This window comes from Rattus rattus, chromosome X (assembly GCF_011064425.1).
Source record: "Rattus rattus isolate New Zealand chromosome X, Rrattus_CSIRO_v1, whole genome shotgun sequence".
NCBI classification, from domain to species: Eukaryota; Metazoa; Chordata; class Mammalia; order Rodentia; family Muridae; genus Rattus; species Rattus rattus.
In genome coordinates this window covers 45134556-45206644 of record NC_046172.1, presented here as the reverse complement: position 1 = coordinate 45206644, position 72089 = coordinate 45134556, and the positions used below count along the sequence as shown (strand labels likewise).

The 72089-nt window shown below is 41.7% G+C and overlaps 2 protein-coding genes and 1 pseudogene across 2 annotated transcripts; 2 read left to right on the top strand and 1 right to left on the bottom strand.

Moving 5' to 3' along the window:
- Positions 1-15933: 15933 nt before the first annotated feature.
- On the top strand, positions 15934-16932 carry LOC116887864 (melanoma-associated antigen B4-like). Its single transcript, XM_032889360.1, has one exon. The coding sequence runs from the start codon at positions 15934-15936 to the stop codon at positions 16930-16932; it is 999 nt and encodes a 332-aa protein (XP_032745251.1).
- Positions 16933-45963: 29031 nt separating this feature from the next.
- On the top strand, positions 45964-46959 carry LOC116889409 (melanoma-associated antigen B3-like). Its single transcript, XM_032890512.1, has one exon. The coding sequence runs from the start codon at positions 45964-45966 to the stop codon at positions 46957-46959; it is 996 nt and encodes a 331-aa protein (XP_032746403.1).
- Positions 46960-60045: 13086 nt separating this feature from the next.
- Positions 60046-65126, bottom strand: LOC116887863 (annotated as a pseudogene).
- Positions 65127-72089: the final 6963 nt, after the last annotated feature.

Genomic DNA, 72089 nt, shown 5'->3' with positions numbered 1-72089 from the left:
AAAATGTTATCCCCTTGATCCTCATCTGAATTCTAGTTCTACATCACGGTCTCTATTACTTAAGGGTATAAAGTAACTTTAAGATATGTTTACTCCTACTCCTAGGTAACCCTTTCCTAGTAGAAATTGCTCTCCCTTGAGATACTAAATCTTTGTTCTAAAGATTAAAAGAATTACTTATGTTACTGTATATATGAACAAAACATTTTAAGGATTTTTTTACAATAACTACTGCCTCCTTTAAAAAATTAACAAGTGGAGTTTTCAATATTCTTAAAGAGAGAGTAAGAGAGAACCTTAGATGATTTATATTGTTATTTTGAAAACCTACTTGGAGGCTTTCACAGACATCTTAGAGTTTACCGATTACTATAATGTGTTACACTACAGTGTTATATTTTACATTCTTCATTCATTTTCATTGAAAAATTATGATGGGCATAAAAGCCAAACTTCATACTACTCTACATTCCTTGATCTCCTTTCATTCCTTATTAACACTAATATAAAAAGTAAATGGTTTTTTTATAATAAAATGATTTCAAGGTACTTGCTATAATAATTTAAAAATCTTTAAAAAATAATTGAAAATTTGTTAAGAAAACAAAATCTATTAATTTACTTTACCTATGTTTATAACTGTTATCTAAAATACCAAATGCTTTTTGTGTTTTAGATACAGCTAACTGAGCAGTCATTTAAAGTTATCTCATTCAAATTGTTTTCTAGGACTGGAGAGATGCTCAGTGGTTAAGAGCACTGTTTGCTCTTCCAGAGGTCCTACGTTCAATTCCCAGCAACTACATGGTGGCTCTCAACCATCTGTAATAGCATCTAATGTGCTTCTCGGGTATGTCTAAAGACAGCTACAGTGTACTCCTATAAATAAAATGAATAGATCTTTTAAAAAATTGTTTTGGGGGTTTGGAATTTAGCTCAGTGGTAGAGTACTTGCCTAGCAAGCACAAGGCCCTGGGTTGGGTCCTCAGCTCTGGGGGCTGGGGGGAGACAAAAATTGTTTTTGTAATAACAATCATAATGTTAAAATAAAGATTTGTTGTAAGTACCTAAGCTAAAATAATACATGGATTAAAAACATTTAAAGGGTAATTTAATACCTTGAGATATAATGCTTGATTTTGGAAAACATTTTCTTAAGCATTGATATATTCATAGTATTATTTTTAATAAATGGACATTTAAAACCTGTGATTAAATTTTTTTTCAAAATTTTTTCATCAGCAAACCTTTTGCTATTTAGATTGTTAGTCATTATATTAAGCATAAAGTATGCTCTGTTTAGAAAAGGAATAACTTAAAATATTCATAGTAAAACTTATTCTGCATGACAAATATTTGAATGTATGTATAAGATTTTGTCTATTAGAAACACGTAGCAGCGGAGGGTGGGGAATGTGGGGTAGCCACTAGAAAGTCCAAGACTTCAGGGAAGCAAGAGGCTCCCAGGAGCCAATGGCTATGACTTTAGCCGAAATACCTAACAAAGGGGAGATAGGACCAGTAGAGATCACCTTCAGTAAATGGGCACAGCCTCAGTTGAGGGATGGAGCCACCCACACAGCTCCAAAATTTTAACCCAGAAATGTTCCTGTCCAAAGGAAAGACAGGGACAAAAAATGAAACAGAGATTGAAGGAAAGGCCATCAGGAACTGCTCCATCTAGGGATCCATCCCATCTTTAGTCACCAAACCCCCACACTATTGCTGATGCCAAGAAGTGCTTGCTTACAGGAGTCTGGTATAGCTGTTTCCTGAGAGGCTCTGTCAGAACCTGACAAATACAGAGGGGAGTGCTAGCAGCCATCCATTGAACTGAGCATGGGGAGCTAGCTAGGGGACAGACTGCAGTATTTGAAGGGGATTGCAAACCCCATAGGAAGAACAGTATCAACTAACTAGACCACCCAGAGCTCACAGGGACTAAACCAGCAACCAAAGAATATACATGGGGCAAGCCAGAACTTCAGATAGGTATGTAGCAGAGGATGGCCTTATCTAACATCAGTGGGAGGAGAGGGAGACTTGATGCCCCAGTGTAGGGGAAGGCTAGAGGTGAGAGGCAGGAGTGGGTGAGAGGGTGGAGGAACACAGTTGTAGAGGCAAAGGGGAAGCGGGAGAGGGGTTATGAGATGGGGGTTGGGTTGTGGAGGGATAACCTGGAAAGGGGATATCATTCGAAATGTAAATGAAAAAAATGATTAATAAAAATAAAAGATTTGGTCTATTAGATAAAAATAACACATGGTATTGTAAAAGACATCTATAGATAACTAAAGTTCAAAATTAGTTACACAGTATTCTTCAAAGGATAACAAAAGATGATTTCATCAACCAAAATAATAATATTATATCAGTGACTCAAGATCACGATTGTCACCAGGTACTACTAATTCACTCTTAGGACGTAGTGAATTCTCTCACATCATCTAAGAGCACAGTCCTGTGGATTTTGAAAATGTTTCTTGGACATTATGGTTATAGTTAGATTTAAAAATTATTTATGACATCTAATATTCTATTTGGTATATTTATAAATGATAATATAATAATAGTCTTGGTTTTAATGAAGTTATAAATGAAATGTGTCATTTCATTTTACCATGGCTTTTTGTTTGTTTACCCTAAACTACCTTATTCAAGACTAATGTTCAAAAGATTCTAGTTTTTCACTGTCTTTATAAATATATAAATATATTATCTTATATTCTCATTATGCGGGATAATTTAGATAGAACAAAGAACTAGTTTCTAAATTAAACTATAAGTCTAGTTACTGTAGATAGAGTTACTCAAAGACTTGGATTAATTTTTATCCAAATTATGCAAAAAATATCAATATCTAATAACAACATTTGTGATGTTTTATATCTTAGGTGCTGATGTTTCTTGATTAAATTAGTATCTAAAATGTTGTATGGTACAATTAGTCATGATTAATAAGTTAATTAAACAATTTGGTATTTTAGTAACAACAAGAATACTGTGGTGTTTCCTTTGAAAGTCCCATTTTTAACCATTTAAATATAAGCAAGATAGTTCATTGAATAAAAATAACTATAAATACAGAGGAACTGTATTGTCAAATTTTTAAAATGTATGTAATTGTTTGGTGATTTTAGGTATTGGTTTTATTTGTTACCTTCACTCCCTTAGGCCAGATTCTTGGTTACTTTATTTTAAGTACAGTGATCTTAGGTCACATTAAATTGCTATGTCAGATAGCATACAGAGGGTGTAAAAATAATTTAGATCTGGATCATAATGGCAAATAGTTTTGAAATGATCTAAGATTTTTTTTCTTAATTTGTTTTGCCAGCTATTCCCCTTTTCTTGAGACTACTGACCTGCCCACTATGGAGCTTCATCGACATCATGCCCTAGTAAATGAGCCTTCTTAGATATAAAGGATCTTATAATATTTAATAAATTATATGTAACCTCTGAATGTACAAACTTTGATGTTTGACTAACAGAGGGAACCATGAAAGAAAACTCCTGAGAAGAAGTTGTGTCTGGCTGTGAAAGATGAATTCCTGAAAAGAAACTGTCTGCCGAGACTGATAATCTATTAAAATTTCAGTCCAATGAAGAGATTGGAATGTCGCAGGTCCAGATGCTAATTACCTTATCATAGGCAAGTTCCATTCCTCCTGAACATTGACTGATTCCTCTCTTTCATATGTGTCTGAACTACATCTTCTGACTGATGGAAAACTTTTTGGAGTCTATTAACTAAAAGACCACTAGCTTCCACTAACCCAAAAGTAAGAATGCCATCGCATAGTTTCTTGGACCTATAGAAAAGTTTCTCCCATCTTGCTAGCCTCTCTGATGTCCCCAGCAAAGCATTTTAAAGACTTCATGAAACTTCTTCCACACAGGAACATGGAATTGGGGTAACCCAAAACCATGTTTACAGGCCATGGACATTCAAAGTGGCTCCAAAATCAAGTATCTTATTTCCTTAAAATATTTTCTAAGTGTTGTGTGTGTGTGTGTGTGTGTGTGTGTGTGTGTGTGTGTGTGTGTTTTGCCCACACATATATAATGCAGATGGTGGGAATTAAACTCAGATCCTCTGCAAAAGCAGCAAGTGCTTCTTAATTGCTGGACTATGTCTCCAGTCCTTCATTTTTCTTGTTATTAATGTAACAGCATCATTACAAGTAAACCCTCTGATAGCAAAATACTGGCAGTAATAAATAGTGAGAAAAACGAGATCACCAAAAGATTTTGGACGGCATCCTATTTGTTTGTGTGTCTTGGAGTTTTGCACTGCAATGCAGATTGCCCCAGGACTTACCGTGCAGCAGAGGATGGGTCTGTAGTCTTGGCAATCATTCTATCTCTCCTTCTAGAGCACAATGATTAAAGGTACCACCCAAAAATACCTGGCTAAGTATAAGGTATGCAAACGGAAAAGAAAAGATAGAATGTGTTTGGTGATGATAGGATTGTGTGCTTATGTGATGTTAGGCAGCTTCAACAAAAAAGGTTTAAAAAACCTGGCTGAGCCTCCAACATTTAAATAAAAAAGGTTAAGGAGCAACCCTAATAAATCAGGCAAACATGAAATCAAGGATAAATATGAAATTTTAGCACTTTCTGAATTGTTCTGTAGTCCTTATTTATTTATTTATTTATTTATTTATTTATTTATTTTTCTTTAGGACTTTGATCTAGGCCATGTGTTCTCAAATGAGGCTGACATTGAAATTATTATTTATTTTATTCCTGAGCTGACTTTCCATTCTCCTGACTTAATAGTATAAGTTATCTTGTCTATCAGGTGCTGTAGTTATGTTTGTATGCAAATAATTAAAAAATTCTTTTGCAAACTACCTACTAATTTTCAACCCCTGTTTTATGTTGTGCATTATCTCATGTTTTTAAGATTTATGAAAAAATATTACCTTTGCCTGAATTATTACTGAAAATATACACACATCGTGGTTTCATTAAGACATCTGCCCTAATCCAAACAGTCCGAGAGGATTTGGTCTAGACTAGTTGTTCTTAGATTTTCTCATATAGTACATCCTGGGCACAGTTTTCCCTGCCTTCTCTTGTTCCAGTCGCTCCTACCACACACCACAATCCTTTTCTCTCCCATATCCTTTCAGTAAAGGTCAAGTTTCCCGTGTATATCAACCAGATGAGAAGTGATATATCAACTTCCAGTAATACTTGGCATGTTCCCTAGTATGAAAGCTAGACAAAACAATCCTCTAGGAGGAAAAGGGTCCCAAAAGCAGTCAAAAGAATCTGAGGGAGCCCCCATCCCCACAGTTGGGAGTCCCACAAGAAGACCAAGGTACACTAAGAGCAAAGTCTTTATGAACTGACAGCTGCTGTTAGGTTTCGCAGAGCTGTGAGGATGAGCCTACTCCAATTGTTCTCCTGAAGGATGCTGGGAATGAGAGAACATGCCCTGTAAGAGCCAGGAGGATTGTCTTTAATGGGTACAAAGGGGAGTAATAACCACAGGAGGAAAAGTCATACAAAGAATGCTACCTCAAACCCCTCAACCATGTTACTGGCTGTGAGGGATAACGGGTCCCTAGGCATGGCTATACCCTCATTTCACGAATGAGGGGAGGGAAATTCTATGTTAAAAGCACATGGCCCAGGACCAATAGAAGGGACAGTGCCAGAGCCCAGAGCCATGCTGCCTAATCAAAGAGACAGGAGTTTATGGCACTCTCATCCCCCCCTTCAGGGTCCCAAGAGTCTGATGGGTTTGAGGGCTGAGACCCCTGTTCTGCAAAGCAGGCTCTGGGTCAAGCCAGAGTCAAGCTGGAGAGACCCCTATGTGAAATGGAAGGAATGGTCTATTAAGCGAAAATATGGCTCAGAACCCCATCTCCGCTATCAGTCACCAGAAACTCCAGCTATGTGCACCATGTGAAGTTTGATCACTTCCTCTGGGGTCCCAAAAATTGTGTCTTCCCAAACTGGTCCTTACCCCAGGTATTTCTTGCCTCTGAAAGTCAAATCTGACGAGAGCACTGTGAGGCCCATGACAAACTGCCAAACTTAGTAGTGCTATCTAGACCTCCCAGCTCAAAGGACTGAGACAAGGAGGCTACCTCTCAACTGGTAGACTGGGGTACATACATTCGGGCAGCCAAGATCACTGATCCCAGCTCAGCCCAGTGGTTCTCATCCTGTGGGTGAGCCCAGTGGTGGGTTGGGGGTGGCAACTCAAACAACCCTTTCACAAGGATGCATATATTAGATGAATGCAGATGTTTACTTCTAATATTCTTAACAGTTGTAAAATTTACAGTTAAAAAGTAGTGACAGGGGTTGGGGATTTAGCTCAGTGGTAGAGCGCTTGCCTAGCAAGCGCAAGGCCCTGGGTTCGGTCCCCAGCTCCAAAAAATAGAAAAGAAAAAAAAAAGTAGTGACAAAATAAGTTTATGCTTGGTAAACACGTGATAAACTGTATTAGGTTCACAGTAGGAAGGGTGAGAACCATTGTATTAGAGTTTGTGACCTTGTAATCTTTACTTCTTGCAGCTACTTCCCTCGCGGGGAGGAGGGGAGTTCTTGGAAAGCACAAAAGTGGACCTGAAAGCTGAGAACTAAGCTCCAAATGCTGTGAGGAGGGCGTGTCACTATGGCATTGTGGATGAGGCAGGAATTACAGAGGGTGCCTCAGAGACTCAGGCATTCTCTGTGTGCAATAGAGTGAGGAAAGTGTTAGAGTTGGGGAAGGCTGGGTGTCTTCAGAAGTAGAGTGAGGAAATCACACCCTGGCATACTGCCTCTACAGGAGTGGAGGGCCATAGCAATGTGGCCATGCTGTCAATCATCAGAGCCCACCTCTGACAGGATGTGTTTACTCTTGCTTCCTGTGAGGAGGGGAGGAACTGGGTCTTAGTGCGGGTGCCCCAGAAGCGTGCTGTTTTTGCTGCTCTCCACCAGCTGCCGGCCAGTACCGAAAGACTTCTGCGGCCAAGGTAAGGACCCTGAATGTGCACTGAAGAGTGCGCACCCCTAGAATAACTACAGGAGCCGTACTTGCTCTCACCCATGGCTCAGTAGGCTTTTCATTGGGAAAAGCATGGGCTCCTTTACAGGATGGTGTGTTTCTGGAAGGAGATGGAAACCCTGGTCTTAGAAACTAACCGTGATTCTGAAAGTGGTGGCTTCCTAGATGCCAGTTAACTCAAACCTTTGGGTTCTAAATGGTAAGAGAACTTTGAAACAAATGCAAGTCCACACTGAGCTTTAGTGGCACTGGAGTCTAAAATGCCCCGGCAGAGTGCGCAGTCAAAGAATTTAATCACTGATAAAATAGCGAGTTGTTTTGTTTTGTTTTAAGAAAAAGTGTAAATTTTACAAAGTGTTTTCAAAGCCACTCTTATCAATGATGTAAATCAGAGAGTAAAATGATTCGGCCACTAAATCCAAATATGATTTTTGGGGTTTTTTTTAGTTTTTTTTGGTTCTTTTTTTTTTTTTTGGGGCTGGGGATTGAACCCGGGGCCTTGCGCCTCCTAGGCAAGAGCCCTACCACTGAGCTAAATCCCCAACCCCCAAACTATGATTTTGATTCTTAAAATGTATGTGGGTAGCAAGAGAGAACCGACCCCTGCAGATTCTCTTTTGATTTCTAATTGCCTGAGGTGGCTTTTGCAATCTCCATCTGAGAAAAACTCCAAAAAGCTCCAAAAGGCAGGGGATTTGCATAGTCCAACAAAGGGTAGTGGGAAGTCTCGGGGAGACTTGAAAGACTTGATACTTTGAGGTCTTTGGTAGCCACGCCTAACCCGTGGGAGTAGGAGGGCTATGAAGAGGGAGGTACCCTGAGGTTTAGGGTAGCCACGCTCAGCCCGTGGGAGTGGGAGGATACTTAGAGGGAGGTACTCTAAGGTTGAGAGTAGCCTCGCTCCGCAGGAGGGATACAAAGAGGTAGTTACCCTGATGTTTATTTAGTGTAGCCGCTATGCAAAGCAAGTGAGATTCAGAGGGAGACTGAACCGGGAGGTACCAGAAAGTTTAGGGTAACCATGCAAAGTGGAGGGAGCCTGAAGAGGGAGGTACCAGCAGATTCAGGGTAGCCACACCGAATACTTGAGAGTCAGAAGGAGGTACCAGGAAGTTTATTGTAGTAGCACGCACAGCATGTGCAAGTCCGCGGAAGCATAATTTCAGGGAACTATGCCCTGGAGTCAGAGGATAAGTAGGAGATAGCATGAGGGCTTAGGGTACCATGCCCAGAATTTGGGAGTCAGAAATTTAGGAGGTACTATAAGGCTTGAGATAGCCAGCGCCTAGGAGGTGGGAGTCGGGAGGGAGCCTTAGAGAAGGTACCATAGATTTATGGGCAAACCATGCCCAGTTCATCGAGTCAGGAAGCCCGTAAGAGGAGTATCAGGGGGTTCAGGTAGCCACTCTCAAGACATGGAAGTCAGAGGGAGCCTTAGGACGGAGGTACCAGGAGGTTTAGGGTAGTCACGCCCAACATGTGGGAATGGGAGTAGAATGGATACATAAAAAGAGGTACACTAAGGTTCAAAGCTGCTATCAGACCGCGAGATTCTAAAGGAGCCTGAAGGGGGAAGTACCAACAGATATAAGGTAGCCACTCCCAACACTTGAGAGTCAGTCAGGAGGTACCAGGAGATTTAAGGTAGCCAGGCCCAGAAGGTGGAGGTCCGAGGAAGCATAATTTCAGGTAGCCTTGGTGAGTCCTCGGGAGTCAGAGGATAATTAGGAGATACAATGAGGCTTATTCATGCCTAACATTTGGGAGTCAGAGGAACCTTAAGAGAGAGGCAGGGTGAGGCTTAAGATAGACATGTCCAACACACAGTAATCAGAGAGAGCCTTAAGAGGAGGTACCATGAGATTTACAGTAGCCATGCCCAGTTGGTTGGAATCAGGGACCCTTAAGAGGGAGGTACCAAGGTGTTCAGGGTACCCATGCCCAACACATGGGAGTCAGAGGGAGACATAAGCTAGTATATAAGGAAAGGCTTAGTGTAGCCATGCCACAAGCAGGGGTGGGGTTGGGGGGTGGGAAGCATGAGGTTTAGGGAAGCCATGTCCAGCAGGTAGAGGTCTGAGGAAGCTTAATTTCAGATTGCTGCAACAAGCACTTGGGAGTCCAAGGATAAACTGGAGATGTCATGAGACTTAGGGTAGCCATGCCTAATACTTGGGAGTCAGAAGAAACTTGAAGAAGGAGGTACTATTAGATTTAAGATAGCCAGGCCAGCTGTGGCATTCAGAGGGAGATATAAGAGGAAGGGCCCATGATTTTTAGGGTAGCCAGGTCCAGCATATGAGAATCAGAGGGAGCCATAAGTGGAAAGTACCAGCAGGTTCAGAGTAGCCATGCACAGCAGGCATGGGTCAGATGAATGTTAATTTAGAGTAGCCACTGCTAGCTCTTGGAAGTCAGAGGGAGCCTTAAGAGGGAGGAACTATAAGACTTAAATTAGCCATGCCTAGCAAGTGGGAGTCAGAGGGAGGTACTATGAGATTTAGCATAGATATGCCCAGCAGTTTGGGGGTCCAAGGAAGCATTGCTTTGAGGAGCCACGCCCAGCTCTGGGGAGTTAGAGGATAGGGTAGCTGTCCTAGCTTGGGAGTCAGAAAAAAAACATAAGAGAGACTGTGACTTATTATTAGCCAAACTGAGCAAGTGGGATTCAGAAGGAGATATAAGAGGAAGGGACCATGACACTCAGGTTAGCCAGGGCCAGCATGTGACAGAGGGAGCCATAACCGGGAGGTACCAGGAAGTTTAGAGTAATCGTGCCCAGCAGGTGGAGGTCAGAGTAACAACAATAACAACAATTTCCAGTAACCATGCCCAGCCCTTGGGAGTCAGGGGATGAGCAAGTGATAGCATGAGATTTATGGCAGTCGAGCCTAGGACTTGGGAGATGGAGGGAACCTTCAGAGGTAGGTACTGTGTGGCTTAAGATAGCTATGCCCAGCAGGTGGAATTCAGAGGGAGCCATAGGAGGGACATAGCAGGAGGTATGGTGTAGCCTACCCCAGCAGTTAGGGATCCAAGAAAGCATAATTTCAGTTACTCATGCTGAGTACTTGGGAGACAGGGTATAAACAGGAGAGCTTAGGGTAGCCAAGACTACTACTTAGGAGTCAGGGGGAACCTTAAATAGGAAGTACTGTGATGCTTAAGAATGCCAGCAGGAGGAATTCAGAGTGAGCCTTAAGAGAGAGGAACCATGGGGCTTTGGTTAACTACACCCAGCTTGTGGCAGTCAGAGAGAGCCATAAGGGGAAGGTAGCATGAGGTCTAGGGCAGCTTTGTCTACCACATAGGGTGTGAGGAAGCATGCTTACAGGTCACTGTGCTCTGCACTTGGGAGCCAAGAGATAAATTGTAGAAGCCATGAGATTTACGGTAGGCAGGGATAGCACTTGGGAGTCAGAAGGAAGCTTAAGGTGAAAGCAAACAGGACAATGACATTTAGGGTAGCCAGGCCTAGCATGTGGCAGTCAGAGGGAGCCATAAGGGAAGTACCAGGAAGTTTAGGGTAGCCATGCCAGGTCCTTTGGAGTTGTCGGATAAGCAGGAGATCCCATGAGATGTAGGGCAGATATGCTAGCACTCTGAAGTCACAGGAAACCTTAAGACAGAGGTACTATGAGGTTTAAAATAGCCATGCCCAGCCTGTGGATGTCTGAGAGAGATGTAGGACTAGCAAGTGGGAGTCAGAGGGAGGAACTGTGAAATTTAGCATAGCCATGCCCAGCAGGTGGGAGTATGTGGGAGTATGAATAGTGAAAATTTCCAGACCCACCCCAAGCTACTGGGAGTTGGGATAAACAGGAGATACCATGATATTTAGGGTAACCATACCTAGCACTTGGAAGACAGAGGAAATCTTAAGATAGAAGATGGAGTAGTGTGAGACTTAAGATACCCATGCCAGCAAGTGGGATTCAGAGAGAGCTATAAGAGAAAGGTAACATGAGGATTAGGGCAGCAGTACCAAGCAGGTAGGAGTCCGAGGAAGCTTAATTTCAGGTTGCTATGCCAAGCATTCGGGAGTCAGAGGATAAGCTGTAAATGCCATAAAGTAAATGGTAGCCATGCCTAGCACTTAGGCATCAGAGAGAGAACCATAAAGGGTGGGTACAATGAGGCTTAAGATGGCCACACTTAGCAAAGTGTCATTCAGAGGGAGATATAATGACATTTAGGGAAGGGACCATGACATTTAGGGTAGCCTGCTCCAGCATATGGGAGTCAGAGGGAGGCATAAGAGGGAGGTACCAGGAGCTTTAGAGTAGCCATGCACAGCAAGTGGGGGTCAGAAAATGATAATTTTGAGTAACCACGCCGAGCCCTTGGTAGTCAGAGGATAAGCAGGAGATACCATGAGCCTTAGATTTTTCTCTGTCACTTGGGGGTAGCCATTTCCATGCCTTGAAAGTCAGGGTAATCAGTAGATTCACGAGACTTAGCATAGACATGCCTAGCACTCGGGATTCAGAGAGATCCTTAAGAAGGAGGGACTATAATACCTAAATCTGCCCAGCTGAGCAAGTAGAAGTCACCATGAGATTTACCCTAGCCAGACCCAGGAGGTAGAGGTGGGAGGAAGTATAATTTTGGCTATCCAGGCACAGTCCTTGGTAGACAGGGCATACCTGAATAAGCAGGAGATACCATTACAGTTAGAATAGCCATGTATCGGGGAGTCAGAGGGAGCCTTTGGAATCAGGGGAAACTTAAGTGGGAAGTACTATGAAACTTAAGATAAGCATGCCCAGTGGGAATCAGAAGAAAACATAAGGGGGAGGTACCATAAGATCTAGGGTAGTCATGTGCAGATCTTGAGATTTGGAGAGAGCTGTAAGAGATAGGTTCCAGGAGGTTTAGAGTAGACAAGCCTGGCAGGTAGAGGTTAAAGGAAACCTAATGGAGTAGCCATACCCAGCCTTTGTGAGTCAGAGTATAAGTTAGACTTACTATGAAATAACGTTACTATGAGATATGGGTACATGCCTAGCACTTGGGAGTCAGAGGGAGTCTTAAGAAGGAGAGATTATAAGGCTTAAATTAAATAAACCAAGCAGATGGACTTCAGAATGAGGTACAATGAGATTTAGCATAGTCGTGTCCAGCAGGGACGGGTCCAAAGAAACATAACTTTGAGTAGCCAGGCCCAGCTAACTGGATAAAATGGAGATACCATGAGACTTAGGGTAGCTCTCCCTAGTGCTTGGGAGTCAGAGGGAACCATAAGAGGGAGAGACTGACTTATTTTATCCAAGCTGAGCAAGTAGGTTTCAGAAAGAGATAAAAGACAATGACAATGACATGTAGTGTAGCCAGGACCAGCATGTGACAGTCAGAAGGAACCATAAGGAGAAGGTACTAGGAGGTATAGTTTAGGCAAGCCCAACAGGTAGGGGTCAGAATAATGATAATTTTGAGTAGACATTGCCAGCCCTTAGGAGTCAGCACATAAGCAGGAGATACCAGGAGCCTTAGAGTAGCCATCACTAGCACTTGGAAGTCAGAGGGAACCTTACCTTAAGAGGGAGAAGCTATGAGACTTAAATTAGCTAAGCCCAGCAAGTAGGAGTCAGGGGGAGGTGTCATGAGATTTAGCATAGCCATGCCCAGCAGGTAGGTGTTCAAGGAAGCATAATATTGAGTAGCTATGACCAGACCTTGGGAAGCAGGATAAACAGTTACCATGAGACTTAGGGAGACAGAGAGATCCATAGGAGGGAGAGACTGACTTAAATTAGCAAAGGGGTTCGAGGAAGTGTAACTTCCACTAGCCATACCCATCCCATGGGTGTCAGAGAGAGCCAGAAGAGGGAAGGCAGAATGAGGTTTAGGGCAGCAATGCCTGTCAGGTAGGGCTCTGAGAAAGCATAATTTCAAATGGTCATGTTCAGCACTTTGGAGTCAGAGGATAAATCCGAGGTACAATGAGAATTACTGTAGCCATAACACTTGGGAGTCAGAGGGAAGCTTTAGATGGAGGTACTGCGAGGCTTAAGATAGTGAGGTCTTGTGCATGGCATTTTGAGGGAGATATAAGAGGAAGGAACCATGACCTTTAGGGTAACCATCTCCAGCATGTGGGAGTCAGAGGGAGCCATAACAGGAAGGTACCATCAGGTTAGAGTAGCCATGCACAGCAGGTGGGGGTCAGATGAATGATAATTTCAAATAGGCATTGCAAGCCCTTGGGAGTCACAGGATAAGCAAGAGAAACCATGAGACTAAGAATAGTCATCTCTAGTACTCGGGAGTCATGGGAACCAAGAGAGAGAGAGAATATGAGACTAATTTAGCCAAACGTAGCAAGTGGGTGTCAGAGGGTGGTACTATGAGATTTAACATAGCCATGTCCAGAAGGTGGGGGGTCCAAGGAATGGTAATTTCAAGTAGCTAAGCCCAGACCTTCGAAGTGGGGGAATAATCAGGAGATACCACAAGATTTAAGATGGCAATGTCCAGCATGTGGCATTCGGTGGGAGATATAAGAGGAAGGGACCATCACTTTTAGGTTACCCAGTTCCAGCATGTTGCAGTCAGAGTGTACCATAAGAGGGAGGTACCGGGAGACTTAGAGTAGGTAGCAGGGCCAGCAAGTGTGGGTCAGACTAATGATAATTTAGAGTAGCCATCCCAAATTCTTGGGAGTTGGGATAAGTAGGAGAAACCAGGAGTTTTATGGTAGCCATGCCTTACACTTGGGAATCAGAGGGAACTTGGAGTACTTTGCGTCCTAGGCCCATAATGTGGGAGTCTCAGGGAGTCTTAAGAGAGAGGTACTATGAGGTTTGGGGTAACCATGGCCAGTATGTGGTAGTTATTGGGGGCATAGGAGGGGAGATAAGGAGAGGCTTAGGGTAGCCAAGCTCAGCGCTTGTGTGCCACAGAGCCATCATAGGGAGGTAGCATGAAGTTTCATGCAGCCATTTCAGGCAGGTAGGTGTTGGAGAAAGCATAATTTTAGGTAGCCATGCTCAGCACCTGCTCATAGGATAAACTGGAGATACTATGTGACTTAGGGTAGCCCTGCCCGGCACTTGGGATTCAGACAGAGCCATAAGGGGGATGTACTGTGATACTTACAGTAGCCTGGTCCTGCACTTGGAATTCAGAGGGAACCTTAAGTGAGAGGCACTATGCAGCTTAGGGAAGCCATGCCCAGCACATGGGAGTGAGAGGATTCCATAAGTGTGAGATACTTGGAGGTTTAGAGTAGCTAAGGCCAGTGCTTGTGAATCAGTGGGAACCTTAAAATGCTGTGAGGCTTAGAGTAGCCGAGTCGAGCACTTGGGAATCAGAGTGAGCCATATAAGGAGGTACCTGGAGGTTTAAGGTAGCCTCTAGCAAGGGGAATTCAGAAGGAATCATATCCTGAAGCTTTTATATCCTCCCAAACTACTTTGAAAATCAGAAAGGGAGGGAGAAACAGGTTGTGCAACTGGGTAATAGTATTTCCTTAGCATTTCTGAAGGCCTAGGTTGAATTCCCAGGGTAGTAAAACCACAGATTATTAAATATAAGCAAACACAAGAAAGAGTTAAAGTCTCTCTCTAAACCTGTCATGTACTGTTAGAAATCCGAGGATAGTGGGAAATTGACCAGGAGGAGGGAAAGGAAGTGAGGAAATAGAGCAGTGGGGTAGGGGAGTGGAGGAACTTATGATTAATGTACAAGGTTCCATGTGTGCTACTTGACAACAGTTCTCACAACTTAGTAAATGAATGCAGACAACGAATGTTTGAGTGGGATGCTAATGTCCTGATTGAATGCAAACTGAAACCTAGGTCATAGAATGAACATTTAAAGTGCTCGTGAATGAGGAGCTGGCGATGTGAGAGCCATGTCTGCTCCTCTGAGAGTGCTCTCTGAGAAGGGACAGCTTAGGCCCAATACAGGCCCACCATACCCTTGGTCTGCAGTTGCTAATTTCTGTGAAAATAGATGAACATGGGGGGTCACTTCCAGAAATATTGAGGTCACTTAAAGCCCAGGCCCTGTAGTAGGACCGGGACGTGTAGGCCTGACAAGCTAGTCACTGTTCCACTTTCAGCATTCCCCACTGCCCCATGTTTGTGCTGGAGAGGAAATCTGTTTTGTCTGAGAGAGAGAGAGAGAGAGAGAGAGAGAGAGAGAGAGAGAGAGAGAGAGAGAGAGAGAGAGAGAGAGAGAGTGAGTGTGTATCTGTGTATCCCAGTGCATGAGTTCATGCTATGTTTTGATGGAGATGGTATTCTCTTCATGGCCTGCCTCTGGCAAGTAGGCTAGCTTTCCTGGTTGCTGAGCCCCAGGGATCCTTCCTTCCCCTCCCTAGCACTGATATTATAAGTGCAAGCCATCACACTTTGCTTTTTAAACATGGATTATAGGTTTTAAACTTAAGTCATTGTTTGCAAGGAAAGGTCATTATGGATTGAGCTACCATCCCTGCCCATCAACATGTATTTCATTCAGTCCAGAGGTAAAATTCTTTGCCTGATAATGTCAGGTCTGGTAAAAAGGAAAGCAATAGTTCTGTGCTTAAAAAAGCAACCTCAAGTAGCGTTGAAGACCCCAGAGAGTCTGAGATAGAGTGTTACAAAAATTCTTAGCACTCTTTACTGGGCTATTTGAATAGACTGAGCTCTCTCAAGCTTTTCATAGGGCCAGGAGAGTAGACTATGAAAAGAACTAATAGTATTTAGATACCTCTGTGAGTCAGATTTAATAGCAGTTAGTCAGAACAGAAGCCCTGTATATTCTCACAGCAATTATCTCAAAATGTGGGAAAGAAATGTTAGGGAAAATCAAGATGCTTGGCATTACCAAAAAGTGCTTATGATGTATTATTTTACTGATCAAGGTTACGAGATCACATGCTCGTTTACCCAAACTACTGCTTTCTATTCCTGACCACAGCCATCATGCCCAGAGGAAAGAAGAGTAAGGCCCGTGCTCGTGAGAAGCGCCGCCAAGTCCAAGATGAGGCCCGGGGGCTCAAGAATGCTCAAGCCAAGGCAGCAGAGAAAGGAGAGTCGACCTCCTGCTCTGATCATGATTCTGGAGATGCTGTTGCAAGCACCTCTACTGCTGGCTTCCCTCAGAGCAAGGCACTTACCACCTCTGCTGGTATAGGCATGACCCGCAAAAGGTCTGGTAAAGGTTCAAAGGGCAGAGAAGGGAAAAATGGTAGTTCTTGTAGTTTCCCACTCTCTGGAAGCAAACAGATTGATCTTCTATCAAGGAAGATAGGAATGCTGGTAGAGTACATGCTCTGCAAGTACAAAATTAAGCAGCCTGCAAGGAGGGGAGAAATGCTGAAAGTTATCAACAAAAGGTTCAAGGAGCAGTTCCCTGATATCCTCAAGAAAGCCGCCCATCGATTAGATGTGGTGTTTGGTCTTGAGGTGAAAGAAGTCCAGCCCCATGGTCAAACCTACATTCTTGTCAGTAAGCTAGAATTCCAGGATGATGGAAGTGAGAGCAGTGAGCTGGGTGTTCCTACTAGGGGCATTCTGATCCCCCTCCTAAGTGTGATCTACTTAAACAACTACTGTGCCCCAGAGAATGAGGTCTGGCATTTCCTGAATATGTTAGGAGTCTATGATGGGGTCCCACACATCATCTTTGGGAATGCCAGGAAGCTCATCACTGAAGATCTAGTGCAGGAAGAGTACCTAGAATACCGTGAGGTTCCTGATAGTGACCCTCCATCCTATCAGTTCCTGTGGGGTTCAAAAGCCTATGCTGAATCCAGCAAGAGAAAGGTGATGGACTTTTTAGGTAAGGTCAGTGAAACCATGCCCAGTTCTTACTCGTTTCGTTGTGAACAGGCTTTGATTGAAGAGGAAGAAAAAGCTGAAGCTGAAGCTGCAGCCAAGCCTGGCACTAAGGGCAAAGCCAAGGGACATTCTAAGTCCTAGTTGAGCAATCCTACTCACTAGTGAGATATAAGGTAGCCTCCACTATGTGACTGAAGAGGGTCTGTTCATCTTTTTGCAAAAAAAAAAAAAGTTGTTGATAAAGTTTTAGGGACTTTTAGCAAAATATTAGCTTGGAATTAGAATGCATATTGATAACTTTTGTAGACTGTGCCTAATGTCTGTTTATCAAGCTGAATGTTCAAACTTTGTATTAATTCAAAATACAAATTAGAACATAACATTTATTCAGGAAAAATCTCGGAGATAGAAAAATCTGTAGAAAAATATTTGAGAATAGCCAATATTATTTGGTCATTTGTTGGTTTGTTTACTTAAATCACTGTTTTTGAACGTGTAAATGTACACTTCCATTTGTTTTTGACATTAAAGAATGCATGAGAAATTCAGTCACAATGAGTCATTTTTTTCAAGGCTTGTGCTCTGAGTAGACATTAAACATCCAGTCTTGAGAAGTCTTCAGATTTTGTGCTGAAGATGTTTATTGTAAGTATATCTAGCATCTGCCCATGCAATGGTAGATTCTAGGAGAAGCCATCATTATGCATGAGAATGAAATGTGATTTCCCTCCCAATCAAATAAGTAGGACTTTGTGGCATTTGGACAGAAACATTTTTAAACAACTTTTTGAAAGAAACATTTCTTATTTTATTTCAAACACGATGTTGTATACTCTGTGGCATCTAATTTAAAAGTAGAAAAATACTATTGGGTGGGTAGGTATCAATGAATCAAATCAAAACGTTTATATTATTGATTCCTACTTTTTATGAAAGTCATACAAGACAGCTAAATGCACAAATGGTGCCCCCTCAGTCCTGTTTTTCAGTGCTACATGAAGAAACCTCTCAAACTCATGTCTCAATGTTGCATCACAATATTTTCTTCCTATGGTTATATAATACATGCCTATTCACCCAGATAAGGAGCTTTCAACAGACTCAAGTACAGATAAGGCCAATTTCCAACTTGGGAACCATGAATATTATTGGGGTCATTTACAGGAATATGGCTGCGGGTAGGAACAGAAATGGTTCAAAGATAGCTGCATCTCAAAAACTACTCCCCATGAGGTCAAATTAGCTGTGAACCTAGACCTCACTACATAGTCTGCAGGCAGGTCAACTGGCTGGAGAGGATCCTTTTCAGGTGCTTCAGTCAGTCAACTTCCAAGCAGTTTGTTTTGTTTCTGCTTCTTCCAGGTAGCTGTTCTCCTCTTAGAGATCTTAATACCTTTTCTCCTCTGAGGGCCTTTGCAGCACAGTTTGTCTGAATCTTGGCAGTTTGAGTTGTCTTAAAAGCCTTATTTGCAGTTCTGCTTCATTTTGTCTGGTGAGATACCCTCAGCGTTTATTGTTTACACTGAGAGGGGAGGGATCTGGTGAATCTTGTCAGTTTCAGGGACTTGCTGAAGCTTTTTGGTTTACCTCCATTTTGAAGAAGCTTTTCTGAAGCTATTTTTGAGCTGTTTACCTTCCTGTTTAAAGAACTTTGAGTAGAATGGAATGTTTAAATTCTCCAGTCCTCACTTAGGATGAGTTGTTGCAGAACACAGTGGATAAAGAGAAGCTTAAAATGGTTTTTAATAATTCACAGGATGAATAAGCTATGCGTTGATACTATATATCCCTTTTCTAGAGTCTACACTGTTTCATTCCTCCTAAATTGAGGTATATGCTGGGACTCTTACTGCAGTTTATTCTCAATATACCAACTTGTATCTGACGTAAAGGAGTGACCTTTTGATCAAAATACTGAATTAAAATACATAGAGCAACAAGAATTTCAAAATGTATAAGCATAGAAAAGTAGACTACTCAGTGACATATTTACATTTTCAGTTATGTACCCTCAACTGATAAGGAATATCAGGTCAGGATGGTGATAGCTTTACTCTAAAGCTATATGCTAGCTCGTATGTTCCCTCAACTACATTGCAAAAATATTTGTCATTGTGTACATAGGTTTAATGGTGGTAATGTTTAATGGCGGGGAATAATACAAAACAGGTTATACACAAATATAATTCTGCTAATGTATCAATTTTACCCTTATGTATCCTTGGCTGTTGTCCAGTGCTATAGTTTCTCCATCTCATACCATTCATAGAACAGCTATTGAGGGTATTTGAAGAGAGACCACCTGAGAGGGCTGAATAAGTAATATAGAGTCTTTCTTCTCCACCAGTGGGGTTGTCCTGTACACTGGGGTACAGAACAGCCTGGCTTCCAATTTTCTTGTTCTGTTAAAAGCAAACCATGGAATTGTGTGTCATACAGAATGCCAGCTATGAACATCTGCAGAAAGCAAGTTGGCATTGTTTACAGAAGCCAGAACTTAGCAGCTAAGTGCTCTGGTTACTCTCATAACCTTGAAGTCAGAGACACGTGGTATAGAAATTTAAGTGACAAGTGACCAGTTTTCTTTTTTCTATTTTTTTTTTCTATTTTTTCGGAGCTGGGGACCAAACCTAGGGCCTTGTGCTTGCTAGGCAAGCGCTCTACCACTGAGCTAAATCCCCAGCCCCAAGTGACCAGTTTTCTACAGATAATTTTAGTACTAATTTTTCTTAAGAATGGATTCACAAGATAATGTAATTAGTTTAGTTGCCCACTATATTCCCCATTGGTTCTAGGAGAATATGTCAGATTGTCAACTCATAGTTTGTAGAATTTAATCTTAGGTCATTGAATATAAAATGTCTTTTCTTTTGATTAGGAAGCAGAAGATAAAAGGGTAAATATTGACATACAAAGGGTTTGTAAATCAACAAGACACAGAGAAATAAACACCTGCCGTACCCAGGTAAAATTTTGCTTGTCATCCAGTCAGATTCTAGCACCTACCTTTTCTTTTTTTTCTTTAAAGAAATAGTTTTCTTTTTATCGTAGCAGTTAAAAAGTGTAAAATCAGTGAATACAACAAGCATTACGAACAAGACATAGTATCAAATACATTCTGATGTGATTTCATAAAAATATTTTCACAAAGAATTAAATGATTATTGAAGAATTAGTTTGAGACTATTTAAAGAAATAAAAATGTTAAGTGGCATTAATATTATGTAACGTTTCCTTTTTCTTTTTTCTCAACTGTTTTTTTTAATTCCTTAAACTTTTTTACAGTCTAGTCTTTTCTCCCTCCTGATCCACCCTCTGACTATCACATCCCATACCTCATCCCCCCTTCTCCAAAAGGATGTTCCCACACCCACCCCAGCAGACCTCCCCACTCCCTGGGACCTCACTCAAGTCTCTTGAGAGTTATGTGCATCTTCTCTCACTGAGTTCAAACCTGTCAGTCCTCTGCTGTATATGTGTTGGGGCCTCATGTACGCTAGTGTATGTGGCCTGGTTGGTGGTCCAGTGTTTGAGTGATCTCAGGAGTCCAAGTTAATTGAGACTTCTGGTTCTCCTACAGGGTCACCCTCCTCCTCAACTTCTTTTAGCTTTTCCCTAATTCAACCACAGGGCTGAGCAGCTTCTGTCCTTCGTTGGGTGTAAGTATCTGCATCTGACTCTTTCAGCTGCTTGTTGGACCTCTCAGAGGGAAGTCATGGTAGGACCCTCTTTGTAAGCACACCAAGTGTCAGGTCTTGGGGCCTCCCCTTGAGCTGGACCCCACTTTGGGCCTGTTGCTGGACCTTCTTTTCCTCAGGCTCTTCTCCATTTTTTGACCCTGCAGTTCTTTCAGACAGGAACAATTCTGGGTCAGAGTTTTTGACTACAGGATGGAAATTACATCCATCTTCCAGATGATGCCCTGTGTTTCTACTGGAGGTGGACTCTACAAGCTTCCTCTCCCCACCATAGGGCATTTCATCTAAGGTCCCTCCCGTTGAGTCCTGAGTCTCTCTCAACTCCCAGGTCTCTAGTACATTCTGGAGGGTCCTCCTACCTCCTCTCTCCTGAGATTGCCTGTTTCCATTCTTTCTGCAAGCCCTTAGGGCTTCAGTTCTGTCCCCTCCCCCAGTACATAATCATGTTCCTCTATTCCTGTCAATGTACCCTTTCCCACCCAGATCCCTTCCTCTCCCCCAAAACCTATCTTTTCTTAAATTAATTTTATTTATTTACATTCCAAATGTTGCCCCCTTCCTGGTCCCCTTCCAGAGTTATTCACACCATACTCCTCCACTTTGCTTCTGAGAGGGTGGTCTCCCCCCCCAATCCCGACTTCCAAACATCCCCCTTCCCTGGGGCATCAAGTCTTTACCTAATTAGGCACAACTTCTCCCACTAAGGCCAAACAAGGCAATCCTCTGCTACATATGTCCAACACACATCTCGAGTAATCATTTCTGTTTTTATAACTCGGATTTTTTTGTTTCCTTAATTGAATTGCTACTGTCTGGGAAAATTCAAAACAGCAGTTTCCTAATTTCTTGCTATCTTTGATGGTGCAGTAGCAGTAGGTAATCAATAGCAGCCCTGTTATCTATTATAGCCTGTCAATATATTTTTTGAACTTTGTTTAATTAGGCAACAGCCATGCAGGTATAGTTAAACCTTCAGCTATTTTACAGGCCATCCAGCTAAGCTGTTCATCAGTGTATACAACCAGAATGTGGAGGCCTATTAGAGAGAATGTGATGGCCACAGCCTCAGATTTGAGAGGAGGGCTATATTATCAACTATTTCCAGTCAGGGGCTTATTGTCTCCTACATTAGTGTTTTACTGGACTTTTTTCTTCCTGGACTGTTGAAAAAATAATAGATAGTGTCTTATGGTTTTACTGCTTTGAAGAGACATCATGACCCAGGCAACACTTATAAAGGACACCATTTAATTGGGGCTGGCTTACAGGTTCAGAGGTTCTGTGTAGTATAATCAAGGTGGGAACATGGCAGTAACCAGGCAGACATGGTACAGGAGTATCTGAGAGTTCTTCATCTTCATCTGAAGGCTACTAACAGAATACTGACTTCCAGGGAGCTACAGTGAGGTCCTAAGCCCACACCCAGTGACACATCTCCAACAAGGCCACACCTTCTAATAGTGCCACTCCATAGGCTGAGCATATATAAACCATCACATTCCATTTCCTGGCCCCCCCTAGGCTTGTTCAAATATGAGTCTATGTGGGTGTAAGACCTGAACCCTTGGTCAGTGGTACTTACTTCAGGATGCCCCCAAGTGAGACACTAAGATGCAGATCGATGCAAAAGCAGGAGGTTTATTTTCTAGCACATTGGGATCAACTCTCAGTCAGTCCTTTGAGGCAAGTGACTAGAAGACGATCTGAATGGTGATTATAAACACTTTTTACACTTTTTAAGGTTACAGGTTAACTCACAGCAAGGTTACAGTTCAAACTTATTGGCTAAGCATATTGATCTTTAAATCTATTGGCTAGCAAGTATCAGTACATTCTGAGAGTTTTCTACTCAGGAATGTTCCTGTAGGTGAAGAATGGAACCTAGCCTAGCCTTGACTCGAGGCTAGTGGGTATAAGGTTGGTGAAAGCCTTTAGGGTCCTTCATTTCCCCCTTTTTCTTGTACAGGCTCCAATCCTCCAATCTTGGAGCTACACTCTGGGGTCTCAGGTGACTAACTCATATTCTTCAGGTCCTGTCCTCAGGGTCTCATATTGTTGTTGCAGGACCATCAGCTGTACTGCACCTATTCTCTCTTTTGTGAAGACTATTTGCTTGTTCAATATGCAGGGTCCAAAGGTCAACAATAGTAGGCAAACAATTAGGGGTCCTAACAAGGTAGTTTTCAGAGTGGTTAGCCAAGAGGAGGAGTTGAACTAGGACTCGAACCAGCCCTGACTGTTCTCTTTCTTCTGTTTGGCTAGCCCTTTTCTCACCTTGGCCATCACCATTGGGGTCAATTTGTAAAACCCGAGTCCACAAGTTTTTCCCTTTAGCTATTCCATTGCATCTTTGCCTTTCTGAGTGAATCTGATTATTATTGGGTTATAGGTGGCATTTGCACAGGGGGTTCCCAATACCCTTGGTACCCCTGGTAGGGCCCCAAAGTCCTATGATTTCTTTATACTGTGATCAAGTCCCGAGAGGAGGAGGTGTTCCAGTAGGTGTCTCCTGTAGGCTTGCATCCCCAGGTGGCATGATAAAACTGATCTGCCCCCCTTTCCTCCACCTCCACATCAGTGAACTTCTGCCAGGCTTCTTCCAGGGCAAACATAAATGGGATCTCCCACAGATGATACCTTTGTGTGGAAAATGCACATCCTATTGTCCCTTCCCTGGCCCAGAGCCCCCTTTCTCCCATATGGACAGTTTGGTTCTGCCAGCACTCCTGTAATGGGTGGGGATATTTCACGAGTCAAGTCCTGCCACCAGCTGGCACAAGTCGAAAGTGAGGTGGGGCCACAGGTGTTGAGGGGTTTGGAGGCTGTCAGGGAGGTGACCTGATCTCCAGTTCCAGTGGAAACCACAATCCATATTTGATGGATGGGCACATGGGCGCTGCATAAGATGGGGGAAGGAATCAAAATCCTGAGGTACCACCAGGCAGACATGATCAGGGCCAAGTGAACTTGAGCTTGAGTGGATTGTTCCTTTTCTGTATCGACCAGAGGGAATCCCCAGGGAAAGGAGTACCTCAAGTTTCACATAGGACTTGTGCACCCAGGGCATAGTATCATCCACCTTGAGGGCTGTGAGAGTGGTTAACAGGACCAGGAAGGGTCCCTTCCACGTGGGTTACAGCAACTGTGCTCAGTGCCTCCAGACATAGTCCTAGTCACCAGTCTGGAAAGGGTTGGGGGTCTCTGGCGTTCCTGGAGCAAGGCAGACAGTTTGGGCCAAATCTCATGTTGTATTGACTGAAGGGCTTGGAGCCTCAAGAAGAGGTTGGGATGACTCCAGGGAGGGCCCACTGGATACCAAGGAATTTGGGTACCAAACGGGATTTCAAAAGGAGTCAGGTTAAAATAGTAGGGGAGTGTTCTGGACTCAGAAAGGGAAGAAACACCACTCAGTCAGTGCCAATCTCCAAGGTCAATGTAGTTAAGGTATCATTTTTTTCTTTTTAAGTTTTCTTTGTTTCTACAATCTAAAAGCTTTGTAGTATGATTTGTATTACTACTCTCATACTAAATGTTTTGCGTGCTAATGTTTTTTTATTATTCTTTTTAAATTGGATATTTTAATTTACTTTTCACCTGTTATCCCCTTCCCCCCCCTCACCCCCTCCCCCCTCCCCACTTCCCTCCCTGACATTCCCCTACCCTGGGGCTTCCAGCCTTGGCAGAACCAAGGGCTTCTCCCATTGGTGCCCAACAAGGCCATCCTCTGCGCCATATGCAGTTGGAGCCATGGGTCTGTCCCAGTGTACTCTTTGGGTAGTGGTTTAGTCCCTGGGAGCTCTGGTTGGTTGGAGTTGTTGTTCTTATGGTGCTGCAAGCCCCTTCAGCTCCTTCAATTTTTTCTCTAAGTCCTGCAGCAGGGACACTGTGCTCTCAGTTCAATGGTTTGCTGGTAGCATTGTACTGTATTTGTCACACTCTGGGAGCCTCTCAGGAGACAGCCTGGGCTCCTCTCAGCAAGCAACTTTTGGCATCATCAATATTGTCTAGTTTGGTAGCTCTGTGTGTGTGTGTGTGTGTGTGTGTGTGTGTGTGTGTGTGTGTGTGTGTGTGTGTGTGTGTGTGGATCCCCAAGTGGGGCAGGCTCTGAATGGCCATTCATTCAGTCTCTGCTCCAAACTTGTCTCCATATCTCCCTGAATATTTTTGTTCCACCTTTTAAGAAGGACTGAAGCATTGGCACTTTGCTCTTCCTTCTTCTTAAGCTTCATGTGTTCTGTGGATTATATCTTGGGTAATTCCAGCTTTTGGACTAATATCCAAATATCAATGAGTGCATACCATGTATGTTTTTTAGTGATTTAGGTTATCTCACTCAGGATAATATTTTCTAGTTCCATCCATTTCCCTATGAATTTCATGAAGTCATTGTTTTTGATTGCTGAGTAGTATTCCATTGTGTAGATGTACCACATTTTCTGTATCTATTCCTCTGTTGAAGGGCATCTGGGTTCTTTCCAGCTTCTGGCTATTATAAATCAGGATGCTATGAGCATAGTAGAACATGTGTCCTTGTTGTATGTTAGAGCATCATTTGAGTATATGCCCAGGAGTGGAATAGCTGGGTCCTCAGGTAGTATAATGTCCAATTTGCTGAGGAAACTCCAGACTGATTTGCAGAGTGGTTATACCAGCTGCAATCCCACCAACAATGGAGGACTGTTCCTCCTTCTCCACATTCATGCCAGTATCTGTTGTCACCTGAATTTTTTCTTAGCCATTCTGAGTGGTGTGAGATGGAATCTCAGAGTTGTTTTGATTTGCATTTCCCTGATGACTAAGTTGGTAAACATTTCTTTAGGTACTTCTCAGCCATTCAGTGTTCCTCAGCTGACAATTCTTTGTTTAGCTCTGTACCCCATTTTAATAGGGTTATTTGGCTCTCTGGAGTCTTAACTTCTTGAGTTCTTTGTATATATTGGATATTAGCCTTCTGTCAGATGTAGGATTGGTAAAGATCTTTTCCTAATCGGTTGGTTGCCATTTTGTCCTAAAGATAGTGTCCTTTGCCTTATAGAACCTTTACAGTGTTATGAGGTTCCATTTGTCGATTCTTAATCTTAGAGCAGAAGCCAATGGTGTTTTGTTCAAGAAATTTTCTGCAGTGCCCGTGTGTTTGAGGCTCTTACCCCTTTTGCTTTTATTAGTTTGAGTGTGTCTGGTTTTATGTTGAGGTCTTTGATCCACTTGGACTTAAGCTTTGTACAGGACAATAAGAATGGGTCGATTTGCATTCTTCTACATTCTGACCTCCAGTTGAACCAGCACCATTTGTTGGAAATGCTGTCTTTTTTGCCATTGGATGGTTTAGGTCCTTTGTCAAAGATTAAGTGACCATAGGTGTGTGGGTTCATTTTTAGGTCTTCAATTCTATTCTATTGATCTACCTGCCAATACCATATAGTTTTTTTTATCATTATTGCTCTGTAAAACTGCTTGAGATCAGAGATGGTGATTCCCCCAGAAATTCTTTTATTGTTGAAGATAGTTTTCACTATCCTGGATTTTTGGTTATCCCAAATGACTTTGCAAATTGTTCTTTCTGACTCTATGAAGAGTTGAGTTGGAATTTTGATGGGGATTTCATTGAATCTGTGGATTGCTTTTGGCAAAATGGCCATTTTTTTCTATATTAATCCTGCCAAACCAGGTGCATGGGAGGTCTTTCTGTCTTCTGAGATCTTCAATTTCTTTCTTCAAAGACTTGAAGTTCTTGTCATGCAGATCTTTCACTTGCTTGGTTAGAGTCACATCAAGGTATTTTCTGTTATTTGGGACTATTGTGAAGGGTGACATTTTCCGAATTTCTTTCTCAGCCTGTTTATCCTTTGGGTAGAGTAATTTGTTTGAGTTAATTTAATACCCAGCCACTTTGCTGAAGTTGTTTATCAGGCTTAGTAGATCTCTGGTGGAACTTTTCGGGTCACATAAATGTACTATATAATCTGTAAATAGTATATTTTGATTTCCTTTCCAGTTTGTATCCCTTTGACCTCCTTTTGTTGTCCAATGGCTCTGGCTAAGACATTGAGTACTATATTGAATATGAAGGAAGAGAGTGGGCAGCCTTGTCTAGTCCGTGATTTTAGTGGAATTGCTTCAAGTTTCTCTCCATTAGTTTATTGTTGGCTACTGGTTTGCTGTATATTGCTTTTACTATGTTTAGGTATGGACCGTGAATTCCTGATCTTTCTAGGACTTTTATCATGATGGGGTGTTCAATTTTTTCAAATGGTTCCTCAGCATCTAATGAAAGGATCGTGTGGATATTTTTTTGAGTTTGTTTATATAATGGATCATGTTGATGGATTTCCATATATTGAACCATCCTGGCATCCCTGGGATGAGGCCTACTTGATCATGATGGATGATCGTTTTGATGTATTCTTGGATTCGGTTTGCAAAAATTTTATTGAGTATTTTTTGTCAATATTCATAAGGGAAATTGGTCTGAAGTTTTCTTTCTTTTTTGTGTCTTTATGTGGTTTAGTTATAAGCATAATTGAGGCTTCGTAGAAGGAATTGGGTAGTGATCCTTCTGTTTTTATTTTGTGGAATAGTTTGGACAGTATTGGTATGAGGTCTTCTATGAAGGTCTGATAGAATTCTGCACTAAACCTATCTGGTACTGGGAGACTTTTAATAACTGCTTCTATTTCTTTAGGAGTAATGGGACTGTTTAGATGGCTTATCTGATCCTGATTTAACTTTGGTACCTGTTTTCTGTCTAGAAAATTGTCCATTTCATCCAGGTTTTCCAGTTTTGTGCATATAGGATTTGTAGTAGGATCTGATGATTTTCTGAATTTTCTCAGATTCTAGTGTTATCTCTCCCTTTTCTTTTCTGATTTTGTTATGTTGGACACAATCTCTGTGTCCTATAGTTAGTCTGGCTAAGGGTTTATCTATCTTGTTGATTTTCTCAAAGAACCAGTTCCTGGTTTTGCTGATTCTTTGTATATTTCTTTTTTTTTTTTTTCTACTTGGTTGATTTCAGTCCTGAATCTGATTTTTTTCTGTCTTCTACTCCTCTTGGCTGTATTTGCTTCTTTCTGTAGAGCTTTTTGGTGTGCTGTCAGGCTGCTAATTATGCTTTCTCCAATTTCTTTCTGCAGGCACTCAGAGCTATGAGTCTTATTAGCCCTGGTTTTCTTGTGTTCCATAAGTTTGGGTATGTTATCCCTTCATTTTCATTAAATTCTAAAAAGCCTTTAATTTATTTCTTTATTTATTTCTTGACTAAGTTGTCTTTGAGTAGATTGTTGTTCAACTTCCGTGTATATGTCAGCTTTCTGTTGTTATCGTTGTTAATGAAGACCAGCCTTTGTCTGTGTGATCTGATAGGATGCATGGGATTATTTCAATCTTCTTCTATCTGTTGAGGCCTGTTTTGTGATCAATTCTATGGTCAATATTGGAGAAGATACTATGAGGTGCTGAGCAGAAGTTATATTCTGTTTTAGGATGAAATGTTCTATAAATATCTGTTAAATCTATTTGGTTCATAACTTCTGTTAGTTTCTCTATGTCTCCATTTAGATTCTGTTTCCATGATCTGTCGATTGATGAGAGTGGGGTGTTGTGTGAGGTAAAATTTGTGATTTGAGCTTTATTAAGGTTTCTTTTATGAATGTAGGTGCCCTTATATTTGGAGCATAGACATTCACAATTAAGAGTTCACCTTGATGGATTTTTTTCCTTTGATGAATATGAAGTGTACTTCCTTAACTTTTTTGATAACTCTTGGATGAAAGTTGATTTTATTCGATATTAGAATGGCTACTCAAGCTTGTTTCTTGAAACCATTTGCTTGGAAAATTATGTTTGTATGTCTCTCTTCTTTTGGTTTTGTTGCAAGGAGATTACTTTTTTTTGCTTCTTTTACAGTGTAGTTTCCCTCCTTGTGTTGGAGTTTTCTATCTATATTATCCTTTGTAGAGCAGGATTTGTAGAAAGATACTATGTAAATATGGTTTTGTCATGGCATATCTTGGTTTCTCCATCTATGTTAATTGAAAGTTTTGCTGGATATAGTAGCCTGGGCTGGCATTTGTGTTCTCTTAGGGTCTGTATGACATCTCCTGGGATCTTCTGGATTTCATAGTCTCTGGTGAGAAGATTGGTGTAATTCTGATAGGTTTGCCTTTGTATATTTCTTGACCTTTTTTTCTTTACTGCTTTTAATATTCTTTCTTTGTTTTGTGAATTTGGAGTTTTGACTATTATGTGGCAGGAGGAATTCCTCTTCTGGTCTGATCTATTTGGAGTTCTGTATGCTTCTTGTATGTTTATGGGCATTTCTTTCTTTGGGTTAAGGAAGTTTTCTTCTGTAATTTTGTTGAATATCTTTACTGGCCATTCAAGTTGGGAGTCTTCGCTCTCTTCTATACCTATTATCCTTAGGTTTGATTTTCTCATCATGTCCTGGATTTCCTGGATGTTTTGGGTTAGGAGCTTTTTGAGTTTTGCATTTTATTTAATGATTGTGTCAGTGGTTTCTATGGTATCTTCTGCCCCCTGAGATTCTCTCTTCTATCTCTTGTATTCTGTTGGTAATGCTTATGTCTATGACTCCTGATCTCTTTCCTAGGTTTTCTATCTCCAAGGTCATCTCCCATTGTGATTTCTTTATTGTTTCTATTTCCATTTTCAAATCCTGGATGGTTTTGTTCAATTCCTTCACCTGTTTGGTTGTGTTTTACTATAATTCTTCAAGAGATTTTTGTGTTTCCTCTTTAAGGGCCTCTACTTGTTTACCTGTGTTGTCCTGCGTTTCTTTAAGGAAGTTATTTATGTCCTTCTTAAAGTCTTCTATCATCATCATGAGATGTGATTCTCAATCTAAATCTTGCTTTTTCAGTGTGTTTGGATATCCAGTGTTTGCTTTTGTGGGAGAACTGGACTCTGATGATGCCAAGAAGCCTTGGTTTCTGTTGCTTAGTTTCCTCTAACCATCAGGCTATCTCTGGTGTTAGCTTGTAGTATTGTCTCTGACATTAGCTTGACCTTCCTGTAAGCCTGTGTGTCTGCACTCCTGTTGACCTGTTTTCTTTCAGCAGAAACTGGGAACTGAGAGCTCCTCCTCAATTTTTGTGTCCTGAAGCTTCCAGGCAGGTCACTTGGAGCAGAAGAGTTGGTCTTCTGTCTCTTCTCAGGTGTGCCAGCGCTCCAGGCAACTGGCTTTCAGCTCTTGGTGCAGGCAGAAAGTTAAAGGGTCCTTTCCTTGACTGCTCCTAGATTCCCACATCCTGAGGCACTAGGCCAGTTCTTCTTGGGTCAGGAATGTGAACAGAAGTGGGGGGTCTCCCCTGAGCTCTCAGGATTGTCTGTACTTCTGATAGTCCAGCTCTCTCCCAGCAGGATTTATGTACAGAGAGATCTGTGGGAGCAGTTCAGCTCCAGGCACAGGTAGAAACTGGAAGGGTCCTGTCCCAGATGACTTCTGCCTTTGTGTATGCTGAGGCCACCAGGCAAGGCACTTGGAGCAGAAGAGTTGGTCTTACTCTCTGCTTCCAGGTATGTCAGCGCTCTTGACTACTTACATTTGACTCTCAGCCTAGTTAAGTTTCTTAGGGTTCTAGTTCTAGTCTTAGGGTTCTTTTCATTCTCTCTACCTGTCCTGAGCACTGGGGACAGTACGCACAGTGGAGCTTCCAATTAATCCCCAATACCTCTGCCAATCCCTGACTTAACTTAGAAACTAAAGTGGGACCATTGTCCTATCCAATTTCCTTGAGCACTCCGAATCTTGGGAAAATTTCTTCTAATATCTTCTTGACTACCATGGTAGCTGTTTCCTGCTTGGTGGGGAAAGTCTCAACCCATACAGAGAAAGTATCTACAAACACTAGGAGATATTTGAAACCATATTTTCCTGACTTAACTTCTGTTAAATTGACCTCCCAACATACCCCAGGTCATTCTCCCCTAGGTCTCTTGCCCTGTTTGATCTTGGATGCATAAGTATTTACTTGCTGACATACCTTACACTGTTCTACTGGCTCTCTGGCTAAAAACCTAAGGCCCATTACATATACCTTAGATCGCCTGACTGCTTGGATGAGCTTCCTATCCCCTAAATGAGTCCATTTATGCATTTGATCAAGTGAGTCTTTTGCTTGTAGAGTAAGTCTCTCCCCAACAGAGGATAGGGGATGACCATGAATGGATAGGATGCCCAACCCACCTTTAGGCCCACTGTTCTTTGGTTCAAATATACATTTTGATGCCAGTGGCTCCTTGGACCCAAGATGTTTTTTTTTCTTGGAAACAGGCCATTGGCTTAGAAGAGGACCGAGTGTTGAGCCACTGTATCCACCAAGAATTGAGTAGGTCTCCCTTCCACTCTCAGAGTTATCCTGAGTTCAGGGAGGGGGGTCTGAACCCCATCCTTCCTAGTCACTGTCTTCCTCCAGAGAGCTAACATCTTCACTGTTTGGGGGCACTTTTCCAAGGCCTGGGATTTTCTGTCCCCGGCTTCCATTTGTTAGGGCACTCTCGGGCTCAGTGCCCCTCTCCTTGTAATATGCGCACTGGTCCTTTCCAAGGGGTTTCCAGTCTCTTTGGTTGGAGTCTCTCTTCCCTGCTTTCCCTAACTATTGTAGTAAAGATTCTCTGTAAATTCCTTTCCTGGTGCTTTTCTTTTTTCCATCTTTCTCCTTTCCCTTTCTCTGCTTCTTCTCCTCTTCTGTCTCCCTGTTATGGTAAACTTTCTCAGAAACCTGCACTAAATCCCATAACCACTTATCCTTTAGTTCCTCTAGCCTCTGAGATCCACACATGGTCTTCTGATCTCCTCCAAAGGGCTGGTGTCACTTCTCTGGCTCTGGACTCTGTAGCACTCTAAGCTTAGGTTGATCCATTCCACTGTAGCTGCTGTTCTTGGTGTTCATCCCATGATACTACCATCTCCAGTACAATGGGTTCTTCTGCTGCAATGAGGCTTCATCAATAGCTTCTCATAGGCTCTCTTCATGGTACCAAGCCTCAACTCCTTTGTATGACTCCTTCAGTCCTGGACCATCAACTGGAACTAAAATTGCACCTTCATCAGTGGCCTTCCATGGCGTCTCACAATTCCAAGCCTCAACTGCTCTTCATGACCTCTTCATGCCTTCAAAACCAGTACCATCTGAGTGACTCTTACACATTACCAAGTACAGGTGCAGGACGAGGTACAACCTTGGCTATCTCTGGAACACAGCTTCATTGCGTTCTCAGAAAACACTTCCCAGAAGATTTCACCTCAGTGATGCTGGTCTTAATCACCACTAATTTCTTAGCTCCAGCTAACTAGCATCAATTGTCCCAGTAATCTTCTCTTGAATATGAAGCCAGAGCCACGTGGCCAATGTTGCTCAGTTCTGCTGCTTGCAGAAGGTAGAACGTGCTCTATTGTTGTATTGCATTATCACTAACTTTTGGTTTTCCAATTCCTTCACTGTCTAAGCTTGACTGTCCTGGAACTTGCTCTGTAGACTGACCCTGAACTCAAAGATTTGCATACCTGTCTCCTGGGATTAATAGTGTGTACAACCAGACCTGGATCTAAACTTAACTGTGTAGAATCTTGCCCCAAAGTCTCGCTCCCTTCATTTGTTATCTCCTTGAACACAGGATTCAGCTTCATTTCACTTCCTGGTGTCTCTTTAATATTTGAACTATATATTTTATATTTTCCTTCTCAGCTTCCTATGCTTGTTCAAAATGTACTTTATGAAACTTAACCAGAGAACAAAGTCTGTGATGGACATTTCTGAGCCTTCCTTTGTCAGTGCAGTTAATCTGAGTCTCTTCACCTTAGACTTGGCAGATTCTTCAGACAAAGGTAAAAATTAGCTACATTTTTCACCACAATACCACAAAAACAGTCTCTAGGCCACATACTGAAATTCTCCACTGATCCTCTTGGGCCAGGTCTGCACAGTTCAAATCACTCACAGCAACAAAGTCTTCCATATTCCTTCTAGGATAGCCCATTAAACCCCACTTAAAGCATTCCAATGCTTTCTAAATCCGAAGTCCCCAAAACCACATTCTTCCAAACAGAAACATGATCAGGCCTATCCCAGGAATACACCAGTCCCTTCTATTTTTCACTCTAAAGCCAGAGCAACATCTTCTGTCTTAGGGTTCTACTGCTATGAACAGACACCATGACCAAGGCAACAGTTATAAAGGACAACATTTAATTGGGGCTGGCTTACAGGTTCAGAGATTCAGTCCAGTATCATCAAGGCGAGAACATGTCAGTATCGAGGCAGGCATGGTGCAGGAGGAACTGAGAGTTCTACATCTTCATCTGAAGGCTGTTAGCAGAATACTGACTTCCAGGCAGCTAGGGTGAGGGTCCTAAGCCTACACCCACAGTCATATACCTACTCTAACAAGGCCACACCTAATATTGCCACTCCCTGGGCTGAGCATATAAAAACCATCACAAATAGTCTGCTTAAATATCAGCAGGTAGTATGATATAGGTTATCAGCTACATACTGTTAATAAGTGAATTTTTTTTCCTTTGGGCAAAGGAATATGGCTTATTCTGTTTAAGATAACCTCAGCTTATTTGTCTATTGGGTATGTGTAAGCATTTCTGAGAACAGGATTTTATTTTAGCACATTTGTCATTTATATATACTATAACAGGAAGTATACAGTTTTATTGCATCTTTTGCTTTGTAATAAGAAATCCATGGAAAATGGTCTCTTCCAATGCTGCTCAAGTGTCTTTGGATAATGACTCTCAATCCAGTGTTGCTGACCTGGTAAGTATGGAGAGTCAGACCAGAGTCTCTTGGCTGGGTCTCTCAGTTTTGTGGACATGTTGAAGAACCTGTTGCAGGGCCTGATGATTGTTGAGAAGTGAATGGTTAGAAATTTCAACTAAGTGTACATCTTGTAGTCTAGGTAGGAAAGAAATGCTATAAAACCTTCTTTAGAATAACCTGTGCTCCCATCCAAGTACTAATCAGGCCCAACCCTGCTTACGTTCTGAGATCAGACAAGATTGGGTGTGTTTAGGTTGGTATGGCCATAGAGAAGACAGGTCCAGAGACTGAAGAAAAGGCTGTCCAGAGTCTTTCTCACCTAGGAATCTATCTCATCTGCAGACACCAAACCCAGACACTATTGCTGATGCTAAGAAGTGCTTGCTGACAGGAGCCTGGTATAGCTGTCCCCTAAGAGGCTCTACCAGAGCCAGACCAATACAGATGCAGATACAGTGAATCATCAGCCTGAGCACAGGAACCCCAATGGAGGAGTTAGGGAAAGGACTGAAGGAGCTGAAGGGGTTTGCAACCTCATAGGAAGAACAAAAATATCAATCAACCAGACCCCCCCCAGAGGTCCCAGGGACTAAACAACCAACCGAAGAATACATATGAAGGGACCCATGGCTCCAGCTACATATATAGCAGAAGATTGCCTTATCTGGAATCAATGGGGGTGGCCCTTGGTCCTGTGGAGGTTTGATGCCCCTGTGTAAGGGAATGTCAGGGTGGGGAGGCATGAGGGATTGGGTATGTGGGTGGGGGAGCACCCTCATAGAAGCAGGATGGAGGAGGGATGGGATAGGGAGTTTGCTGTGCTCGATTCGGCAGCACATATACTAAAATTTGGATAGGGAGTTTGCAGAGGGGAAACCAGCAACAGGGATATCATTTGAAATGTAACTGAATGAAATGATTAATTAAAAAATTAAAGAATAACCTGTGCTATATTTCTAGTCTGGTAGGAGATGCCTCTACCCAACACAAGGAGGTATCTGCAAATACAAGGAGATAATTTATTCCCATTTTGACCATGTTTTCCCTACGTAAAGTTCACCTCCCAGTGTTCTCCAGGCATCTTGCTCAGATCCTGACTCATGGGTACTGTGAGTGGTGGCCCGGTGGTTGTTTGGATACAACTTTTGTTTGTGGGGGGTAGGGTACCTAGAGCTATGGTTTTAGAACTGTGGGATAAATAGTTTCAACCCATTCCTTAAACCTTCAACAGGACTGTAATCATTAGTGCTGGGTTTTGGGACTGGAAGAAGAAGGGTGCTCCAAGTTGGTTGGCAAGGAAATAAAACACTAGCTTTCCTGAGTCTCTGGATGTGAATTGCAACCCCACCCCATTTTTTTTCCTTTTTCCAATTCCCATGGGTATTGTTTTACTTAGATTTATTTCTTCCTGTACCATAGAAAATTTCAGTTGTAATAGAGCCAGATGTGGGGTTAATTCCAGCTGAACATGGAATGGCTTATATAGTAACTAGTATTCTTCCACAACTGGACAAGTACCTGGATTTTAGAAGGGACTTTGTAGTCTAATTCTTTCATGTCTTCCTTGAAGGTGATAGTGGTTTGAAGTTTCTGTAACAGGTCTTGCTTGGCTCGGTGGAAGATAGGGCCATCATTCAAGCATTGTCAGGTACATATGAGTGATTGTACCTCTTCCTAAACCCACAATCCCATCAGTTGTTAAGGAGTAGGTACTGGATTCCCCTGTTGCACCCTGCAGTTTATCTCTTTTGCCAGGGCATCTGTTCGGTTTCTTTAGGATTGAAAAAGTTATCCCAGTGTTCATGAGGAAACTGTGTCACAAGCACAGGCTTGTGAGGGGCTAAAGTAATTGAGCCCTGTCCCCATCAGGCAGTGTCAGTTTCTAATTGGAACCCTTTTGCTTTGAGCATTTCAGCCCATTGGTTCAGATATTCATTTTTTCAATGTTCTTTAAAAAAACAATATCCACATTGATTTCAGGGTAAAGGAGGTCTGGGTAGTCTTGGTACATTCCTGATTGCTTCTAGAAGCTTTGTTCATTACCTTCTAGTGGACCATCTGTCCGTGTTACTTCCAGGACTAGCACAGTTGTCTTTCCTAACTTTTTTGCATTTCCAGCATATCCAGCCATGTTTGAATGTAGGAATACTGATCCAGTTGTCCCGGTCTTCTTAGAACAGAAGACTGAACCCCAGCAGCAACTTTGATGACCTAGTATTGGGCCAACCCACATAGAAAGCTAGCCAATCCAGTTCACAAAGCGAATGGAGAGTTCCCTTGAAGAAGTGGACTCCAAACTCTGGTTCCTGTGCTTTTGAAACCTAATTTAAAGTTCTGTAAAATGCATCCCTAGGGGGAGTTGAGAGCATCAACAAGGTTTTGTTTGTCCATTATCTTTGTCTAACTAGAAAGGGTTAATAGGGCATATCAATACAAAGGACAGAGGCAATGAAATCACAGACACAGGCTATATCGGTGACCACTAAGACAATCCAGATCCTGAGGCAGTATTCCAGCTACAACACGGTCTTAGGAATTTTTAGTCTATATCCACCTCTTCTACAAGCACCCAGACTGACTAGACACTAGAAACCTAGGTTTATGTTACCCCCAGAGGTTTTGAGTTCAGGTATGTAGGTAGATTCCTTCAGAAAGTTTCAGAGGGAAAGTTGGTGAGGGACACCTGATTCCTGGGGCCAAAGAAGGTCTTCTCGGTGACCTTTTCTAGGACTGACAACCATTACCTTTGCCTAGAAGGAACCCTACCTCAAGGTTGGGAGTTTACTTCGGGGATCTTGGTGGGACCTCCAAAACATTATAGGGTACCTGGAGACCACCTGAGAGGCCTGAGTAAGTAAAATTCCAGCCTTTAGTCTTTGTTGGCCTGAATGCCCTATACACACTAGTAGGAGGCAGCTCCAATAATTTTGCTTGAGCTTTTCAAGGCAAAACCCATAATTATGCAACATTTACAAAAGCCCAGCTATAGACATGTTCAGGAACCAAGCAAGCATTGTTTACAGAAGTGGAAAGGTAGCAGCTGAAGGTCACACTGTTCTTATAACCTTGAGGTGAGGGACCTATAAAGAAATATATGTCTGGTGTACATGATTAATGGCCAGTTTACACAAGATAAGTGTATCACTTAAATTTTTTTAAGAATGCTTTCATGGGATGGCATATAGTTTATTTATCTGTCTTTATATCTGTTTATATACACATTCCTATGCTACTCATTTTAAAGTGTTAGTAAATTAATGGTATACCTACCTTTGAATAGAGGAGACAAAAAAAAAAGACTCCTGGCTTTCATTATCAAACTGAGAAGGCTTGCTGACAACAGCGTTTACTCTCCATTAGACACGGTTCAATATTTCCCAGAACTATGCCTCATATGAACATACACCTCAGAATGATGTATGTTACAGAAAGATGTACTCCCTGCCAAGAAATTCCTGGCAAAATTGGTAATCCTAGCAGTATTGCCTCACATACTCCTTTTAAGATTCTGGGGGATCTAACCAGAATGAAAATGATACATAAGGCCCAAGCGGAATAAAAGGGCTTGAGAAAAATATACACAAGAAAAAGCAACATTATGAACCTAAAGACAAATGAGGCAGAAAAATAAATTTAGAAAGTCTTACTTCCTTATCCCTGGGAGGGCACTAGCGAGAGTTAGGTTGAACTTAGCCCTCTGTGGAGATGGAAAAAAACATACTTTGTTAAGACAACAAAGTTTATGTATTAAATCAGCAGAGATTTATTTTCCAGCTTGTAATAGGATGTCAAAACCACCAAACCCATAACAGTGGTTACAATACATTCCTCCCATAATTATTCATACAGAGACTTTGAGCAGTTGAGGGCAATTAAGCAGTTTGACTTCTTCCTAAAAAGGATCCAATAACTGAGGGCCCTTATAATAAGAACATGGCTGAAGCCGTCGGTTATAGGTTAAGAGCACTGCGTGCTCTTCCAGAGGCCCTGGCTTCACTTCCTAGCAACCACATGTTGGTTCACAACCATCTTTAATGGGATATGATGCCCTCTTCTGGTGTGTCTCAAGACAGTTACAGTGTACTCATGTATATAAAATATATGAATCTTAAAAAAAAAAAAAGAACATGGGTGTCAAGTAAAGTAATGGAAGACTACCAATTTGTACCAGGTCAGAGAAAATATGTGGATCGTATTTTCCATATCCTCCATATCTGTGGATACATAGTCTTTTTAGGGATGGACCTCAGGCAATAATGACAGGTGATAGATGCCTATCAATTTCCAGTCTGGATTGTCATGGAAGCCTGAGGCTAGAGGTTCTAGGACTGTGCTCCCTTGTGTTCAGTTACCAATCATCAAACTCCATTTTGTATGACACCACTTTTGTTATGATCAGACCACTGGCAAAGGTTTAGCTAGCAGTGTTCTCCTTGCTTCCTTTTACTGGGGCTCATGGAGGCACAGGTCTCATACAGTGGATATAATCTGTTCAAAGAATGGGAGCCTCCTTTTCTTCCAGGTGGCAAATCAGGGAACTTGGGTAGGGGCCAAGCTGACTATTGTTTTCAAAGAGGACACAGGAAAGCATCTCACCTTGTCCTTCATAATCACACTGAAAAGGTTTTTAAAGTAGACCTATGAAATAGAAGCTCCCTCTTTGCTAAATCTCAAGGATGCATGGGGATGGTGGGGATGATGGTGGTGTCTTTTAGTTAGCATCTGCAACCATGAGACAGCACAAGAGAGAGACTCAATACATACTAGTCACTCTGCCAAGTGCTTTCCATTCCTTGCACTTGTTCTATGGCTAGTAGAAAACAGGTTTACCAAATCCGTTGTATAAATGTGAAACATGCAGCTCAGAAGAATTTTTTAACTTGCATAGCTAGTAAGTGACAATCTCTTTCATGGTATAAGATAAATCAAAAGCCACAGTATTTCATCCCTCCCAACATGAGACTTGCATTATGCTTCTGAATTCCTTCTTGGCCCTGTTTCTGGCCATTATGGAAGCACAAGGCTTGACTCTAGGGCTGTGTCCTACAGCGAAACAGATACACTTTCTGTACTCTAGCCACTAGATAGACTATCCAGTGAAAGCAGTAAGCACATTAAAATAAACATTGCAGGGTTTCTCTATGTGCTTGTTTCACTTTGGAAAAAAACTCACATTAGACCAGTCTGGCTGCAGAGCCTGGAGAATCCCTCTACCTCTCTGTCCTGATTGCAAGCATTAAAAGCATGAACAAGTACTTTCCTTTCACTGCAAATGTGAAGAAAAAGGCAACAATATACTTTGGAGTGATAGGATTACATACATCTGTGGTGTCTGGAGGCTTCAAAAAATCATGTCATTTGGAGGAAGGTAGATGGCACTGGAGATCATGATTTTAAGCATAATGTTTTTCAAAAACCAAAATACCAATTTTCTCCAATAATAAATATATATTTAAAAATATCTTGAAAGTAGGAGGAAGACTAACTAGTAAAAAAGAGGGGGGTATGAGCAATGAATAAGAGTTGGGAATGAGGGATTCAAGGAACTTGTGAAAGGCTATGAAACCTTTTTATAGTTAACACATGCTCAAAGTTACAAATAAATAAATCAACCAAAAATAAGGCCTGATGGGCATGGTGGCAAACACTGTAATCCTAACCTTTGAGAGGGAAAAGCAGAAGTATTAAGAGTTTAGGGTCACCCTTTATTACATAGTAAGTTCAAGGCTAGTCTGGACTACACAAGAATCTGCCTTTAAAAAGCAAACCAAAACAAAGTAAAAACCAAAAGCCAAAGCAGAGAATGAAACATCCCCTGCCTGAGTGTATCCACTAATTCCCCTTTCTTTCAAATACTCCTAAATGTCTCAGGGAAGTTTCATTGTACAATAGAGTATTACCAAAGGTATTAATAGAAAAAAGCACATTCTCTAGTCTTAAGCCCAACTCCCTAAGGTATTGCAGAAGTTTGTGCCTAAAGGAATTGAACTAGAATGATGAAGCTATTAGGGACACTTCCATAAAAGGCTAGTTAAATGACTCATTAGTTAAGAACATTTGTTGTTCTTGTAGAGGACCCAGATTTGTTTCCCAACATCCATGTGGAGGCTTATGACTGTATAAATCCAGTTCTAGGGGATCCAACACCTTCATCTTACTTCATTGGGGACCCATGCATATAGGCAAAATACTCAATATACATAAAATAAAATGAATAATTTTTAATTAAAAATATTAACATAAGCCAGGTGGCGGTGGAACGTAACTTTAGTTCCAGAACCAAGGAGACAGAAGCAGGTGGATCTCTGAGTTCCAGCCTAGTCTACAGAATAAGTTCCAGGACAGCCAGAGCTGCTCAGACAATCCTTTCTTGAAAAAACAAACAGAAAAACAAACTTGATACAAATAAAACTGTTTTATCAAATGAAGAGAAAATGAATGTTGACAGCATGACTCTACATATGTAAAGTCAAGTAATCTCAAACTTATTCAACAGCATAGCAAGCATCTTTTAAATGTCCTTTTCACAGGATAGTAAATATATGAAAATAGGAGTAATAAGTGACTCATCCTGACTTTTGGATACAAAGAATCAACAACACCTATTTTTCTTTCTTCTCAATATCACCTGGTCTGGGCTTGTTGCCTGGTATAGCAGTGTCTTGATCTCACCCCAGTCCCTGCACACGAACCTTTAATAAAAAATCTATGCAGTATGGATACTTAAAGTGTTTGTAGAAATGATGTTTTCTAAGAAATTTTTAAGACACAGGAGGATAGCGACATTCTTCCAATGAATGGGGGAAAATATACAGCACGATAAATTATATGGCATCATTTGGAAATCTTCCCAAACTTGCTATCAGTCAACTCTAGAATGCCCCAGATATGTATCATTTCTTGTACTCAGTGATAACAATAGGTGTGTAGCTACCGTTAGTAATTTACATTGACTTTTTTCACTCCAAAGGGCCAAGGAAAGTGAGGGCTGTGTTTGGACTGAGAGAGATGAGGACTGTGTTTGATACTGGTGAACTGGAGTCTATAGAGGGAGGAAACACAGGATTCGTAGAATCCCCTCTGTTGAGTCAGCAGATACGTTTCCGGAACATGCGCCCCAACCGCATCTGTCTGGAAAGTCACACAAAAAGCAGTCTAATATGATTTTATGAGCCCCCTATTTACAAGAGAGAGGTCTTGATCGAAAATAGTAAAGCTGGGACACCTAGTGTTGGTTTGCCCTCAAACCAGGGTGTGCCTGCAGTTCAGCCCCTGCTGACATACCTAAGGACCTCCAGAAGGGGGCGCAAAGTGAGACTAACCCAGTAGCTCAAGGAAGATTTGCGCTTGCCCAGATCCTATCAGTTGATTGAGGGAGGAGTCTTTTTACTTAGAGGCGTTAACCATTATTGGGACGCAAAATTACCCAGACCCTATCACTGAGCGAGGCATAAATTTGTTTAGGAGGTGTGTGTATTTCAGGTCAGTACTAAGAGGAGGATGTCTCTAGAAGTGGAGGGAGGGTTAGAGGCCTATCAAAACTCAAATTCATTGAACATTGTTTGTACACATCCAGACTTTTGGTAAGAACTAAGTAAGGTGAATGTTATATTTCAGAGCAGCAGTCTTGAGTCAGTAGAGGGAGGATTCTTACTCTACTGAATCCACTCCTTTCGACAAACAGAAGTTAATGATGTTCCTCATTTCTGCCTTGAAGGTCAAAGCCAATAGCCTAATTAAATATAACGGGTAGGGTTCCTAGTTCTGGTATAGGAGTTCTTGTTGAAAACTAAGGTAAAAGCTGAGAATGAGAATTGTTCCCTAGACAACAATTTCCACAAATTTCTGCCCATGTTCCCGTATCTCCCCACTCCCTGCCCATGCCTTGTGTACCCACACCCTACCCCACGAGTCCTGCCTACATTGCTTTCTGTTGGAAAGCCTATGGCTTCTTTTGGAGACTGAGGGCACCGTGAAGAATCCTTTCTGTCTTCCAGTCCGCTCCATAAAAGATGAGATGTCAAAAAAACAACAAACAACAAAAAACCTCAGTCCCATTTCCAGTCTAGTAAGGGCCAAGAGAAAAGCTGTTCTACTTTATAGTGTACCTATATTTTCACTCTAAAGACCAAGGAAGGAAAGGAGTAAAGGAGTATGCTTGTAGCTAATGAAATTGTGTAGGTAGAAAGGATCCTAGGATACAGGGAAAATAATCAATTGAAAGAATTCCATGACTGAAATCTCTACATTTATGCTTGGAAAGTCATAGAATGCAGCGTAAGTGGATATAATGGGCCAGCTACCAGTTAAGCAAAGCAGAGTCTTGGTCAAAATCAGTTGAGACAATCTGAGTGGTGATTAAATGACATGTCCCACAAATAGGTAGTCTCAGAGAGTTCTGTATCTTCTGTCACATCTGAAAAGCTTTATAGGAGTTAGCCCGTTGAAACTTGAAATGATTACTTCTAGTGGTGACTGAGGAAGGTCTGAGTTTCATTTTGGCGGGGGGTAAAATAGCATTTGGACATGTTTGAACATTTTTTATTGGATTTTTAAAATTTTCATTTCAAATGTTATCCCCTTTCCCGGTTTCCCATCCAAAAACCCCCTATCCCATTCACCCCCTTCTCTCCATGAGGGTGCTCCCCCACCCATCCACCCAGCCCTTCCCACCTCCCCACCCCAACACACAGGGTGTCCATCTTTAGCAGGACCAAGGGTTTCTCCTTCCATTGGTGCCCAACAAGGCCATCCTCTGCTACATATGCAGCTGGAACCATGGGTCTGTCCCAGTGTAGTCTTTGGGTAGTGGTTTAGTCCCTGGGAGCTCTGGTTGGTTGGCATTGTTATTCTTATGGGGTTGCAAGCCCCTTCAGCTCCTTCAGTCCTTTCTCTAACTCCTCCAATGGGGACCCTATTCTCAGCTCAATGGTTGCCTGTGAGCATCTGTCTCTGTATTTGTCAGGCTCTGGCAGAGCCTTTCAGGAGACAGCTATATCAGGATCCTGTCAGCATGCACTTCTTGGCATCCACAATATTGTCTAGGTTTGGTGTCTGCAGATGGGATGGATCTTTGGGTGGGGCAGGCTCTGGATGGCCGTTCCTTCAGTCTGTTTCACACTTTGTCTCCATATTTCCTCCTATAAATATTTTTATTCCCCCTTCTAAGCAGGACTGAAGCATCTGCACTTTAGTCGTCCTTCTTGAGCTTCATGTGATTTATGGATTTTATCTTGGGTAATACAGGCTTTTGGGCTAATATCCACTTAAAAGTGAGTGCAGACCATGTGTGTTCTTTTGTAATTAGGTTATCTTACTCAGGATGATATTTTCTAGTCTCTGGTGAGAAGTCTGGTGTAATTCTGATAGGTCTGCCTTTATATGTTACTTGACCCTTTTCCCTTACTGCTTTTAATATTCTTTCTTTGTTTTGTGTATTTGGTATTTGACTATTATGTGATGGGAGAAATTTCTTTTCTGGTCCAATCTACTTATAGAGTTCTGTAGTGTTCTTGTATGCTTATGGGCATCTCTTGCATTAGGTTAGGGAAATTTTCTTCTATAATTTTGTTGAATATCTTTACTGGCCATTCAAGTTGGGAATCTTCACTCTATTCTATACCTATTATCCTTAGGTTTGATCTTCTCATTGTGTCCTGGATTTTCTGGATGTTTTGGATTAGGAGCATTTTGCATTTTGCATTTTCTCTGATGGTTGTGTTAATGTTTTCTATGGTTTCTTCTGCCCCTGAGATTCTCTCTTCTATCTCGTGTATTCTGTTGGTGATGCTTGCATCTATGACTCCTGAGCTCTTTCCCAGGTTTTCTATCTCCAGAGATGTTTCCCTTTGTGCTTTCTTTATTGTTTCTATTTCCAATTTTAGATCCTAGATGGTTTTGTTCAATGGTTTGGTTGTGTTTTACTATAATTCTTCAAGAGATTTTTGTGTTTCCTCTTTAAGGGCTTCTACCCATTTACCTGTGTTGTCCTGTGTTTCTTTAAGGGAGTTATTTATGTCCTTCTTAAAGTCTTCTATCATCATCATGAGATGTGATTTTAAATCTGAATCTTGCTTTTCCGGTGTGTTTAGATATCCAGTTTTTTCTTTGGCGAGAGAACTGGGCCCTTATGACACCAAGTAGTCTTGGTTTCAGTTGCTTAGGTTCCTGTACTTGCCTCTCGCCATCTGGTTATCTCTGGTGTTAGCTTGTCTTGCTGTCTCTGGCAGTGGGTTGATGATCCTCCTGTCAGCCTGTGTGTCAGCACCCCTAGAAACTGGCTTTCTCCCAGCAGGACCTGGGAACAGAGAGCTGTGGGACCAGGTCAGCTCTGGGTGCAGGCAGAAACCAGAAGGATCCTGTCCCACACTGCTCCTGGATTGCTGTGTCCTGAGGGTTCCAGGCGGGTCCCTTGGAACAGAGGTAGTGGTTTTTCCTCTGCTCTCAGGTGTGTCAGTGCTCCTGGACATAGGTTTTATTTCAAGTTTGGATTACTCATGTCATAAAAGCACAGAGACCATGGATCCACTTGATATGCTGAGGACCTAAAAAGCATGGATTCTGTAATAATGACAATTTTTAGCAACACGCCCCAGTTGTTAGTATGGAGAAACCCTGGGCAGCAGTAGTGGGATATACGTCATCCTCATTTCCCCTATGATGGGAAGAAAGCCTAAAAAGAAAGACTTAGCATCTGTCCAATCAATTGGATGTGAATTTCTTTTTTTTTCTCTCTCTCTCTTTTTAAATTGGGTATTTCTTATTTACATTTCAAATGTTATTCTCTTTCCTGGAAGCCCCCTAACCCCTCTCCCTCCCCTTCTATAAGGGTGTTTTCCTCCCCATCCACCCCCTTACCCCCCACAATCCCCTATACTGGGGGTCTAATCTTGGCAGGACCCAGGGCTTCCTTCCACTGGTGCTCTTACTAGGATATTCATTGCTACCTATGAGGTCAGAGTCCAGGGTCAGTCCATGTATAGTCTTTAGGTAGTGGCTTAGTCCCTGGAAGCTCTGGTTGCTTGGCATTGTTGTACATATGGGGTCTCAAGCCCCTTCAAGCTCTTCCAGTTCTTTCTCTGATTCCTTCAACGGGGGTCCTATTCTCAGTTCAGTGGTTTGCTGCTGACATTCGCCTCTGTATTTGCTGTATTCTGGCTGTGTCTCTCAGGAGCGATCTACACTTCTGCACTTCTTTGCTTCATCCATCTTATCTAATTGGGTGGCTGTATATATATGGGCCACATGTGGGGCAGGCTCTAAATGGCCCTTCCTTTAGTCTCCACTCTAAACTTTGCCTCCCTATCCTCTCCTATGGATATTTTTATTCCCCTTTTTAAGAAGGAGTGAAGCATCCGCATTTTGGTCATCCTTCTTATTGAGTTTCATGTGGTCCAGGGATTGCATCTTGGGTAATTTGAGGTTTTGGGCTAAATATCCACTTCTCAGTGAGTGCATTCCATGTGTGTTTTTCTGTGGTTGGGTTACCTCACGCAGGATGATATTTTCCAGTTCCATCCATTTGCCTATGAATTTCATAAAGTCATTGTTTTTGATAGCTGAGTAGTATTCCATTGTGTAGATGTACTACATTTTCTGTATCCATTCCTCTGTTGAAGGGCATCTGGGTTCTTTCCAGCTTCTGGCTATTGTAAATAAGGCTGCTATGAACATAGTGGATCACGTGTCTTTTTTATATGTTGGGGCATCTTTTGGGTATATGCCCAAGAGAGGTAAAGCTGGGTCCTCAGGTAGTTCAATGTCCAATTTTCTGAGGAACCTCCAGACTGATTTCCAGAATGGTTGTACCAGTCTGCAATCCCACCAACAATGAGAAGTGTTCCTCTTTCTCCACATCCTCGCCAGCATCTGCTGTCACCTGAGTTTTTGATCTTAGCCATTCTCACTGGGTGAGGTGGAATCTCAGGTTTGTTTTGTGAATTTCTAAGAGTCATTTGTGTTTAAGATCCTGAATTTGGAATAAGGAGACCATTTCCAGTCTCATAATCTATAGGGTCTCACGAAATCTATCCTTTAGGGGATTTCCTTAGACCTGTGTGACCCCAGTAAACCTGCTGCATTAAGTTTTGCACAGAAAGTCACAGAGAGGGAGGTGTTATGTAACAGAGGCCCCAGATTCAGTAGGCAGAAACGTTCTGGACATGCATTCTCAGTGAGCCTCTATCAGCTCCTGGAACTGCATAAACCATGAAAAATATTAAGGGCTCAGGTATTCTTTCCTTTCATCCTTTGGGCCCATGGACGGGAATAAGAGCTTTAGATGGAGTTATCCAAAGTTAGCACAAGAAAAGGGTTCAGGTTACCAACAATTTGATATGGTGATGAATGGCACTGGCTTCAAAACTGAGAGCTCTTCCCAGGCAAGAGGGAAGCTGATCCATCAGAATTAAACCTTCCCCCACCACTTACATTCCCAGTGCACACCAAAAAGTGGTGGCAGACTGCAGTCTAAAGCACACTTTAATTAGTTTCATAAGGTTATCAGAGGGCAGGTTGATCAGAACAAGGATACTCTGGGTTCGTAGGAAAGTGCTGTTACCAAATTCAGTAAACGTGGGCTCCTTACAGCCAAAAGTTATCTCTATGCTGGAGATACTTATGCAATCTCAATATCTCTCCAGGTGGCAGAATCACTGGCTTGCTAGCTCACACTGAACAAGATCATTATGCCTCGGGGTCAGAAGAGAAAGTTCCATGCTGGAAAAAAATGCTACCAGGCTGGAGGTGAGACCCAGGATCTCCAGGGTGCCCAGGCCCTTGCAGAAGTGGAGAAAAGCTGTCCCCCTCCATCTTCTCCTCATGTAGGTGTTACTACTCGTACAAGGTCTGCTTCTAAGTTACAGGCCACTTCCAAGGTGCCTCAGAGAGCCCTTTCTACCACTGAGTCTAAGGGTCTTTCTCACACAAGACCATGTAAAGTAGCTAAGTACAAAATGAAGAGAAAACAACAATCTTCCCAGACCTCACCCTCTACTGTGAAGCGCCCTAGAAGTTCTCTCACTAGCACAGTCCGCCTGGTGGTGAACTACATGATGAACATGTGTAAAATGAAAAGGCCCATTCTGAAAGCAGATGTGATGAAGATGGTCACCAACGCCCATAAAGTACACATCGCTGAGATCCTCAGAAGAGCTTCGTTCAACCTGGAGGTGTTGCTTGGTGTAGACTTAAAGGAAGCAGATTCTATGGATTCCTATATCCTTGCTAGCAAAATGAATCTCCCTAACAATGGTGTTCTGACTACAGGCAGGGGATTTCCCAAGACTGGCCTGCTAATGAATCTCCTAGGGGTGATCTTCCTGAAAGGAAACTGTGCCACTGAGGAAAGTATCTGGGAATTCCTGAATAAAATGAAAGTATATGATGGAAAGAAACACTTCATTTTTGGGGAACCCAGGAAGCTTATCACTCAAGATTTAGTGAAGCTTAAATACCTGGAGTATCGGCAAGTACCTAACAGCAGTCCTGCAAGCTATGAATTTCTGTGGGGTCCAAGATCTCATGCTGAGACGAGCAAGATGAAAATCCTGGAATTTTTGGCTAAAATCAACCATATAGTTCCGAGCGCCTTCCAGTCCCGGTATGATGAGGCTTTGAAAGATGAGGAGGAAAGAAGTCAAGCTGCAGCTACATTTGGTGACACAACAATCAATACTAAATAAATGTTCCACAGCCATGTCAAACAGGTCCTCTCATGGCTAGTGAAGTTAAGAGTTTTTGGTTTTACCTTGTAGTTCAAGAAGCCAGTGAGAGAAAGGGGTGGTTGAAGGACTGTTTGTGTCTAGAGGAAGTGTATGAATAGCTTTGTATTCCTGTTCTATATGCACGATTTGGAGCATTATCTGCACTTTTTGTTTAACTTCAGTTTTGTATCAGTATGATTAACTCAACATACTAAGTTGTTCATACAAATCATCAGTATTCAGAGTAAGTTTCCTTATAAAAGAAATTGGAGAAACTTCTGTACTAGTTAAACTACCTACTTCAATATAAGACAGAATTGTTACTTATGTTTACAATAAGCTTAAAGTAATTTTAAATTTAGTTTAAGCATATGACATGGAAATAGAAAAATGGTAATGTGGTTAATATTTGCATTAAAACTTTTCTCTTTATTTAATCAAATTAAAATATACAAATATCTTTGCTTCATTTATCTGGGAGGAGGTTGACTAGGGGAACAATGTTATCAAAATCTGTTGTATGAAAAATTTTCAATTAAAAATGTGAACATAAGTAATATTCAGTTAGGCCCAAATGTTCATAGACTTAACTGATACCTGAACATAATTTGACCATCCACTCTTAGCAATTACATGCTAATACTGGAGATGTAGTAATTAGGGGAAACCTGGCAAGAATAGAAAGTATCCTATAAGGCTGTGCCAGGAGTTAGAGATCACTGACTACCCTCTCATAATCTGAGAAAGCAGCGATTCCTCATGGAAAGTAGGATACTGTGCTGGCACTCTGTCATGGCCTGGGACATCCAGAGCACACTCCTCAGGTTACACTGTGTGTGATTTGGCAACTTTCAAGTATTTTCAGTAGAGGTTAGAGGGATAAAAGTTGAAGTGGCTTAACTTGAACACCAACTCAAGGGAAGAGAAGTTTCAGGGTCCCTGAAGTACATTTTAAAAAAATATTGTGCTGTTCTGGGCAGTAGTTGCACTGGCCTTTAATCCCAGTGCTCTCAGGCAGAGGCAGGCGGATCTCTGAGTTGAAGGCCAGCCTGGTCTACAGAGCAAGTCTAAGGATAACCAGGGCCACACTGAAAAACACTCTCCAAAACACAAAAACAAAACAAACAACAAAAAATTATGTTGTATCAACTGAGGAAGTCTACCTAACACTGAAATTGATATTTCATAAGGAAAAATATAGTACTTAGTTTACCTTGGTAAGTTTCACTTTATCTGAAAGGGTTTTCTTTGCCCTGGAATATGATATAATTTCTAGCGTACTTCTTGGCTTTACAAAACAGTGTGGTGTACTGCATTATCAAAGGAAAAAATCATAAAAAGAATTTTAAAAATAGTCCTATAATATTATATATCTTATGGAATTCCTGCAAGAAAAGGCTTGTCATGATTATTTAATGTATGAAAGTCCTGAAGCTCACAGATTCTGATAATGTGCAGTTTCACACAACTGGTAAACTACAAGGATTGAACAAATTCCATTGGCCTGAAGTAGTAGGAGACATTAGGATAGCAATGTTTCCTTGGTTCCTGTGTCCATTAGATTGGAATATTTTGTCTAACCCTTCACTTTATGATAGTGCTGGGCCTTATATTTAACAATAAGGTTTTAATGTAGACAAAAAATAAAGGAATTTAATTTTATAATCTATTCAGCCATTTTTTCCCTATAAAATGGTTTATTTTTCCAAATTGTGATTTGATATTGGTTTACAAGGAAACTTAAGAATTCATATTATTTAATATTTGTTTAATTTTATTTTTCTTGAATATTTTATGTATTTACATTTCAAATGTTACCCCCCTTTCCCCCTCTCCCATACTCCCTTCCCCTCCCACTGCTTCTGTGAGGATGCTCCCACTCCCACTCCCACGAAGCCACTCCCACCTCAATGCCCCAGCATTCCCCCACACTGTCTCTGTACCAATACAATGCAGTTTTTTTAATCACTATTGCTCTGTAATACTGCTTGCGGTCAAGAATGGAGATTCCCCTGAAGTTCTTTTATTGTTGAGAATAGTGTTTACTATCCTGGGTCTTTTGTTATTCCAAATGAATTTGAAAATTACTCTTTCTAACTCTATGAAAAATTGAGTTGGAATTTTGATGGGGATTGCATGAATCTGTAGATCGCTTTTGGTAAAATGGCCATTTTTGCAATATTAAACCTGCCAATCCATGAGCATGGGAACTCTTTCCATCTTCTGAGATCTTCTTCAATTTCTTTTTTCAGAGACTTGAAATTCTTGTCATATAGATTTTTCACTTGCTTGGTTAAAGTCACACTGAGGTACTTTATGTTATTTGTGACTATTGTGAATGGTGTCATTTCCTTGATTTCTTTCTCAGCCTGTTTACCCTTTGAGTAAAGGAAGGCTACTGATTTGTTTGAGTTAATTTTATACCCAGCCACTTTGGTGAAAATGTTTATCAGGCTTAGTAGTTCTCTGGTGGAACTTTTGGGGTCACAAGCATACTATCATATCATCTGCAAATAGTGATATTTTGACTTCTTCCTTTCCAATTTGTATCCCTTTGACCTCCTTTTGTTGTCTGATTGCTCTGGCTAGGATTTAGTTTGATGTTGGCTACTGGTTTGCTGTATATAGCTTTTACTATGTTTAAGTATGGGCCTTGACTTCCTGATCTTTTCAAGACTTTTGTCATAAAGGGTTGTTGAATTTTGCAAATGCTAAGAATGCATATTATTTAACTTTCAAAACAACTTTTTATTGATTATCTGTGAGTGTCATATCATGTACCACAATACTACTCATCTCCCCATCCCCTTTTATCCCCTCCACCCTTGAACCTCTCCCCCCAATAAAATTAACACACTAACACACACACACACACACACACACAAACACACACATACACAACAAACAAACAAAAAAAAACCCAAAGTATAGAAAATATCTCGTCATGGAAGCTGTAGTATGTCACAGTGTGGCCCACAGTATATCCTTCTGTCCACATATCTTCACTTGCAAATGTTCATTGCAATGAGTCGTTGGTCTGGTTTGAGGTTTCTGCCTTCTTTGACACCATCAATATTGGATCCTCACCAGGACTTCTCTTGGTTATCCTGTTGTTGCCCCGTGCCATGGAGATCCCACAGCTTTGTGTCAGCAGGAGTGATCCTTATCTCACCCCAACTAGTCACAAATGATGTCGATTTTGAGGTGGGTCAAGTCCAAGCCATGGATCTGGTCCTGGGTGGAAGCCGAGCTGGTCAGTCTACTGGAGGTCCCTTATCCACTCTGTACTGCTCTAGTTAACTCTTCTGCTCTCAGGCTGAGCTCACCGTCACCCACACTTTCAGAGCCAGGACCACTGTGCTGCCCAGTTGTGGCACAAGGGTGACTTTTTCCAAGTGCTGCAGCCTAGGGATGAGCTAGTTCTCCTGTACATCTGGGCCTTCACCTTCAGGGTGAGCTCCACTGTGCTGTCCAGGCAAGGTGCAGAGCCTATTCTCTAGAGTGCTGTAGCTATCCCACTTTTATAGATCAAAGAATTGAGGCTGTTAATACTTAAAATTTATTATTGAAGTGTGTGTTGATTTCTTTTATTGTGTTGTTGATGTTGGTTTTTTGGTGATGCTTTGTGATTCAGTAATTATAGCTTCCCTTTTCTTTCTATAGTCCCTTGACTGTTCTTTTCTTCAGCCTGATATATTGCTTCCTGTATCTTTTCATATGGTCTGCTGGACATTTTTTAGGTTGTTGTGGTCCTTTAGGATTTGGAATACACTGCTCTACATTCTACTAGTTGTCAACGTTTCTGTTGAGAAATCAGCAGTTATACAGATGGGGTTTCCTTTATGTCTGACTTGTGTTTTATGTCTTGTAGCTTTGGACACTTGTTATTTGTTTTATATTTTTAGTAATTTTAACTATGATATATCAAGAAAATTTTCATTTTTAGTTTTGTATATTTGGTGTTCTGTATGAGTCTTATATTCATGTAGATCCGTTGTTCCTTAGTTTGGGGAAGCTTTCTTCTACAATGTTGTTTAAGATTTGGTCTGTGCTATTGACCTGGGATCCTTCTCCTTTGTTTATTCCTATAATTTGAAGGTCTGACATTTTCACTGTGTCCTACATTTTCTGTGTGTTGCTTTCCTTCTTCTTTTTTTTTTAAATTTTCATGTACTTTGCTTATTTGGTTCAGATTCTCTATCTTTGAGTCCTGTTATTCTATCTGCTACTTGATTAATTTTACTTGTAAGGCTTTCCTTTGAGTTTTCTGATTGGGTTTTCAGTTCCGTCTTCATTTAAACTTGAATCTTCTTCAATGTTTCTATATGTTTATTGTATTCTCTTTTCAAATATTGGATTATTTTCATCATTGCCTTCAATCTCATGTTAATCCTTTCTTGTGCACCATTTGGGAGTTTATTCTCTAAGTTCTTTCTCCTTAATTTCACTGAGCTGTTTGTGATTTCTTTAAAGTCTTCAAATCCACTGATGATGTTCATGACCTTTTAAATTCTGTGGTGTTCATCTCGGTAAATTTCACTGGTGAATATTTCTTTGTGATTGGTGGATTTTTTTTTTGAGGTAGATGCTTCCTTGATCTTTTATTTTGTTTCTATTTTTGTGATGAAATCTGGGCATTTGGATTTCTTTTGTTACTTTTGTGTCTGGTATGGAGAAAGTAGGCTGGGGCACAACACCATGTGTATGGACCACACTAGGCCAAAATGTTACATGTAATGTAGATAGAATTGAGTCAGGTGAACATAGGTTCTGAACTGCCATGCATTATATGTGTTGTAGTCCAAGCCTGGAGTTTGGTATTAGACGTAGGCATTGGAGAGGGTATGCTGGACAAGGCACCTGACCTGTCAGGCTCTCTGTCTGCCTCTCTGCTGCTGGGAGTTTTATGGCCACTCAGGGGAGGCAGAACTCAGTCCATGATAGGAGTCTCCTGGGGTCATTTTTAGAGAAACCAGAAAAGATAAATCCAAAGATCTCTGGGCTTGCCTGAACAAAAGGTTCTGTGGGGCTCTGGTCTGGCAGGACTGCCAAAGTGCTACAGAGCTCCAAAGGAAAGCCTATGCAAGGCAGGTAGCTGGGGGCTCTCCACTACTATAGCAGTGCCAGTGCCAGTGGCAGCAGTGATGGCAAGCTGTGCAGCAGCAAGCAGCCGAGAACCACAGCTGGAATTGCTAGGCAAGCAGGTGCTGGGAAATAACTACAATCAACAGAAAATGACCATGGGCAGCTGCAGACAGCTGGTTGCTGCAGCAGGGGCAGCAGGACATAAGCCAGGCTTGCTGGATAGATCCAAGGCCCAGCAATGAATTCTTCAGGAAAGAAAACTCTTCCCAAGGGTGTTATAGCTCAATGAAATAACCACTCTCAGATGACTCCTGGTGAAATAACTCGGGCACTTTATTCCATTTGGATAGGGAACTTATAAATATTGAGGAGTAGTGTGGGATCCAGGGGCAAATGCTTCCCATTGGCTCAGTCTGAGATGTCTGGGATGCTCTATTTGTATGGGGAAAGATTTCAGGTGTTGTTCTACATGACTGGTTGTCATAGCCTTCTCAGTGAGGTGTTATGGCTGTGTGTTCTAGAACAAGTAGGGCTTGGCAGGGAGCTGGCCCCATGCCTTCTGTTCTCAATTCTAAGATTTCCCCAGGTTTGCTCAACATTACCAGTTCTTCTGTCTTCTGGCATGGTCCACTTGTCCCACAAGATTCTGGTGAATGATGTGCAGGATATGGCTATGTTAATAAATAAGATAAGCCTTGAACGGGGCCTTTAGATTGGGAGTAGGTAGGTCAGGTCCTGGGCCCTGGAAAAAGCTATTCAGAATATGGTTTGCCCTGGAGATTACATGTGGCATCAGGGGACCCCGTAGGCTTGGGACAATCAAAGTAGATCTTGGCACAAGTGGAGACTTTGGAGACAGTTCAGGCAAGAGTGACCAGACTAGGCCAAGAAATTTGGTGTGGGACCCAGGCTATCCTGGGCATTGGGAAAAAGGATAAGGGCAGACCACCCAGCTAGACTCTGCCAAACAATCCTGAATTTTATTAAAAAGAAGATTTATTTGTTTGTTCGTTTGTTTTATGTGAGTACACTGCCACTCTCTTCAGACACTCCAGAAGAGAGCATTGGATCCCATTACAGATGATTGTGAGCCACCATATGTTTGCTGGGAATTGAACTCTGGACCTCTGGAAGAGCAGTCAGTGCTCTTAACCACTGAGCCATTTCTCCAGCCTGATGGTGATTTTTTTTAAGAGAGATTTTATGTCTAATCCACTAGATTGAAAGCCATAACTAGAACAATAAAATGTTTGAGAGGCGGAGGAAAGAATGAAGGAGAGAAAATATTGGTAAAACGGTGATTACATATGCAAATCAGATAAACTCAAAAGTTAATGTGTTCACATTCCATCATTCTGCACAATTTCTTTTTAGAAAATTATAACCTTTTCAATGTAAATATATGAGTCTAAATTTGACTTTTAATGGAAAACATAGAATAATCCTGTGCTTTTCTAAAGCATTATCTGACCTTGTGTTAGGATTTTCCTATAGTATAGAGAAATTGGTCATATAATTTAGTGTTTCCCAGTGAATCTGTGATCCAGGAATCTGAATAAAATGAATGAGATTCCTATAAGTGGACAGATAAAGGGTATGTCAGGCAGGGACATCAGCCAGAGATTCTCCTACCTTAATAATTACTAAAGGTTATCATAGTCTGCCTTACCTGAAGGAGGATTGCCTCACATAAGTAGAGGTAGTCTGTAAGAAACTGAAGACCCTGATGAGGAAGTTGAACCCCAGAAACACTCACCCAGAGCTAAGTGGTCCATAGTATCTTGTCACTGTGGTCAGGTCACAGAGTTCACTGGCAGCCTCCACTGACTGGGGTTAATTTCTCCTTTGGAAGTTTCTGGAAAATGAAGACCTTGGTCTCAGGCCTTGAGACAGAGAATTTTCTAGGTATGATAGGTATAAATAAATACTCTGAATAGTGCTAAAGCTATAAATCCTCTTTCAGTGAGACTCTTATAGAATTCTCTGTCAGACATTAGAGATTTCAGGCATAAATGTAAGACAAAACTGACTTCACATCCTGCTTAGAAGAAGGAAGGTCCTACTGTGAGTTAGACTTAGAATCCTGAGTTAGGACTCCCAGTGAGAAATCCAACACAAAACAGCAATCTGACACTTCTGAGAGTGGTGTTCAATATGTGAGGAGGTCTGAAGTCAACTGTAGTTGTTGTTTGTTGTCAGGAACCATCTACAATTTTGTCCTCAGGGCTTTTTCCTGGCCTAGCACTTGGCCAGCAAGCCCCTAGGATCTGCTTATGTCTGTCAGCCCAACACTAGGATTGCAAGAACATATCACACTTAGCTTCTGGGAACTGAACTCAGGTTCAAAGTTTTAAAGTATACACTTTGATGACTGAGCTGTCTTTTCAACTCTTGTCTCCCACATATTAGAAATGAAGGATATTTGTGGAAAGATAAAGCAGCCCAATTAGGAGAAAGGGATGCAAAGGCAGGCAATGTAGTTTGAGACAGCCCCTGCTCCTGTTAGGAGTCTCACATGAAGACAAAGCTACTCAATTGTTACATATGGGTAGGGGGCCAAGCCAGTCCCAAACATGCTTTCTGGTTATGAGTTCAGTCTCTATGAGCACCCATGGGCCCAGGTTAGTTGACTCTGTAGGTTTTCTTGTGGTGTCCTTGACCCCTCTGGATCCTTCATTCCTTCCTCCCAACTTCCACAGGGTTCCGCAAGCTCCTACTACTGTTTATCTGTGGGTCTCTGCATCTGTTTTGATCAGCTTCTAGGTGAAGCCTCTCAGATGACAGTTGCACTAGTCTTCTGTCTTCACGTATAGCAGTATATCATTAATAGTGTAAGAGGTAGGTACCCTCTCATGCAATAGGTCTCAAGGTGCACCAGTCATTAGTTGGTAATTCTCTCAATTTCTTAACCCTGCACATTTCACAGGTAGGGCAAATTGTAGGTCAGAGATTTTGTGGCTGGACTGGTGTTCCAGTCTGGCTACTGGAAGTCTTGCCTGGTTGAAGGAGATGGTAGGTTCGAGTTCCATATGCCCCATTACTGGGAGTCTTAGCTCAGGTCACACTCATACATTCCTAGGAGTTTCCATTGTCCTATGTTTCTAGCTCATCACAGAGAAGCCACCTCCCAATCCAGTTGTCTCTGAGTATTCTCTGTCTGTATCTCTTTCTGTCTTTCTGACTGTCTGTCTGTCTGTCTCTCTCTCTCTCTATATATATATATATACACCTATATATATATATATATATATATATATATATATTCTCTCCCACCTTATTCCTCCTGTTACCATCCCCCCATTCCCACTCCTCCCCCCATGTGTAATCTAGTTCTCCCTCTCATTGAAATTCAAGCACCACACCCAGTTAGGGCCTTTCTTTCTTTCTTTTTTTTTTTTTTTTTGGTTCTTTTTTTCAGAGCTGGGGACCGAACCCAGGGCCTTGCGCTTCCTAGGCAAGTGCTCTACCCCTGAGCTAAATCCCCAACCCCAGGGCCCCTCTTGTTACTTAGTTTTTTTTTATATAGAAAAGACTTTAGTTCAAGAAATAGGAATTCTCAGATCCTTATAGACATCAATAAAGTACAGTGAATGAGAACTGAGATCACAACTTATACATGAATATATGAGAAAACAAATGGCCTGGCCCCTTGGTCTCTTGTATTCAGTCCTTAAATTAAGGAAAGAACAAGGCAGAAGCTTTCATATGGTTTTAAAGAAGTGACTTTACGTAGAGGTTTCCTATGCAACTTGAGTTCCCAGATGTGTACAACCTCCCTGCTATCAGCATCTCATTGTATAGTGGTACATTTCTTATACATTAGTAACTATGTATTTGCATATCATGATATCAGATTCTAAATTTCATAGTTTATGTTATACTTAAATTGTGGTGTTGTACATTATGTGGGGTTTTGATAAATGCATAAGTTATACTCACCTTTGAAGCATGTCTTCACTGAAAATCACTCTTGTCTTCTATGTCCATGTCACACTTCACTGAGAGCTAGTTACTGCTGACATTTGACCGTCTCTACAGTTTTGCCTTAACCTGGAATCTTGAATAGAATATTTACCATGAATCCTCTCCATATAGATTTCTTTCACTAAGTATTATGTACATAAAAGTTCTCTTGTATCTTTTCATGGCATAATAACTCACGTATTTTTTGAAGAAAAGTCAGTTTGTGGAGCCTTTAACATACAATATTTGTTCAAGTTATGTTCATTTGAAGTAGTAAGGTCACAACTAGAGGACGGGTCTCTATTTTTTACTGGCACAATTCAAATGTACCACCAGTTATCTATCTGATCACAAACTGAGAAACATCATGATTGCTATCAGTTTGGGCAACTACAAATAAAATTTTTCATAAATCATTTTTGTGTAGATTATTGCATCGATATTAAGGCTTTTACTTATTAGGGTAAATATCAAGTAGCATAATGACTGTACTGTATGGTAAAAGTCTGTATGATTTTGTAGGAAACGTCCAAATCGTTTTCCATACCGATTGTCTTATTTTCCATACTCACCAGGGATGGATCTAGGCTTTCATTGCACAATGTTTAGGTGCCTGCATCACTTGCACTTCAGTTCACATTCTTGATTTTTGTCTCTGAGTAGTTAGCACGTCTCAAAATGAAAAGGGCCATGTCCATGTTGTGAGAAACACCACTAAACCCAAGCTGAAATCCATTGTTTCCAAGTTGTCCCCAACTCCTACTTTTTCCTACCTTTCTGTTTTGGGGGATATTTTCAGAGCAGAGCTGTTACTGGCATTTTCTAGCATCCTTAGAAACTACTGCTTACCACCAAGATGTTCTGTCAAGAATGTTTTGGATTTGGGCTCTTCTATGTGGAGTGGTATTGCATTTTTATTTTAGTTTGCATTTGCCTAGGGCATGTGATCCCAGGACATACATATTTATAGTCTGTATCTTTTGGCAAAGCATATTTTCAGATATTTTCTCCATTTTTATATTAAATTTTGTATTTATCATTGAGTTGTAGATACTCTTGAATATTTTGAAACATCCCTCTATCAGCTAGGTCTTTACAAACATTTTATTTTTCCAAGTTTGTGAGGTGTCTTTTCATTCTCTTCATGATATTTTCGCTAGGGAAGGGATGTGTTTTAATTCTATGAAGGCAAATAAATCATTTGGTTCATGGATGCCCGCTGTGTTTTGCCTCTGGTCTAAAGGAAATGAGACCATTAGTCTTAATGTGCAGTCATCAGTGAACAAGAAGGACCATGGCCCTGCTGGGGCTTAGATGAGGACACTGGGTTTAGGTCTTAGGGCCTGAGGAGCTCAAGACAGGCAGGGTCTACTGAGCTATCATCACTGCATGTTCCTTGGCAGGGATGGTTGAATAATTCACCCTTGCACTTCCTTGTATGGGTCCCAGAAAGCTTCTTTTCTCTGAGAGAGAAAGTGAGAATGATATTCCTTTTATTTACTCCTTATTAGTAGTACATAGCCTTGTACATAATAAAAATTTTAACATAATATTTTATACATGTCTTAATTTTTATCAATCATATGTGTCCTGCATTCATCTGTTCTTATCTCACTCAACATCCTAATGATCGCTTTTGCCCTCAATATTTCCCTTTTACTTTCATGTCTTCTTCTTTTAGTCTAGGGGATTTTTTTTTTGATGAAAGAAAATATTTGGTGCTTGTCTTTCTGAGTTTAACGTATCTTGTAAGATTTTTATCTATCAGAGCACTTTACATGGTTTTGTTGTTGTTAGCAACAGTGAGGAATCACCCTAAAGCCCAATACACTAAGCAAACTCTCCACCACTGAAATCAAGAATTTTCTAAGGAACTTTCAAGTATGAACTTCAGAGCCAGGTGTAGTAGCACACACCTGTAATCCCAGCATTTGGGAGGCTAAAGTAGGATATCTGCAAATTTGAGGCCAAATTGAGCTACCCATTGAGACTCATCTTAACTAAATAAACAACCCATAAAAAGAGGAGGACCCGGAACTGTCAAGAGTCAACATGAAAATATTGAAGTCAAACTTAAAAGAAACATCTGCACTCTTCAACAGAGACTGTGTCCTGTTGTCTCTCAAGTTAAATATAGGTACAGTATTATACATTGCTTTACTGTGTTATCAGTATACAAAAATAAGACAAAGAGATCAGTTGGATCCCTAGAACAATGCTTATTTACCATGAAACCTGCAGGAGAATCTCCCTTTTTTTTTTATTATTATTAACTTGAGTATTTCTTATATACATTTCAAATGTTAGTCCCTTTCCCGGTTTCTGAACCCTCCCTCTCCCCTTCCTTATGGGTGTTCCCCTCCCCATTCCCCCATTACCTCCCTCCCCAACAATCTAGTTCACTGGGGGTTCAGTCTTATGCAGGACCCAGGGCTTCCCCTTCCACTGGTGATCTTACTAGGATATTCATTGCTACCTATGAGGTCAGAGTCCAGGGTCAGTCCATGTATAGTCTTTAGGTAGTGGCTTAGTCCGTGGAAGCTCTGGTTGCTTGGCATTGTTGTACATATGGGGTCTCGAGCCCCTTCAAGCTCTTCTAGTTCTTTCTCTGATTCCTTCGACGGGGGTCCTATTCTCAGTTCAGTGGTTTGCTGCTGGCATTCGCCTCTGTGTTTGCTATATTCTGGCTGTGTCTCTCGGGAGAGATCTACATCCGGCTCCTGGAGAATCTTCCTAAAAGATTCCTAACTCCTGATGCAGTGGCTCACATAACCTCATTGTTTTCTATCAATGTAGTTAAATCGCATGCTCTTTTCTTTTCTTTTTTTTTTTTTAACTTTAAAAACATTCCATAGTTTTATGTATTCTTTGACAATTTCATATGGGTATACAGTATCTTTTGATCAGATCCACTTTCCCTCTCCAATTTCCCTAGACACTTCCCACCACATTCCCCTGTGAAGTTCACATCTTTGTGTTTTTCTTTCTTTATAGACAGGGTCTCATTATGTATGCAGTTTTCTTGCTCTGAGATTTCTAATGATGCTAGGATTTCAAGACATGTGCCATTATGCTTAATCCTACTTTGTTTCTTGATCTGTAAAATGGTACTTTCCTAAAATGGCTTGCCATAATATGCTTAGAGCAGTGCCTAGAACACAAATGATGCTATAGAAGCGTTTGTTGTCCAGCTGGCTATGGTGTCACATGATTTTCAGAATGTAGAGAAAGGAAGGTCTGAAGTCAAGTTTACTCTTGCCACACAGTGTGAGCTTGAAGCCAGCTGGAGGAGGAGGAGGAGGAGGAGGAGGAGGAGGAGGAGGAGGAGGAGGAGGAGGAGGAGGAGGAGGAGGAGGAAAAGAAGAAAGAAAGAAAAGAAAGAAAGAAAGAAAGAAAGAAAAAAGAAAGAAAGAAAGATTTCAGCTGTTTTAAAACTGAATATGCTTTACAAGTGTTTTATAACTCTTGGTTCCAGTCAGGTGGGAGGGTAACGGCACTAAGAGGAGAATCAACATGGAGACAACCTCAAAGGAGAATGAAGCTCCTGCATGTGTGCATGAAACAAATACTCCTAACCCTCTGTACTGAGCAGCATGTAATCTGTTCCCTGCTTTATTTTTTTGATATAGGGTCTCATAAAATGGTCCTGTTAGACCTATGTACACCAGGAAGGCCAGTCTAAAACTCCCAGAGATTAGCCAGCCTCTACCTCCAGAGTGCTGGGATTAAAGGTGTGTATTGTCACTCCAGGTTATGTTTTCAAGGATAAGAAGAGTAATGCCTTCTTGCAGATGTTCCTACGCTATGGACCAGTGTTGAGACTTGTATTAGAAGAAAGCCTACAAAGAGAAATGGGAAATGAAGACAGCATCACTTATCATAGAGCGTGGCAGGAAGTCCATGGCCTAGACTTCTGGCACTCATCTATTAGTTAAACTCGAGTTGCTCATATTTTCTACAATCCTGGAAGTTTCATAACTCCAGCTGAGGGTGTTTTGCTCTTGCTAGTCTAGGGCCTCAGGCTTCATCCTGCACCTGTCCCTCCAAGGTCCTGAGCTCCTTAGGCAGGCCCTAGTGGACCTGCTCTGTCAAGAAGCTTGGATATCAAAAATCTCCTTTACCCAGAAGACCTTGGGATGGAGAATAGTTGAATGGTGTCCATGACTCTAAGGGCACTGAGATCCAGGACTCCTTCCTTTGGTACTAGCCAAATAGGTGTCTCTTGAACACTGTCTTTTCCCTCTGATAAGTTACAAATATACACTATGTTAAGAGCATTATCCCCAAAGTCTGGTCATACGAATCTGTCTGCTTCATCTTATAGGAACCAGTTGAAAAGGAAGAACCAGCTTCCTTTGGGTCTGTCTGTGCTCAGTCAGTATTTCAGGTAGTGTCCAAAGTTTAACCAGAAAAAAAGCCACATGGCAAATTGATGTCTTATTTCTGTTCAGCAGCTGCAGTGGACTTTGATGACATGGAGCTATCCACAGACATCCCATGATTCTAGTTGAAGGCATCATACACCAGGCATCATACACCTTTTGGATCTACAACCTCCAAATATGATGACATTGATAAAGACATTCTCTGAGGCTGCCCAGGCTGGGTTGACAATGGAAACCAGGATGCAAGGCTCACAGATCTCTTTGTCACCATGTTTGTAGGGCTTTCACATCCAGGAGGTTTTGGTGATATCAGGTGGAAGGGTCAATGCCTACCCAGGCCATCACCGATCCTAACTACTTTGTTGAAAAGAGTTACTCTGTAGGTCTGCACCTCTACTTGTACCTGTGGCAGATTAGCCTGCCTGCTACCTGACCCTATAACCCTGCCAGTCTCCCAAGGGGGCTAACCAGGCACCCAGGAGGCCTGCTCTAACCTGAATGCACAGTTCAACCTGACTCCAAGGAGGTCTGCTCCAATCCTAGACACCCAGTTCAGTTAATATCAGAGATAACCAAATGGCAAAGGGCAAGTGCAAGAACATAATCAGCAGATGTTGATGCAGTTTGGCACCATAAGAACCTAGCTCTCCTACCACAGCAAGCCATGGATACCCTAAGACATCTAAACAGCAAGATTGGAGGGGACTGGGAGGGGCAACATTTGGAATGTACATAATCAATTAGTAATAAAAATGAATTTGGGAAAAATTGAACCTTAAGAACTGAAGGAAAACAAGAATTACCCTGGCTTATGGCCATGGCATTGAGATTACTGGTATAGAGTTAACCTTCACTGTCAAACTGCATCTAGGTGCTTTGATCTCCCAAATATTCTACTTTCCTCCTTGGCAAGGCAGGCTGCTCCATAGCCAGATTGGTCCTGACATAGGCACTGAGGAACACAGCTGCCACATAACACTTCTTTCATTCTCCTACTTCAGTTGATGTTTCCAGAGTATATTTAGTGATTGCATTTCAAGGATCCTCTTAAAGCTCCACTCACTATCACAATTGCTGCAGATGCTTCATGTCCAGGATTTGATGAATGTGTCAAGAGCCAACACGGTGAAAATGTGAGTTCCTCTAAGGCTCCAACTTTCACTGACAACTCACACAAAGGTCTTTCTAGGTAGGAAAGCAAGAATATTTATAAAGTGTCTGCCATGCAAATATAAAATAAAAATGCTAATTATAAAATCATCAGTGATAGAGAATTTCAGCAAATAAGTACCTGAACCTAAGTACCTTATAAAGAAAAGATAGGTGGTAAATATAACATTTACTCCAGCATTTTGGAAGGGTACCATGGCTAAATTACAATATGAAGAAATGGAAAGGGAATTATTAAAGTAAAAAAAGGCAAGAGTGTAGGTGAGGAGATTACCTCATTTTATAGTCTACTTACACAAAAGCTAATTCAAACCATGTGCATCATTTGTCCCCTGTGAAGGTAATTCACCAATGACTGAATTATTTTGTGCTGGATCTAATTTCTTAAAGGTTCCACCACTTTAAGGATGCCATATTGGGGACAAATTTTCAGTATATGAATGTTTGGTAAATATTTTTCAATCATATCTGAGTCACAGTGAACATGACTCTAAGACTCATAGTAGAATATTTGAGAACATATGACTAATATTTGGTCATTAATAAGGAAGTCATCTCCTTCCTGAATACTTGTCACTAAACTGGATTTATTGGTTATGAGAGTCTTATCAGTGGCTTAGGTTTTCTAAGAACGAGGTGTGTGTGTGTGTGTGTGTGTGTGTGTGTGTGTGTGTGTGTGTGTGTGTGTGTGTGTGTGGGGTAAGTGGCAAAGTAAAGTTCTTGCAATGCAGGCAGGGTGGCCTGTGTCTGATTCTCTGCACCCATAATTTTTAAAAAACAGATACAGTGACATGTACTTGTAATGTTAGCAGTGAGAATGCAAAGACATAAGGATCCTTCCCTAGGTAGGGCCTGTTGTTCAGCTAGGCCTGCTTATGTGGCACGCCCTTCTTTCTCTCTTTTAATTGGATACTTTATTTATATCAGACAGACCAGATTCCTACATTACACAATAGTCAATCTAGGGAAGAAGAATAGATAGAATTAAGTAATCCAAAGGGCCAAGATTCCTTTTAGTATATGAGTCAATTAGCCATAAAGTGAGAAAAAGAAAGCTACATGTCAAAAAACATTATAAGAAATAAATGAGATATCCTGTGTGTGGATATACAATATAAACTGCAAATACTAAAACTATCATTTAGTGTAAATACTAGACTTTATTTTACAAAGTATATATAGCAAAATATTGTCATCTATTATTTCAGGGGGCTCACATAGTTTTACTCGTGTATATTTTTTTCAGTTTTAATGATAAATCCTTTCTCACAAAAATAAGATGAACAGCTCCCAGGAATCATACTTAAGGTTAACAAGTGGCCTCTACATTCATAGGGGAATATACAAATGCATGCGCAAACACATATATACTTGTACATATATACAAACATGCACATGCACACAGAAATGAATGGATTTCTGATACTTCTCCTGTGTGTGTTGTTTTAAATGACAACAGTGTCTCCGAGGAGGACTTTCAAGAATTCTTATAATGGAGTTCTATGATAGGAGGAAGCCAGGAATCTTTGAGGAATCCTGAAAGCTCATCATACAAGATTCAGTGGTATAAACCGCAAGAGTAGCAAGAGTTCCCAAGCAGTGAGCCTCAATTCTCTCAATCCTGTGGAATCCCTTAGCTCACACACTGAAAACAGCAAGATTAAAATTCAAGAGGTATTGAACAAGTTCAAGAATACCATTCTCTGGTTCTATCCATCTCACAAGATGAAGAGACTTCACAAGATGATGGAAAGAAATCTGAGCCAGAGATTAAGCTGAGCTGCTCACTTCTGCCAGAACCAGTGTCATTCCGCTCTAATGGCTGGGGGATCCTTCCAGTTCCCATGAAATATGGAGCAAGGTATTCAGGTTTTGAAAATGAAAGCAGCTAAGCTTGTAACTAGTGAGAGACCCAAGTGAAACTGGTGAAAACAAAGTCTATAATGGGTTTGTGTTTGTTGGAAATATAAGTGAATCGGATATTTAGGGTTTTATCTAATGTTAAGTGCTCTTTATTTTAGTTGACAGTATATTTTCACAGTTCCAGCTTATGACAACACCGATAACAATTTATTAGAATCTATCATGTTGAAGAATAAGAAATATGATATTGTATAAAACAATTCAACATATTTAATATATGTAATCCAAAAAAGAAATGCGGTGTCAAAATAATAATTTTGTAAAAAAAAAAAATGAGACCTGTCCTTCAATAAAGTTAAGGATAACATGAGGCATAAGTAATATAAAAATGGTAGTAAAATTATGGCTTTTTGTTTTATTACTTTTAGTCTTTTTTTCTATGAAACTAAGTACATGTATGTAGATTGTGTTGGCTGTTTTAGGAATGTAAGAAAAAGTAATAAATTTGACTTATTGCATATTTGAAATTTGGTGTTTCATTCGTAGAACCTACATAAAAATTTGGTGTCTGGATGCCCACCTGTAATGTCAGTACTGGAGAAGTAAAGACAGTGGTCTAACACCCACTGTCCAGTGACTCACACAGTGAACTCCAGGCCAATGAAAGACCCTGTCTTAAAAAAAAAAAATCAAGTTTGACAGTGATTAAGGATTGACACTTGAGGCTGACCACTGGCATCTACATATGAAGTGTATGTGCCTTCATACATACTCACATCTGAAGATGCACACACACACACACACACACACACACACACACACACACACACAGACAAACAGAGGCAGAGACAGACAAAGATAGAGAGACACAGAGAGACAGACACAGAGACACAAACACACAGAGAGACACTCAGAGAATCTATAATGAAAGGAAGGTGGTCAGATACTTTCTAAGAGAAGCTAAAGAAGAGGATAAAATATGTGGGGCTCCAAATGAGGACACCTAGTATAAACTCTTCTGAATGAAGTTATATTAACATTGGACACCTGCAAATCCCTTGGTGACAGGTAAATTTAAATTAACTGCATGGCAGTTAGATGAGAATGTAGACAGATGTTTGGAACTGAGATTCTAGGCACAGAACATAAAATTTCCATCTGGGGCACACAGAGGAAAATGCTCTCTTTGAGGTTAGAAATTCAAAGGCTATAGAACAACACTTTTCCTTATGAACTAGAAACCCATTCCACTAAAGGGATATTTAAATTTTTATGTTTGTGTATGCATGCCTGCTTATTTGCATGCATGCATACATGCATACACTTATGTGCCTACATGTGCGTGCATACTTAAACATGTATATATGCATATGCATGTGTGCGTTCATGCGTGCTGTGTGCGTGCATACGACTCCGTGTGTGTGTGCGTATTACGCGTGCGTGCGTGCGTACTTACGCGTCTGTGCGTGTGTGCGTACTTATGTGTGTGTGCGTACTTATACGTGCGTGCGTACTTACGCGTGCGTGAGTGCGTACTTATGCGTGCATGCATGCTGCGCAATTACGCCGGACGTGCATGCGTAATCATATGGGCGGTGTGCGCGTATTTACGCTGTGTAAAAGCGTGATACTTTCGCAGCGCGTGCTTACGTATTTACGGCGTCTGCGCGTGCGTCGCATTTACGCAGTCTGCGGCGTAGGCGCGTGTGCGCACTTTACACGTGCTTGCGCTCATTACACGTGCAGTGTGTGCGGCGCATTTTCACGCCATGCGTATGCGTGACGCGCATCGTAGTGTGCGTACTTTATACGCGTATGCGCATTTCACGCTGGCGCAGTGTGGCGTGCGCGACTTACGCTGCGGTGCTGCGGCGCATTACGCACGTGCGTGAGTGCGTACTTTCACGCGGCGTATGCGCATGTAATTACGCCATGCGCGGCGGTATGCGCGTACTTTATAATGCGGCGCGCGTTTCTACGCTGCGATGCATGCTCTGCGTATTTCTACGCGACGCAGTACGCGTACTTTTCACTGAGTGCGTAAAGCGTGCATTACGCCGGGTCGCGCATGTATGCGTGACTTTATATGTGCGCGCATACCTATGCTTGTGCATGCATGCTTCACACACTTATGCGGATGTGCATGCGTAATTACGTGGCATGTGCGCGTGCGCACTTCATCGCTGCGCGTGAGTGCATACTTTTGCAGGCGGTGGTTGCGACTTTACGCTGCTCTGTGCGTCGTGCGCGTACTTTCACGCCGTCCATGCGGTATGCGTAATTATGCGCGTAAAGCGCACTTTATACGTCAGCGGCGAATTACACGGCGTAGGTAGCGCGCGCATTTTACGCCAGTTGCTCGTTCGCGCACTTACGCGTCCGTGCGCGTGTGCGCATTTATACGCGGCGCGTTTACGCGCGGTATGCATGCCTCGCGCACTTCACGCCGGACGCAGTACTGCGTACATTTACGAAAAGCGCGTAGCGATTTACGCCAGCTCGTGCATGTATGCGTACTTATATGTGCGTGCATACCTATGCTTGCATGCATGCCTACACACTTATGCGGATGTGCATGCGTAATTACGTGGGCATGTGTGCGTGCGTACCTACGCGTGCGTGAGTGCATACTTTCGCGTGCGTGGTTGCGTACTTACGCGTCTGTGCGTGCGTGCGTACTTACGCGTCCATGCGTGTATGCGTAATTATGCGTGTGTGCGTACTTATACGTGCGTGCGTAATTACACGTGCGTGTGTGCGTGCGTACTTGCGGCGTCCGTTAGTGTCTGCGTACTTGCAGCGTCCGTGCGTGTGTCGTGCGTGCCCTCTGGCATCGTGAAGTCGCGTGCCTTGTGCATCGCGTCGCGTCGTAATTACGTGTCCGTTCGATGTGTGCGTGCCGTCTGTGCGTGCATGCGACCTTATCACGTGTATGCGTAATTACACATGCGGTGCGTGGCTTACCCAGTCGTCCGCGCGGTACGCGCATTTCATACGCGCGCATGCTTACGCGCGTGCATGCATGCCTGCGCACTTACGCGGACGTGCATGCGTACTTACGCGTGCGTGTGTGCTTGTGTACTTACGCGTCCGTGTGTGTATGTGTACGTGTGCATGCTTGCGTAGCATGCATGCTTGCCTGTGTGCATGTGTGTGTGTTTGCAGGCATGCATGAATGAGTGCATACATGCGTGCGTGTGTGCATGTGTGTGTGTGTGTTTGTGAGTGTGTGTGTATACAAGCAAAGCAGATATGGATTTTTTGAATTATGCTTAAATAAATGAAAATAAGAACACTTTAGGTGTACTCAAACTGTTCCGAAAAGGTTGCATGGACCCCAGGATATCTCCCAATGTGGCCCACAATGCTAACAGATTATAGCACCATATTGCAATCCCAGAAGGTTGGCTCATTGCGGTAGAAAGTCAGATTCGGTCTTTAAATATAATCCTAGAAAATTTACCTTGTAAAGACACCTTGATTGAAAATGGGATTTAATGAGGGAAATGGTTCTTAAATTTTCTTTGAGCTGATTTGTTGTTTCATGTCCTAGAGTATTAAAGCTTTTGTCATCTTCTAGGTTAAAAAATCATCAGTTTAGAATGATATCCTCTGTGGTTAAAACAACCATAATAATGGTAGTAATAGTAGACATTTCCTAAAATCTCAGTTCACTACAGGCACGGGACCAGGTGCTTTGCATACACTAATGGCACACTACTAATCTTATAAGATAGATCATGTGACTTGATCTTGCAGATACATTGCCTGAGGCTCATAGAGTTTGGTAATGTACCCAAGCTCACCTATCTGCTAAATGAATAAGTTGGGCCTAAATTCTTGGTCTCAAGAACTCTAAGAGCCCACTTCATTCCAATTTATCCCAAACTGATGTTGACCATGAACTGAACCATAATTTGCTGTCCCCTACTATTCGAAAATAGAATTCAGATGACTAAAAAGACTGTAATAAAATTTCTGAATTAGAGCACAAAATCTAATCAATAAAAATGTAAAAACCTGAGAAAAATGAATAAAAGAGAAAAAGAGATAATAAGGACTCTAAAGACCCAAGGCTCAGAATATCATCTGGCTATATCCTTCTGTGAAGAAAGGAAGTGCCTTAGAAGGATCCTTCTGGATAGCCAAAGTGCAGATGCTTCAGTTCTACTAAAAAGGGGGAACAAAAATATTCATAGGAGGAGATATGGAGACAAAATTTGGAGCAGAGACTAAAGGAATAGCCATCCAGAACTTGCCCCACCTGGGGATTCAGCCCATATATATATAGCCACCAAACCCAGACAATATTGCTGATGCCAAGAAGTGCATGCTGACAAGAGCCTGATATAGCTGTCTCCGGAGAGGCTCTTCTAGAGCCTAACAAATGCAGAGGCAGGTGCTGACAGCCAATCATTGAACTGAGAACAGGGTCCCTAATGGAGGAATTAGAGAAAGGATTGAAGGAACTGAAGGGTCTTGCAACCCTATAAGAACAACCATTCCAACCAACCAGAGCTCCTAGGGATTAAACCACCATCCAAAGACCCATGGCTCCAGCTGTGTATGTAGCAGAGGATGGCCTTGTTGGGCACCAATGGGATGAGAAACCCTTGGTCCTACCAAGGCTGGACTCCCAGTGTAGGGAAATTCAGGGGAGGGAGGCAGGAAGGGGTGAGTGGGTAGTTGGGGGAGGGAGTACCCTCATAGAAGCAGGGGAAGGAGGATGTTATAGGGGGTTTATGGATGGGAAACCAGGAAAGGGGATAACATTTGAAATGAAAATAAAAATAATATCAAAAAAAGAATATAAACAACAACAACAAACACAAAAGAAGGATCCTTCTGATTGACAAAAATATTTAAATGATCAGTGGTTCTCTCATATGACAACAGTTATCTTGAGATTCCTGTCCTCAAAATGTTTTATTTAGAGCCCAAGTACACAGAAAAACATGAAGAAAAAGTAAGCAAAAACATCTTATTGTATTATAAAATATCAGTTAGTACCAAAATAAAAATAAAACCAATAGAATATAGTGTTATGAACAAACAATTCATCATATTGTTACAAAGATTCATTGGTAGTTGGCCAAGAATATTAGGTGAATACATTTTAACACCACTTTTCTTCCATTTCAATTCACTTTTACCAGTTTTCAGATTGTTATCATATCAGCTTTAAGACAGGGTTTATTCATTTTTTAGAGATTTTACTTATTTTTACTTTATGTGTATGGGTATTTTGTTTGCATGTACATATATATTTATACACACACACACACACACACAGAGTTTCAAGTTGTCTTGAGCTACTAGGTAGTTGCTGGAGAGCAAACTGAGATCTGATGGAAGAACAAGTGGTCTTGAACATACTATTGAGCCATCTCTCTAGAACCTAAAGGTGTTTTTAATATCAGTTGGTGTTATCATTTAGAAGTTACTTGGGAAGAAAAGGATGAACTTATCAATTAAGTCACTATATGTCCTGTCTTTTATTGAAATCTCTCCATTTCACATTCCTGGGAAAGGGATTTCTTCTCTTGAAGGTTTGCAATCAGCTAACTGGTCAATTTTTTTCAGGTATATGTAATTTCCCTCAAAGCCTTAAAACAATAGACAACTGTCAAGGTTAATGAGGATTGAGGAGACAGTCATACCACAATATATGAATCATTTAGAACCTTAAGAAAGGCGATAGTTTATAAAATGTGATAAGCTAAGGAGGTGGTCAAATTTCATTTCTCCACTGTTGAGCATTTTAACTGAGGTCACTCAGGGTTGTTTTGATTTGCATTTCCCTGATGACTAAGGATGTTGAACATTTCTTTAGGTGCTTCGCTGCCATTCAATATTCCTTTGTTGAGAATTCTCTGTTTAGCTCTGTTCCCCAGTTGTTAATTAGGTTATGTTGTTTTTTTTGTTTTTGTTTTTTTTTTTTTTTAATCATCTTGAGTTTTGGATATTAGCCGTCGATTGGGATATAGAGCAGGTGAAGATGTTTTCCTCATATGTATCTTGACCCTATTCTTTGCCTTACAGAAGCTTTTTAGTTTCAAGAGACACCATTTATCAATTGTTGATCTTAGAGCCATTGGTGTTCTGTTCAGGAAAATTTTCCCTGTGCAAATGCTTTTGAGGCTTTTTCCCACATTCTCTTCTGTTAGATTCAATGTATCTGATTTTATATTGGGGTCCATGATCCATTTGGACTTGAGATTTGAGTAGGGTGATAAATATGGATCAATTTACATTCTTCTACATGCAGACTTCCCGTTAGACCAGCACCATTTGTTGAAGATGCTTTCTTTTTTTACTGTATGATTTTGGCCCCAGTGGAGGGATGGGGACATCAACCCACCTTCAAATATTTTTGAACAAGAATTGCTCCTTTCTAAAAGAAATGCTAGAACTAAAAAAGAATGGGACAGATATTGAAGGAAGAACCGACCACCAACTTGGAATCCATCTCATGGGTGAAAAGCAAATCCTGACACTATTAGTGATGCTAAGCTGTGCTTGTAGATAGGATCCCAGCATAACTGTCTTCGAGTGGTTTCACTAACAGATACCCACAGCCAATCATTGGGCTGAGGGCAGTGACCCCTATGGCAGAGTTAGGGGAAAGATAGAAGGAGCTAAGGGGGTTGGCAACCCCATAGGAAGACCAACAATGTCAACTAACTGAACTCCTGGGATCACTCAAAGACTTAGCCACCAACCAAAGGACATACACAGTCTGGTTTGAGGATTTTGGCACATATGTAACAGAGGATTGCCTTGTTTGACATCAGTGGGAGAGGCTGCACCCGATCCTGTAGAGAGTTGATGACCCAGGGAAGGGAAATACCCCGGGTAGGGGAAGTGCCATCTCAGAGGTGAAAGAGAGGAGGAATGGGGTGGAGGACTTTGGGAAGGAGGACTGGAGGGGGAGCAACATTTGGGATGTAAAAAAATAAAATAACTAGGAAAAGAAACTATCCTGTAAATAAGTATTTAAAAATGTGATAAGCATAAATGAGGACTATTAGAAAGACACATGGGACACTATAGCATCCTACGGTGCTGTGTCCTTGTTGAACAAAAGGACTCTGAATCATCCCCTCTTTTAACTTAGAACTCTTAGGGAGAAACGATGTTAATATGAAAGGCAGAGAAGCCTCAAAACAGGCCATTTGTTTGTGTCCGTATGACTGTGAACTACATGTAGTGTGCATTCGAGAAGGGCTCCCTCAGGTAGATACTACAAAATGTTCAGTTCTGTATTCCCTAGGAAGTCCCGGGTAGAATGATACATTAAGCTGATTTCTTCCTAAAAAATTTCAGGGAAGTGAGATCACAGTGTAATGGGAGCATCCTTAAATTTTACTAAAAGAGAAATCCTGGCACCTAATAAGAATATAAAGACTTTAAGTGTTATGAGGTTGGGGTTGGGATTTAGCTCAGCGGAAGGCTGCTTAGCCTGCCGCAAGGCCTTGTCTGGTCCCCAGCTCGAAAAAAAAAAAAAAAAGTGTTATGAGGTTTTTGTGTGTTGGGGGGGGTGAGTCAAAACAAATTCCATCCGATTTTCGATTTCCATACATAATTATTAGACTCAGGTAATCCTATGTTCGCCTGAAATATCTCCAAAAGAAAAGTAGTGATTTCTAGTAGGTAGAGCCCTAATTCAAGCAAGGAAGAATTTCGGAGAAAATCTGAAAATCCGAATACGGGAGAGGATCTGTACAAGCCATTCTCAGGGCCTATTCCCCAAGCGAAGGAGTTCTGAGTCTTTGTGCTGCTGCCATGCCCACAGGTTCCTGCAGAGGGCATTTTCTGAGAGTTGGCTCCATTGCCTATGTGGGGGCTGTGGAAGATTTATTTGGGCTTGGTCTGGATGTTGAGAGACTTGGGTGAATACATTTCAAGCTCTTTTGTCTATCATGCGATACTCTAGGAATGCAGTTTCCGAAGCAATGTGGTCCCTGAGCGCCGCACCCCTGCCGTAAGCTCTAGGAGACCCCAGGCAAACATCACCGGATATAGTTCTTTCTCATTTCCGTTTGGGAAGGCGAAGGCGAGGATCTCGGACCGACTGCACGAGGAGAAGCTCCTGCTGCTGCTGCCGCTGCTGGAAGCATGCCGCCTGGTCTGCTGCGGGGGGATTTCTTTTAAGACTCAAGGTAAGGTCCCTGAAGCAACTAACCCATCACCTACGAGAGAGTAGAGCCCAGAAAATGTTCTTTCCTAACTCTTGTTGGTTTTTCTGTCTTCCTTTATCCCTCGCTCTTAACCGTTGTCTGGAAAGCCTACTCCATAGCCCTGGTCACAGCAGTCAGCCTGGGGAGGACCTGGGCCAGAGCTGAACTGGACCGAGTGGGAGCATTTCCAGTAAGAAGGTCCTCAGAGAGTAGAGAGGTCCCCAGCCCCCCACTTCCCCACATCCCCCACCGATACCCTCAGGTCCCCCATGCCACCACACACCCACGATATCCCTACAGCTCTCGCCCCCTCCACCCCACGCCCACACACACCCCTCTCATGTCCCGGGCTTCCCACGCCTCCCACCCCCCACCCCTGCCCCCCTGGGGTGCCCAGGAAAGACCAGATGGCTAAACGACTCAGCAGCTTTTTGGCTTTTTCCTGTAGGCTCGAGGACCCATC

Bases quoted from the DNA above. Each gene is read 5' to 3' on its own strand.
- LOC116887864 (XM_032889360.1), top strand. From the start codon at position 15,934: ATGCCCAGAGGAAAGAAGAGTAAGGCCCGTGCTCGTGAGAAGCGCCGC.
- LOC116889409 (XM_032890512.1), top strand. From the start codon at position 45,964: ATGCCTCGGGGTCAGAAGAGAAAGTTCCATGCTGGAAAAAAATGCTAC.